A 72,089-nucleotide genomic window follows, 5' to 3' on the forward strand; every position below is an offset into this window, starting at 1 on the left:
TTCCTTATTCTGTACAGTTTTTTTTTGTTTTGTTTTGTTTTGCCAAGTTCTAGCTCTTCGACTCTTTTACTCATCCATTCAGTGGCCATTGAGGACAATATGCCAAGCAGTGTCTAGGCACTGACTATACAATGGCTAGCAAAAGTTCCTTTCCCTCACAAACTTACAGTCTTGGTGGTGAACCAGTAACAGATAATCATCTATTTCTATGACAATTTTATTGTTCTCCAATTGGTTTAAAAACATTGATTGTGGAGCCAACAAGATGGCTCAGAAGGTTAGAGATACCTGTGTGGGAGCCTGACAATGATAATTCCATCCCTTCGTCCTACTATGTGGCATGAGAGAATCTGCTCCTGAGAATTATGCTCTGACCTCTATCTACACATATGATGTAACATGCATGTATCTGTATAAACATACACACGCACCCACACACAATAAACAAAATCAATAAATATTTTTAAAAATATTAATTGTGAATAACATCTCATTGCTCTTTTCCTTGGTACTGTATTTACACTGTCTGTGTGTGGTTGAGACACCATGGAAAAGAGAGAGCTTCACTTCAGCATGGCAGACTTAGCATGCGTATCCATGTGAAAGAGCATGGCAGCACTTCCTGTCTAGAGTTCCAGCTGCAACACATGACCAGGCAAGTGGCCTGGACTCTTTGACATACAACCCCTGCTCCTTTCCAAGCTCCCCACCCCCTGCCAGGACAGCAGGGCAATCATTTGCATTTTAGTAACTTTAGTTTTAACATCGTGATGGTTGCATTAGTAGGAAGTGCAAAACTGCTCAGAATAAATTACAGGGGAGGAATGGGACAGTTTCTGTAAGCCACCTAAACAAGAGATTGAGAGATAAGATCACAATTACGTGAGAAGATTCCCACTCTAGTTATGACCTGTCTGTCGTGAATGTATCATTGCAGAAGGGTTTCCATCTGCAAGTTAATCTCTCAGTCATGTTATCCTGACCACATCTATGCCATGATGTCTCTGTTTAGGGAAGGTGGATAGAAAAGCATGCATCCTTTATCTGGTCATCATGGGGTTATTTTTAAAGGCATTTGAGGCTTGGGACATGTCTTAGGACACAGGTCAAAGGGTTTTGTATACAATCACTAAAATTCTTTCAATGCCTCTGTAGCTCAAACCACATGTTGTCCTTGCTATCTTACAAGACTCACATGCCCCTGAAAGATGTGACCTTGGAAAAATTCTTTTAATGAGGTGCTGACAGGAGCAGCGCCTACTTCCTCTTCCACAACACAGTCCTCTTTCTTCATAGCTCATAGATTTGGAACTAAACCGCTGATAAAGTCTAATATATGCATACTTTCTTGATGTCTAGAACTCTGTATACTTTTCTCATTTCATTTGATTTCTGTTCCATTTTTAACCAATGTCCCCAGGATCAACAAGGATAGTTGAAGAATATGCAGAGGAGTTCCACTTCCAGGTTTATACCCTCCAAGAGTGAAAAGGAGAGGACTCACACATGTCCCTGCCAAGGCTGAAGGGGACAGAAATAGCCAAATGCCCATTAATGGAACTGCAAACAAGCAGAAAGTGTTCTGGAGAGACAGTGGAATATTTCTCAGTCTTAAGGAAAGATGCTCTAGTCTATGCACAACATAGATGAAGCCTGAAGACATGAAGGCAAATGAACAAATCCATAAGCATAAGGACAAATAGTATATTATCCCAATAATGCAAAAGTCAGCCATCAAATTCACAGAATTTGATGTGAACAGAGGTTTCCAAAGACTGAAAGGGGGTAAATATCTCTAGGTCCATGCTTATACCTGAGCTACAGGTATAAATATTTTTAAAAAATATGAGACTGAGGAGATGTACCATCTTGCAAACATAAGGACCTGTGTTCAATCCCTAGAACCCATAAAAACAAGGCAGCCATGGTAGTAAATGCTTATAATTCTAGCATTGGGGAGGCTCACTGGCAGCCAGCCTAGCCTATGTAGACAGCTCTAGACCAATGAGAGACCTCTCAATGACAAGGTGCCCGACTCCTAAGGAACAACATCTGAGGTTGTTTCTTTGGCCTCCTCTTTCTCTCTCTCTTTTTCTCGCTCTCTTGCTCACACTTGCTCACTCTCGCTCACTCTTGCTCTCTGCCGCTACCCATGCTCTTGGTTGCTTGTCCCTTCTCTGTGTTCTTATAGATGCCCAGATGTTCACCCTTGGTTTCTTTCTCCACCTTTCCCATTGCCCACTGGTTAAGGCAGGAGCTCTGTGTTTGCTTGCGTGTTGCTGGAGTTCAGCACTTAGCCTGACATATCTAAGCAGTCAGCAAGCTCACCACTAGGAGAGCTTCCTCTCTCCCTGGGATGCATAATAAGAACAATCTTCCAGTCAGAAGAGGAAAGCAAAATAAGGACAGTATGGTTGATGCTTGCAAACTCAGCCACATTCTGCTATGGAAAAACAGGCCTGTTTCAGACTATCCATGGTCAAGCCAACCATGCTCCCACACAAGAAGAGTTAACCTGTAAGAGTCATCTTTTCCCTTCCCTGAGGACTGATTGAATTCAAGAATGCAAGCCCCAAAAAATAACACAACACAATTGGGAGCTAATGAAGTACTCATTGTTAGTTGCCCTGGCTGTGCCTCTACATGCAAGTAATTTTGTTTACAACTCTATGAGGAAAATCTGGAGTTCATTTTTGTAAACTCAGAGCAGAAATCAGCTGCCTGGAGACATCCTGACATTGTCACAGCATTTTAGGGAAATTCTGTGTAGGGCACAGTTTCTGATGAATAACTGCCCCCACACACACACACTCACACACTCAAAAATGTGTCTTTGCCCATAAAGGAGAATCTGAGACGTCACCTATGAAGACCAGTCCAGGGTTGACTTGTTCCTGGTCATGTGAGTTCTATTATAGGTTAAATCTGGTCACCACAAAAATGTGCAATAACAAAAGATGACTGTGCCCCAAGGGAATAACCTGCTTAAAGGAAATCCATTGATCACCAGGAAAGCACAGGCCTCGAAAGATTTAGCCCAAGTCTTCCCTGGCTGGAATTTGACCTGTGTAACCATATACCACCCTCTATTCACAGATCAGTTCTGTAGCAGGGCTTCCTCGGAGCCTTAATCCAAACCTCATTTGCTGCTTTTTCCTCATCTGGCCTGGCAGATGGTATTTCACGAACCTGGATTGAGTTAAGATAACTAGACAGTCTCAGTGGTTAGAAACGTGAATGGATGAATGAAGGCAGGGCGAACTCACGTGACCTCTCTTCCAGAAAGGGCAGGAATGGGACCCATATAAGGTCCTGGGGTAAAATCTCTCTCCTCTTGCCCAAAAAATATTAGAAGAATGTTATAGTATGAATAAATAGCAACTTGCTCTGTACACGAATAGTTCGCAATGTTCTTGTCACTAGCGTTTCTGTTTGCAATCCATCATCCTCCACATTCTCATTTGAAAGAACCAAAACAGCTTAGGTATCAAAATTTTATGAATGTGAAAACTTTCCTCTGCAGGAGACATGATACTAATCAAATGACAACAAAATTAACAGATTCTGTTGATCTTTTCATCGTTCTTTTTCTGTCATGCCTTCATCCCTATTTTCTCCGTTTTTTTTCTTTTTTTCTTTCTTTCTTTCTTTTTTTTTTTTTTTTTTGGTTTTTCAAGACAGGGTTTTCTCTGTATTGTGTTGGAGCCTGTCCTGGAACTCACTCTGTAGACCAGGCTGACCTCAAACTCACTCTGTAGACCAGGCTGACCTCAAACTCAAAAGATCTGCCTGTCTCTGCCTCCTGAGTACTGGGATTAAAGCATGTGCCCCCACTGCCTGGCTATTTGGGGGGGCAGTCTTTATATGCCCAATCTCTAAACCCTCACCATTCCAAACCAGTCCAAGTACACACAGATATTCCCACCACTACAGGTCAGCCCCAAGACCCAGGAGTTCTGAAGTATCGTCAGGCCTTAAGCCATTCTCTGTTATATTGGGGGTTTCTAAATGAACACCCTAACATAGGGGATACTCAGATATTCTCAAGTCACCCAAACACTCCAGATTCAGAAGCCTCTCATTGGGACCTAAGATGACTGTAAATCCTGTCCTCACTCCATATGGAGGAAAATTGCAAGAAATGAGTTTGAAGGTTCTCAAAATATAATGTCTTTCCATATTAACTAAAATAGTGTAGAAGTCACAGAAATGTAAAGACAGACTAGTGGAAAGCAGTGAAGACCACAAGAACACACACACACACATGCAAGCACACACACAGGCAAACACAGGCACACACAGATTTACTATATTGAGCAAATGTTTTAAATTGACATTTCATGAAGAAAATAAGGCTGCCTAATACCATTTAAACAATGGAATACTCATTTAGGACAATATGAAAATGGAGCCTTCTTTTATATCTTATAAGTAAATAAATTATGAAAAGATGCTTAGATATAAGAAAACAATGATAATCTCATAAATATTGAAAGACAATTGATAATTAAAACAATATTTTACCATGAAAGATGTATAAAGAGTCTCCCTCCCACCTCCTTCCTTCCTTTTCTCCTTCTTTTCTTTGTGTGTGTGTGTGTGTGTGTTGCATTTGTAGGGTTGTTTCATCAGGTTTTAGAGACAGTATCTCACTTTGTAGCCCAGCCTAGTTGTGAATCTATTATCCTCTATGTCCACCCTCTGGGTGCTGAGATGACAGATATGTACCATCATTCCTTCTGAGAGATCTGCTTAAGTATAAAAGCTGGGGCTGGAGAGACAGCTCAGCACTTAAAGGCAGCTACTACACTTGAAGATAAAGGAGGTTCAATTCCCAGAACCCAATTCAGGTACCTCACAAAAACGTGTAACTTCATCTCCAGGAGATCTGATCCCTTTTTCTGGCCTCCACGGGTTTGCACACATGTGCTTGTACCCATGAACATACATACACACACACACACACACACACACACACCCTAAGTATGTTACTCAGATTCTGTGAAGGAAAAGGTTGATAGACTCAGCATCATAAAAATTTCCAACCCCTATGGCAAAAAAGGACATAGACCATACCTAGTCAAGTTTGGAGGTCACTAACAAGGTGGAGAAAGTATTTATAATAGGTCTTTCTGAAGGCCAGTAGAGAAGGGCATCTTGTAAATAAGTAAAGAAAACAGAAACCCCCACCTGAAAATGGGCAAAAGACAAAGAGGCAATTCACAAATGGAAAAGGAGACATTGTAGAAACACTGTTAAATATCAAAGAAACTCAAATTAAACAACAATGATATATCATAGCCACCTATCTGATTGGCAACTTAAAAGTAGTAATATTGCCCAGGCATAGCAAGGTTCTTTGTCCACTGTGTGTCGGAATGGAAATTGATATCCCTCCTTCTAGAGAACAAGGTGGCAGTGAGCTTCTAAATTTAAAATGCATATACCATCTGAGCAGCAATTCCACTTCTGGAAATTTGTCCTAGGGAAATAGCCAGTATGAAGCAGAGAAAACAGGCAACATCATGGGCTCTGCACAAGATGGGATACAAGCAGAGATACCCAATGAACCCTGGAGACAAACAGAACAGGGGGTTCTGGTGAATTTCCAAAAGGAGAGGATGCTGTAAGAGTGTCTGTCTATACAGATGAAAGGAGGAACAGAAAAGAATACCCAAATGAATGTAAGGCCAATAGAAAATGCTATTCAGTTTCAAACAAGAGTTGGATCAAGGATCTCAAGAGAATAGGGCAGAAAGAGACCTAGAGAAGTAACAGTGGCAGGCACGTTAATGATGGCAACTACCAATGCCTACTTCTTGGGCAAGGAAACTGAAGTTTGATCACACGAGTCAACACAGTTGCTCACATGACTTGTAAAAACAATATTGCAAATGGAACCAGGCTATCAGGAGGCATATGGACTTTATCCCAATGCTCATTGACCACCACAGGAGGTTTCTATATTGTTAGGTTTGCATTCTGGGAAGTTTTCCTTGGCATAGTGTAAAGAGCATATCAGAAACTGCCCAGGCACAAAAGAAGAAAATAAGTCATGGGTGATTGCAGGACAGGATGAGAACGGCGATATGGGAAGCAATCAGTGGTGGAATTAAAACACACTTGAGAGTTGAGATGCATAGGCTTGAGTGACCTGACACACAAAGATTGGTAGAAATAGGTATTACAAAGTCTTTTAATTTCTAATTGGCAGCATGAGGTAAGAAGATGGTAATAGCCACTAAAATTGCCTAGGTCCTAGGGAACATTCTTTTAGTCCCCATCTTTGATTTTATTTTCCCTTCCCCATGAAACTTCAGAGCCAATTGTCTTTAGGATACAGTGCCATTCATTCTCCAAAGGTTGTCAAGTGCCAGAACTCCTGAAGTCTTCATCAGAAACTCTCACATGTTGTTGTTATCTGGAATTTGCCTTTATCTGTCTGATAGCTAATCAAATCACACAGATACTTCCTTTTTCTCCCATGCCAGTCTCCTAATAGCAAAGGCCACATGTACTTTCAGGTTCTATAATATCTAACAGTATTGCTTAGGTATGGTAGATGTCTAAATGGTAGCAATAAAGAAACTACATATCACTCCTCTCTCTCCCTCTTAGAGTTTTATCATTTTGGCTTTAAGAATATAAAAGTCATAAGTGTTTCTTTCCCTAGAAGAAACTAAGAGAATTGGAAGGAAGTTTTGGAATGCCCTCAGGAGGTTTTCTTGATCCTTAACTGGCCAATAACACCACGGGAAACTATCTTAAAGAAAACATGGTGATGAAACAGCAGGCTCTGATTACCACTTCCTTTTTTATACTGCACAGAACGCTGTGAGAGTAATTTCCAGTGGAATGTTTTCCAAGTATATATAAATAGTCAGGTCAGCGTGGTGAAAGTGTGTTTCCAAGATGGATTGATAAACTAAGCAAGATAAAGGGGTCAAATGGACAAGATGAATTGCCTGGCACTTTTATAGATATAGCTTGCAGGTATTATTGGAAGCAATTGCATGAGAGCTCAGGAATTCTGTGAGGCTATTTCATTTTACAGGCTGTAATGGATAACTTTAATCTCAAGGAAAAATTAGAAAGAAGGCCAGCAAGATAGCTTGGTGGAAAAGATACTATAAGCCTGATGACCTGAACTCAATCCCCTAGACCCATGGTAAGTGTGGAAGGAGAAAATCAATTCCACAAGGAAATCCTCTGAACTTCACATGCTGCACACTGTGGTAAGTGCACAAACTCACTAATAATAATAATTTTAATTACTATTATTTAATGTATATGGGTATTTTGCCTACATGTGTACCATATGTGCATCTGATGCCTCAGTAGACTAGAATACGGCACTGGATCCCACTGGAACTGGAGTAACAGACAGTTCTGGGTCAACATGTAGGTGCGGGGAACTGAGCCCCAGTCCTCTAGAAGGGTCCCCAGTGTTTTTATCACTGAGCCATCTCCTCAGCCCCAATAATAATATTTTAATTAGACAAATATTTCAATTGGGGAACAAATGCTTATACAACTAAAATTTTCTTAATGCTACTGTAAGTCAGAGGTAAACATATCTTTATGCAAGCCATACGGCTGGTCCTTGATAAAAATCACTCAACCCAACATGTTCCACCACATAATGCTTCAGTCATTATGATGACACAATGATGCCCATGCTGAAGTTGTCCCTACTTACAACAACTAATCCTCAGTTTCTCAGTGCACCTATCCCCCAAATCTTCTTGTCAAAAAAAAGGCTTCCATCATCAAATATATTTAGGAAAAGCTTACTACTGTGATTCCTTGAAAAGTCATTATGCACATTGGTATGATGTGGTTCCAAAAGTCCTATTGCGTGTAAACTTCCATTATTTTTAAATGTGCTACTCTAACAACTTCTCTGAACATGGGTCTTGCTAGACCTAGTGATACCAAATGAAGATAGTGTTCCCCACAAGACACTTGGGAAACCTCAAGAGCTTAGCCTCAGTTTCTATTCCTTCTCCTTTTGTCACCTCTTCACTTCGAAATCCAACAGTCTGAGAATACATATCCTCAAAGCCCATTGAAGAAATCATTGAATTTGTTTAAAATCCCTAATAAGTAATCATTTTTGCTTTACCCCTCACTGGGAGATCTTAGACATACACTGAGGCCTTTGAAGTACAATGATTTAGTTTGAAACAACAGTGCAAATGTCATGAACCTCATGCCCACACATAGCATAAGCCAACTCAACTTCTGTCCATGCCTTTGATTGCCACAAAAAATTTAAAGGAAAAATCTCTAAATATCTGTGTCTATGTGTGTGTGTGTGTCTGTCTGTCTGTCTTTCTCTCTGCGCCTGCCCCCCCACCACCATATGAGTGTCCTCAGCAACAACCAACGCTCCCGCTGTCTCAGATGCTCTATAAAGTTTGTGTGTTGGGGTATGGGGTGCCCTCCCCAAGCTGACTCCCTTCTTCTCATTAGAAATCAAAACAAATGTTGCTTCTTCCTCCCTGAGCCCCAGGCTAGAATAAAACTTGAGCTATCCACTTTCACAAAGCACAGTGATTCTCTCCCCTGCCTCTGCAGCATTTATGACTCTGTGCAAATGTCATTTTCTTCTTCATCTCAACCACATAATAAAGTTTGCTGAGTTAAAAATGCTGTCTGTCTTAACTCCTTCTGCATGCCCAAACTTAACTCAGAATGAGCATGCAATGAGAAGTAATCAGCCTGGAAAAGAGAAAATGCATGGTTTTGTAGTGTGTGTGTGTGTGTGTGTGTGTGTGTGTGTGTGTGTCTGTCTGTCTGTCTGTCTGTCTGCTGTCTGTCTGCGTCTGTATTTCTGCATGTGTCTGTGTGTCTGTATGCATGTGTGTATCTGTGTTAACCTATGGAGATGTTAACCTCATTTTCAAGGAAAAGAGGGATGACATGAAACAGTTTAGTTAGTACAAGCCCAGGATTCTATTTAGTCATTCACATTAACTGAGCATCACTATATATGGTATTCTATAAGAAACTGTAGGAAAACAATACATGTAAGATTCAATTCCTGTCTTTTTATTTTTGAATTTAAATTAGAAACAAGGTTGCTTCACACGTCAATCCCTGGTCCCTCTTCCTTTCCCTCCCCTCCTCCCACGCCCTCCCACCAACCCTCCCATACCCCCTCGTTTCCCCAGGGAGGGTGAGGCCCTCCATGGAGGTATCCATAGTCTGTCATTTCATCCAGGGCAGACTCTCCCCCCAAGAGTCCAGGCTGAGAGTGCATCTCTCATTGTGGGATGGGCACCCAAAGTCCATTTGTATGCCAGGGATAAATACTGATCTACTACCCAATGCCCCATAGATTGCCTAGCCTCCTCACTGACACCCACATTCAAGGGGTCTTGATCAGTTCCTGTCTTTAACCACCCTTCTACTGACCTCAAATATAAATGACCAGTTTGGATATCCGAGTATATCCTAAGCACTGAGATGGCTGGCCAATTTCTTCTCAACCCTACAATTGGATGGCCCGATGTTTACTTGATTAAAAGTTTTGCCTTGGCGCTCAGTGCCAATGACTTACAAGAGGCTAATTTTCTGTCGCAAGGAAGGTTGCCTGGAGGATACTGAGTAAGTGTGCTTCCCTGCCTCCTCCCTGGGCCGGCACTAACACCAGGCTCAAGGTCAAGAGCTCAGGCATGAGGGGGGCTGAGGAAGTTGGGGGTGGGAGCTGTACAGCCGCTGCTGGTGTGTGTGACATCAGCTGAATGGAGAACATCTGGGACCTGTCAGTGCTTCCCGGAGATCTTCTCTGTCCAACTGCAGTGCGAGCAAATTAAGATTGATAAATTGTCTAGCTGTTTCTGGCTTTAAAGATCCCAGATGCACTGTTAAATTAATGGTTGCTGTAGCTTCCCTCAACCTGACACCAAAACAGAGCCTTAAAAACATCCCAGACCCTAACTCCCCCAATCATGTGAGTATACCAGGGCAGCATGGCTTCCTTCAGACAGATTCCAGTACACAGACTTATCTCTTCAGTATTTCTATGTGCATGTACTCAGGTGTGCATGTGTATATCATAAGCATAATCACAGACATACATGTTCAGACTAGCAGTCATCTTAGCCATGGGAAGTGTGTACCCTCAGTCTGGACCAACATTCTGCTATACATCTGGAAACACAAGTTGTTGAACTTACCCAATGTTCTTAAACACCAACTGTCCACGACAGAATAATTCCAAGAATAATGAGATCATTTGTGTCATTTGGAAAGTATGGCTTTACAAAAATATAACACATTACCAATAATACCTAAGATTGTTCTGTTCCTACTCTTGGCATTCAGTTCAATAGCTTGCTCTCTCCATTGTGGACAGCCTGTTATGTTTATATCAGTAGGAAACAATCAACCATGGCTAGAGGGAAAGAATCCAAGGCCCTTTGCTAACATTCTGTTTCTAGAAATCACACACAATGGAAAATAGCTTTCTGGTGCTCATTCTGATGCCTTGAAGTCTCTGAGTCTAAGAGGAGTATCTCTCACAATGGTGTTTACTTTGGATGTAACTAACAAGAAGGAAATATTCTAACTGAAGGATGAGTCTTCTAAGAAGACAAGACTAAAAAAAAGAAACATCCACAGCAGAATATGATAACATATGCCTGTAGTTCCAGCACTTGGAAAGATGAGGCAGTAGGATTATGAGTTTAAGGCTAGACTGAACTATACGGAGTCTGCCTTTAACAATCCCCACTGGAGATTTCAACACTGATAAAACTAGAGAATCGAGCCAAGTATGGTGGCATATGCCTATAATCCCAACTACTCGGGAGGCTGAGGCAGGAGGATCACTGAATGAGTTGCTAAAGGAATAGTTCAACTATCTCCATCCTATGTGACATCAAAACAAGAGTTCAAAACCAGCCTGGGAAATATATCAAAATCCCCACCAAAAAGAAAATAAAATTGGAGAATGGTTAATACAGATATGCCCCCTTCTACCCTCAGAGAGAAGATCTTAAGGGAAGAGATGGGCAATGAATCTATTAAAAAGTGTGCAATATGTCAAGCAATGATGGATGCTTTTTTGGAAGAAGAAGAAAAAAACTAAATCCAGGAAACAGGGAGAGAATAATGGGGTGTTACTTCAGATAAGGCCACCAGGAAAGGAAAACCCTCAGTTAGAAGATGACACTGGGGCAGAGTGATGAACAAAGTTGTGCACGGTGGGGGTTGAGGTGGACACAGCTATCTGGCGCAGCATCATGGCCCTGCATTCTGTTTCCTTCCAGAGTCTCTAGATAACTATCAGACCACACTGGAGAGAAATCTACCAGCCATTCCAGAATGCTAATTGGAATTTCAACCCTGAAAAAAATGTGAAAATCTGCCTTCTCCAAACTACTGCTTAAGTTCAGGAATCAGAAGAGGCCAAAATACCCAAGAGCCTGAAATATTCCAGCTATCATTGAAACAGACAGAATAAAGAGTGTTCTGACGATGAAAATTGTGACAGCACAGAGCACACTGCCAGCAGGATGGAAATGTGCTCTCTTAAAGCAAAGATTGTTCTCAGATGCTCGCACCCACATGTGATTTGGTGGGAGGCAAGCCTGTCCGAGCTAATCCTTTAGGGTCAGACTTGTCCCCAAGATTGGAAACATATGCTTTGTCACTCTTTTCGAGCTTTTGTGAAAGTTCTGGAGCATACAGCCTGGAACAATGATCACATATGGGTCCATCATCAGGGACCCCAAAGTGTTGATATTTTCTTAGGTTTCTCTTCTAACCTAGATAATATGTACTTAAATTTTAAGTGACCAGGACACATACCTAATGCTATATCTTCCCACGTTTTGTGCTAAAAACTTAATTTTAATTTAATTTGTTTGACCTCAGTTTAAGTTAGGAAGAAAGTTCAGTTACTTAAGTGCCTGCCCTCCAAGCACAAGGACCTGAGTTTAGATTCCCAGCACCCATGTAAAAGCTGGCCATGGCAATATGTGCCCATAACCCCAGAGTCGGGGAGCAGAGCCTGGAGGATTCCTAGAGTTCATTGGCTGCTATCCAGCCTTGCCAAACCAAATGACCTACTGGTTCAACAAAATACCTTGCCTCAAGAAGAAGAAGGAGGAGGAGGAGGAGGGGAAGGAGGAGAAGGAGAGGAGGAGGAGGAGAAGAAGAAGGAGGAGAAGGAGAAGAAGGAGAAGGAGAAGAAGGAGAAGGAGGAGAAGAAGAAGAAGAAGAAGAAGAAGAAGAAGAAGAAGAAGAAGAAGAAGAAGAAGAAGAAGAAGAAGAAGAAGAAGAAGGAGAAGGAGAAGGAGAAGGAGAAGGAGAAGGAGAAGGAGAAGGAGAAGGAGAAGGAGAAGGAGAAGAAGAAGAAGGAGAAGGAGAAGGAGAAGGAGAAGAAGGAGGAGAAGAAGAAGAAGAAGAAGAAGAAGAAGAAGAAGAAGAAGAAGAAGAAGAAGAAGAAGAAGAAGAAGAAGAAGAAGAAGGAGGAGGAGGAGGAGGAGGAGGAGGAGGAGGAGGAGAAGAAGAAGAAGAAGAAGAAGAAGAAGAAGAAGAAGAAGAAGAAGAAGAAGAAGAAGAAGAAGAAGAAGAAGAAGAAGAAGAAGAAGAAGAAGAAGAAGAAGAAGAAGAAGAAGAAGAAGAAGAAGAAGAATCAAGCAGAACAGCTGAACACTCAGTAACCATCATCTCTGGCCTCTACACACAAGCACATGCTCTCTCTCTCTCTCTCTCTCTCTCTCTCTCTCTCTCTCTCTTTCTTTCTCTCTCTCTCTCGCTCTCTCTCTCTCTCTCTCACACACACACACACACACACACAACACACACACACACACACATACCAAAATATAAAAAACAGAGAGAAGAAAATGATGATTTAAATAGCTAAGAATATCTTGGTTTTCTCAGATCTAATCTTTCTTTCTGAAACTGACTTTATTCTAACTTTAATCTTAAGAAATACATGAAGCAATGTGAGGTGAAACTATTTGGCCCAACTTGGGTAGAAAACAGTATATGCCATTGTAATTGCTGTGACCTCTACACTCACTCATTGATCCTAGCCCTCTTAAGGAAACGGTGAGTGCCTCTTTGTGGAGTCCCTATAGCTGGACAAGAAACCAACAAGGGATGGATAATTTAAGTAGCTCATCCATCACATGAACAGCCAGCCTAATTGGAATTTAGCCAAGAAGTTTTCTCAATAGCAAGTACAATTTAAAGACACGATTCCCTACTGAAAGGTCTAGGCAACATCTCTAACTGTTCTTCAACAAAGAATAGCCCTAATCTTTAATTCTGATGGCTTTTCAGTATTCTCCAAGAAATACACCAGACATTTAAGATAAAGGGTTAATGATAATCAATATTTTGGAATTCCTGATAATCTATGACATAAGTTTTGAAAAAAAACTCTAATAACCATGTGAACAGCTCCCTTCTTGTATCTCTCAGTGGTTAAAAATATTCTCCAAAGTCTATCATTTACTTCTATTTTAGATTCTATTTGCAATTATTCAAGTTATTCCTATGGAGAGGTTTTGGCACTTCCATGTAGCCATGGAATATACCAACAATGGCCACAGTTATATATCTGGTGCTTTTCAAGTCAACCAAAAGACTCCAGCTGAGCCCTGGCCCCTGGCTACATTCAGCAGAACTACCTCCTTCTGTGTCACTTAATTAACTCCCTCCAGCAAATGACAAGGTGCACAAGAAGACCTTGTCTCTCTGTGTCCTCAAATTAGCTGTGGTGTGACAAAAGTGATCTCTTGGCCTCCATATCCCTGGGCAGGCCATCACAAGTGACATTTCTATTTACCTTTGAGAAGAACACAGGAAAGCCAGAAAGGTTGATGAGAATCTAGACTTTCAGTAGCTAGACAAGGTTTACTCAGATCTGTTCTCTTTCCATATTCAACTCCTGATCTGCCAGTATAAGCCACTAGCTTTCCTGTCTCTATCTCCAAGGTTCCAAAGGTCAGCTACTTTTCAGTGTCACAGAGTAAAGACAGGGATAAGATTTAGAAAAGGACACTATTTAAAATCTACACAGTAGAGTCTCACTTTCCATCCTTTTATCAGTCCCCTCATGCTCACCTCTAACTTCTATAGCTATGACCAGCATGCCACACGTAAACCCACAAGGCATTTTAACCACTTCTCCTCACTCCTTTGGAATGACTCCAAGATGGCCTCTCTCATTCTTGAGTCAGACTAAAGAACCTTATTCAGGGAAAGAAGAGCCAGCTCATTTTCCCTTTCTTTGATGGGCATTGCATTGCTACAGCCATCTATTAACGCAACAGGAAGCAGCTGGCCTGCATTTCCTTGACATGCAAAGATGGGCATGGCACCTGCACAGCAGAACAAGAAGATAAGGTAAAGAAAGCATCCTCAAGGCTTTTCATACCCTGCAATGAAGAATGAAGTCTCTCTTCTCTCACCTCTTCGTTCTTCACCTCTCACACCTCCCTTTTCCTCTGGTTTCTCCATTTATTTTTATTTGTTCATAATCAAACATCTTCACTTGAGTTCTGCTTATCTCTGAGCTTCACTTCCTATGCATAGATAACCAGCTCAATCTTTGTTCCACAGTACATTATAAAGAGATTATTTTATAGTGTCTCTTCTCCTCCCCCCCGTGTGTGTGTGTGTGTGTGTGTGTGTGTGTGTGTGTGTGTGTGTACCAGAAGTGTTTGGATTCCTCTGGAGTTGGACTAAAGGTGAATGTGAGTCACCCAATGTGGATGCTGAGAATTGAACTCAGGTCCTATGAAATAGCCCTATATGCTCTTAACTACTGAGCTATCTATCTCTCCACCATACCCTACCCACCTCAAGCTAAAAGTTTAAACAGGTTTACTAATAGTTCAGTTTCAGGCAGTTATCCAACCATGGCTCGTTATACACATCCAAAGGGCAACATCCTATAGTCCTTAGAATTTAGGGTACAGAAAATTATCTATGACAACATAGAATGGGAAGAAGCACAAAGGATTAAAATAAATACTTTAATCACCCATGACATTGTGTGTCCTGAAACCCATCATTGACTGTATCAACATCAAACCCATCCTGTGTGAGCTGATCTTGAGGCAAGATGAAAAACATAGCAAATTATGACCTGCAGGAAGAAAACAAAGTTCCTCACACTCTGCTTGGTAAAGCCTGTCTCCATCTTTGTCATCACTGTCAGCCCCAGCCAATATCAAGGCATACAGGGCACATTCAGGAGACCTGATGCCTCTCAGAGATATGGGACCCAGGTCCTCCCCAACGACCTTGCTGAAGTTTCTTTGTGTGGTCCTCACTTGGCCAGTTTGTGGTAGCATGATGACTCTTAGCCTGTCCTGGCCATCCCCTCCCACTGCAGTGTCCTTCTGCACAAACATTCCCCCATCAATCTCATCATCAAATACCAGTCTCTTCTCAGCATCTACTTTTTCAAGGATTCAGACTATCCTAGTCTGGTGGCAGTTCTGTGAAACACAGCGATGGCTCCCTGGTCACTGCTCCTCAGCTGGCCTGGACACCTGGCATGCGCTTTCTTTCTTATTACTGTTCTTTTACAGTCCAAACTGGGTAGTACTCTGACACTTTTAGACACACACATTCAGAGATCAGGTAGGGGGATTCCTTGCCTAAACCTGTGTTCTCTTTGCTCCGTGGCCTTGTGTGCATCTTCTGCACCCCAAGCACCCATTTCAATACAGATCATCAGCTTCATTCTCCATTCCTGTCCTCTGTGAAAGAGAACGTTTCCTGTGAGACTTAAAGTATAATTAATCCCTTTCATCTCAATGTGACCCTCCTTTCCAATGGCTAGGGGACCTTCTCTGTTTTTAACTCTCACCCAGGCTTCTGTCCCTCTTCAATGAGATTTGTCAGCCTTTGTCCAACTCAGCAACTCCTTTGAAAGTATCCCTAGATCAGTCTTTTGCTGACTCTCTGCCTGCCTCTTCCTTGTTAAGGATGTTTGAAATCCAAATGCCCCCCTGCTGGGCTGTGGAGGATCTCTCTTGCAAGCTAAATGAAGGCGACCCCACAAATGCAAATTCAGAATCTCTAAGTCAAATTTTCAAAAAAGATACCCTTATGCTTTCATAATTAGGAAGAAAAATAAACAACTCCCCCTAGAAAGAGATTCCTTTCTTTGATGACCTTTGTTAACTCAGGAATTCCTTAGGGGACATTTCCACCTCTGGACAAAGTCGTGGGAGGGTCACTACCCCAGATGTGGCAGGCACCTCCCTTTGTCCCCAGAGCTATACACACAGTGAACTCAGGTCTGGTACCGGGAATTATTATCTTCCTGGTGACGTAAGCTTTGGCTCTGATTCATGGGTTCTTGTGGAGGTTTTTGTGACTGAGCCAAACCCCTTACAGAGAGATGCTCAGAGTGATTAGGACAGTCCCTGAATGTTTGCAGACAGGGTCTGCCATTTTTTTGTGCCGTTTGATTTTTCGCTCTTCCTCCCATATCCATACCTAAGGCAGCAAAGCCTTTTCCAAACTCTAAACCAGGAACTCTCGGGTTGTAGCCAAAGGAAGAACCAGAAGCCTAATATCACATCCCACAAGGCATTGACCTAGTCCTGATGAGATGAGAGTGGACCTCACCCCTCCTCCCATGTAACTTCCAAGCAGATCCGACCAGTGTCTATTAGGGCACTGTGTCAACTCACAGTTCAGGGCCTCCCTTATTCCCTGGTTTAGCTAAAATGAGTGAAGTAGAAGGCTTTCCTAGGCAAACAAATAACAGCTTTTTTTCTGCTGCTTGTTCCTGTTTCTATTTTACTGTCCTTGGGGAATGTAGAAAAAGCAAATATTATCTATAGCGATTTCCTCTTATTAGTGACTACATGCAGGAGGCTTTATGTCCCCAAAGAATTTGTGGCCTTTCCCAAGAAGGCTTTCTCTAATATCCTCTCTCCAGTTATTTATTGTGACATTTCCAAAATAAACAACCATACAACCAGACACAGACTTGGATGGAGATGCCTAGAGTGTAGAGCGATTGGTTTCTAGCAGCCTGCATAGAGAGGGAATGATCCCCTAGCCTGCTGAACTCTGCTCAGCTTCTCCAGTCACCCTTGAAGGCTACAACAACACATATTCCCCAGCTTCCTGCTCCAACTAAGAGGTGGCAACATTGAGAGACAGATATCCCCATCCCTAACTGTAAATCTCTGTGACTATCCACATGGTGCATGCAGCATTAAGGCAAGGTCTGGGTTTTAATTAGTATGTTGAAACTAAGACTTCAACACTTGCTTACCACGTTTAATCTTGACTTCAAAATAGCCCTGTCATCCTTGATATAGAGACAAGTCCTTCCATCCAAACGCATGTTTTCTAAATCTAAACTCCACTGCAAAAGTCCTAAAATGGAAGACATCAAGAGGTGAGTGGAGATGATGTAACAGATCTAGATAGACTTGGTGACCAAAATGATAATGGAGCAGATCAGGCTTTGAAGACTGCAATAATCACTGGAAGACAGAAGAGAAACAAGATGTACTCCACTGCATTTGAGGGTTTGAACAGATCTCTTATTCTATACTGTGGATATGTCTCCTGAAACAACACCCTCAATCCTTTGAACTTATTCATTTATGTCTCCAGAGAAAACGTCAGAAAGGAATGGCTACTTTGCTGGTGATCCTTTTACAAAGCTACCTGCATCCCTGGGAAATCATTCAAGCTAAATTCTCTAACCTGAATACAATAAACACAAGAGGCCCAGTGTCATACAAGTTAGGGTGGAGTTTATTGTCCCAATACCTTAGTTACTTATATTTCACATAAAACTAAAGTGATGAGGAGGTGTCATAACAGGCATTTAGAAGCTACTTTTGCGTAATACATCACTCCTCACTTGAGCTCATGAAGTAACTGTGAGCAAGATGAGGGCTGGCATCTCTGCTTTCAGTTTGTGTCTGTCTCCTTATGTTGGGTCCTGCCTACCTCTGCACAGGCATGGTAGTCACTCAAGGAATGTCTGCTTACACAACCTCTTTCATTTCCTCTCAAGGCTGAAGGCATGAAGGTAAGTCATTGTCCTAAACCAATAGCTATCTTGTATTTTAGAAATAGCAAGGCCTTGTGGAATAATCATGCATGCTTGTGAGACTGTACTCCAAAGCAGAAGTGACTGTCTCCTGGCAAAAGTTTGTCCTCATAAACAATCAGGACTTGGACTACCTTCAAGGCTAGAGCTGAGAAAACAATCAAGAATAGCATACCTTGACCATGAGCATAGCTATCCATATACCTTCTTGTCTCAAGTTCTTATCTATTTAAACCCATAGTTCATGTCAATGCCCCAGAGAGGAGCTCCTCCTCTCAAGATGTCACATTCAGCAACCTAATCTTTATCATCTTGAGGTAAAGTGCCCCAGCCTGGTCTCTGGAACAATCATTTAAAAGAATGTTGTGTTATTTTCTTGAGAACACAGGCTGGTGATGAACTAATGGCAAGCTCCTTTGAAGATGCTGTCTAGCTTGTCATCTTTGATAATGGACAAAGAGTGTTATTGGAAGACCTACAGAACTTAAAAAGATACTGGTCACAGAGTGACTATACCTTGAGAATTTTCAGAATGTGTAGCATATCCTGCCTCATTCCACACCTGTAATGCCAGAAACCACAGTCCCCTAAAGATACTGAAATTTCTCACAATGGGAACAAGGAGATGGCTCAGTCAATAAAGTACCTGTGCATAGCACAGGACTTGAGTTTGATCCCTAGCACCTGTGTTTTAAATGTGCGTGTCTGTAGTCCCAGAACTAGTGTAGCAAAGACAGAATGACTAATGGGTCTTGTTGGTGACTAGTCTCACCAAATCAGAGAGCTGGGATTTCATGGGAGAGCGTGACTCTAGATAGATAGATGGATAGGTGCATAGGTGGGTGGATACATGCATACATACACGATAGATTGATCAATTGAGAGCAATTAAGGAGGACAAAGGATGTAAAATGTAAAACTCTGACAAACACACACACACACTAATACTTTTAATGATGATAACTCTAGCACATCTTTGATGCATTTAAAGTGTTTTCAACAATCCTAACCCACAGTAATTCTTAATAATTACATGCTTGATCTGCATTTTTTACCACTGAAGGTGATTAGAGTCAGTTCCTCAAAGTATATCAATTATTCTAAGATAATTCAGAAAAAGTGTGTGTGTGTGTGTGTGTGTGTGTGTGTGTGTGTGTGTGTGTGTGTTTCATTGGGCATTCTCAGAAGTTGGTTCTCTTCTGCCACCTTGTGGAATCCCAGGATTGAATTCAAGCTGCCAAGCCTGCTGAGACATCTCATTAGCCCTAAAACTTTGAAAACAATTAGTAACAACAGTAGTTTGGGCAAAACTCGAGAGTTGCTGATAGAGCAGGAAGCTCTAGAGAAATTTATAGAAGAATGAAAGCAGAAGCACTGGCCCTGGAAGACTGAGTCCTGAAAGAGGAGGCAGATGGGATGAGGCAGGGGTATTGTTTTGCTCATAAAAAAGTAAATTAGACAGCAAACAAGGCTTTTGGATCCAGGTTTGGTAATTAGTGAGGAGGACTCTTACCCCATCAGAACAGAGGATCTGAGGCATGGAGGAAGGTCTAATCATTCTTGGATGAGTCATTTGGGATCAGATGAGAGGAGGCTTTAATGTTAGGCAGGGATGTGTCCATCCCATAATAAGAAAATAGGGAGCTACTTCAAGTTTGTAAGCAAGAAGTCAGACTGACCAGCTACAAAGTGCTGAAAGCCAGGCTTTGGAAACCAGAAAAGAGATTAAAAAGTGGCAGCCAAAACAACATGGAGCAGGAAAAAGAACAGAAACATTCCAAAGACAAGATGAGAGAGACGTTTCAAAGGCACAGTCCATAGGACATGGTGACTAACTATCTAACCCAAATCTCCCTGGAGACCTGCCATCAGAGCCCGCCGGCGTCATCTGAGCAGAATGCCATGTGTGATTCATTTTCCCGAAATACTCTTTGCAGGGGACAGATGTAGGGAAGAATCTTTGCCCTGGTGATTCAAAAGGCAATGCTTGAGTATTTGGTTGGAAGAACACATTATTGCTTTCAAAGACAGAATAACTGTGGGTTGAACCTTAAGAACACATACTGAAAAGAAGAGGAGGTGAGGTGAAATATAGTTTGCTCTGTAAAAACGAAGTCACTCAGCTCCCACACTGAGGTCTGTCTTGCTGTCAGCAACATCACTGACTCTTGAAACAAATGGGATACTGCAGTCCCTTCCTTCCTAAAGGACAGTATGAGTTTACTAGAAGAAAGATGCATGGCAGGCACCATCATATGGCTACTCTTCTCCAAATCAGTCCCCATACCCAGAAAGCAACAGCATGGGGACTTTGGCAGTCCTGAGTAGTCTCTATCCATTCCACTCCTAATCCTTCTTATTAAGAAGACCTTTGAGGACTCCAAACTTTCTATTTTTACACATAAGCTTGAGTCCCATACTCCAAGGATGAAGCAGCTAAATGCGTATCTCTTCTACCTTTAACCAATCACAACACGCCAAGAGGGACAGCTAATCAGATACCTCACTGATGTTATTTTTAAAACAAACCACATTGCATAGCATTCGTGCAGCAATAAAGAAATCATCTCTGCAAGTGTATACTTAATAGGAATTTCACACAAAAATGTCCATGCAGTCACCACTTAAATACTGTCATGAATTGTACTCAGAATATGCCCCACAGATATTTGGACCCTAAAGTGACTCATCCCATATAGCTTTTCTAGAACTTCATTCCTTATGCTTGGTGGCTACACATTCAATGCTAATGTGATGACCCAATTGAAGCCAAATTTAAAAAACATTGGTGAAGCCGCTATGAAGTGGATGGCCTGCTCCTTCTACCATCGGCACATTCTGCTTGTGATGTCCCTCCTCACGCTCCATACAGAGCCAGTAAATACCTGTTGAGTCTCCAGATGTCATGCTTTCTTTATTTGGAGACCTCTCTCTTACTCCCAGCTCTAACCCTTTCCACCAAGAACACACCAGTCCTCTGTCCTGTGGACCAGACGAGAACTCTCTGTTCGCTCTTATGCTACAGCTTTTCCTAGGTGCCCATTCTGTCTTTGCATCCTCTGTTCAGAAAAGAGGTGAGTCCCTGACCTTCATCTCAGGGCTAGTCATCTTTACTGTGGTATTTAAACTTCTCTTTTCTCTCTATGAATGCTCTAGTAATCTTCCTGTCAACATGTCCATATCATCTAATTTGTCTAATGGTAAACAGTCATTGCAACTCAGACTGGTAAAATGCATCCTTGTTTACATTTAAGAGTTGGAGAATGGTGAAAGGAAAGTAGAAGGAATCAGTAAGCCCAGAAAGGACCACTTCTGTGATAAATATTTTATGTAGAGATGCTCAGTGGATTAAAGTTTCCCCAAGACATATTACAAACCATCAATCCAGTGTGAGTTCTCTGCCTTGCAGCACTGCAAGACATCCACTCTTGCTTCCTGCTTGAGGCCAAGGCTCACATTGCTTAGAAGGGCATTTGTATTTCCCAGAAATACTTTAAGTATTGTGGGTGGACACTAAACAAATATCTTTATAACAAGAAAAGGACAGATGAGTTTAAGGCATGCATAGGAAAGAAGCAAAGTTCAATTTCATTTTCAACTCAGTCTCTCAGCAGATGCTTGCCAAGATGTGATACACGCTGAATTAATCTGAGGACTTGATAGAACACATGGCAAAACCCTTGCCCTTTGAAGTTTGAAGTAAAGCATAATTAAACATAATTTATAAAGTAATATTGATTTCTATGAGGAAAATAAAGCAAAATGAAAAGACAGTCTGAGTAGAGATGTTTGAATGATATGAAAGCAAAAATAATAGGCAAAATAATAGAAGGCAAAAAAATGGAACATATAGAAATAGCATTTCCCAGAAACTAAAATATGAATATTGTGGAATGGCTCAGCAGTTAGGGATGCTTGTTGCTTCTCCCAAGGGCCCATGTTTTGTCCCTAGCACCCATGTGATGACTCAAACCAATTAACTCCATTTCTCAGGGATCAGAATCCTCTTCTAAGCTCCACAGGCACCAGGCACACATGTGGGGCATATGCATACATGCAGGCAAAGAGAGAGAGAGCTTCCTTCTTCCATGTCCTTTATATAGTCTACCAGCAGAAGGTGTGGCCCAGATTAAAGGCAGATCTTCCAATCTGAAGAGACGTGGATTAAGACTTTATCTATTCAGCCTCAAAGATCAGATTAGAAGAGGGACTTCCAACTTCAAATGATTTAATTAAGAAAAAAAGTCCTGTATGGGTATGCCAGTCATTTGGGTTTTAGTTCATTCCAGATGTAGTCAAGTTGACAATCAAGAACAACCATCCCATCCCCCAGTAATAAGGAGGAGATTGTTGTAGATCAGAGAAGTTTTATTATGGGTATTGATTTGTTAAGAATATGGAAGCTAAGAACTCTCAGTGTCTCAAGTGAAAGCTAGAGAACCAGGAGAATCAGAAAATGCAATATATAAACAAAAGACCTATAGGGTTTTTATTTGCTGGTTTGTTTATTTATTTTATGTCTAGACAAAGCATGAGGCAAAACATCCCCAAAAACCTTCCTCCAAAAATACCACTGAATTTGTTTTGTGTTGGCTTTACTTCTGGGCATGGGGCCTACTATTAAGCAGTTTGTTTTCCCCTAAGTCCATGGCCTTTGTAGTCCCGGGTTCTTGGCCTACTGAGTAGTGTCACTCATGGGTTCCATCTCATGGAGTGGGTCTTAAATCCAATCACATAGTGGTGGTCACTCCCACAACATTTCTGCCACTGTTGGGCCAGCGTATCTTGCAGGCGGGTCACCACTGTTGATCACAGGATTTGTAGCTGGATTGGTGTTTCTTTCTTCTTTGGTAGTATGCAGCATAACTTCCAACACTATAAGCAGAATAAAGGTACTAAATATTAGTTTTAAAGAGACTGTGATAGGTTAAGAATAATATTGTAACCCTTGGAGCAATTACTAAAATTAATGGCCTATTTTTTTGTAGTGAGAAAGTCAATATTGATATAAAAAATATGCTAAAAATGCTTCTTATATATTTATATAAATAATAAAAAGAGCAAAACATATACATAAGAAACGCAAATAGCTTTTGGAAATTCATTCACATCAATTATATTAAATATAAATGGGCTAAATGTCCCAGTCAATTCACAGAGATTAGTCTGTTAGATAAAAAAAGTAAGATCTGTGTATATACTAACTATGTAAGAAGTAAATGCATTCAAAGTAAAAGCATAGGAAAACTATATCCTGTATAAAAACATGAATATGAGTAGCAGATAAATAGATTTTAAGAAGCATATTTGCAGAGATAAAGGAAGATTTTCATGGTGATTAAAGGTCAATTTATCTGGCTAGAACAGTTATTTATGTCTGTGCTCATGATAGCAGATCCCCAAAATACATGAACCATAAACTTACATAACAGTAATATCTAGGGATTTCAATACTCCAGGTCAATAACTGGCAGACCCAAGACAGCAGCAACGACAAAAGCAAATCAGTAAATACATAGCACTGAACAATGTTGTCCAACAAAATAACATTCCTGGATCACTGTAGCCAGAGATCATAAATAAGATCATAAACTTTATCAAGTACAGAAGGATCATTCTCCAGAGACTTACACTGAGCCACAAAACAAGTTTTAACATACTTAAACACAATAAAATTATACAATGTTTTCTGACCACAACAGAAAGAGTGAACCAAGAGAAGAATAAATTTGGGGAATACTTGGACATGAAATAACACACTTCTAAAAAAACCACAGATCAAAATAGAAAAACACAGGAAAAAATGTAAAGGTTTTGAGCTGAAAGAAAATGAAAACACAACATCAAAATGTATTGGATGCATAGGAGACAGCATAAGAAGAAAAATGCATTGCTTTGGTGCCTGTGTCAGAAGCCTAACTCAGTAGCCTAAAATTCCACTTAACACAGCTGAAGGAGATGAACAAACAATAAAACAATGATTGGAACAGAGCTGAACAAAATCATAAACTGCAAGACAATAAAATCAACACAACCAAAAGTTGGGCTTTTAAAAAGATTAACCAGTTTACAAAATTTGCATTGCACTAACTAATAAGAAAGAGACACACATTGCCAAAGTCAGGAGGAAAAAAGGAAAAGCACTACCAACCTCACAAAACTAAGAAGTGTATAAGAGAATATTGTACTGTTATGTAGATGAATTAGACTACATACATGAAACTTTCAATTCCTACAAACATAGCTGGCAAGATGGCTCAATAGATATAGCTCTCACCATGTAAGTATGAGGACCTGGATTTGAACCCATATAGCCCATGCAAAGTCAGGATGGATGTGTAATCCCCAACATCCCTACAACAAGAATGTGAGGATAGGAGAGAGCCAGTGAGCCTGGCATACAGTGATGAACAGTGGCAGACCCTGTCTCAAGATGGAAAACAAAGACCAACACTCAAGGTTGTCTTCTCATCTCCACACTCAATCTCTCCCTCCCTCCCTCCCTCCCTCCCTCCCTCCCTCCCTCCCTCCCTCCCTCCCTGTCTCTCTCTCTCTCTCTCTCTCTCTCTCTCTCTCACACACACACACACACACACACAAACACACACACACAACACACACAGAGAGAGAGAGAGAGAGAGATTAAAAATAGACACACCTAGAAAGAAATAACTCATTTAATAAAAAAATAGGTCAGTTTCATAGGTAAAGTATTTATGCTAGCAATTTCGAATCTTCCAAAGAAAAACAAAATCTCAGAACCAAGTGAACACAGAATTATTTACTTTGTTAGTAAAATATCTCGTGTACTCATAAAAAGAATGCCAATATTGTAAAAACCTTTCAGAAAGTAAAAAAGAAAAGACTATCTAAGTCAGTGTTACCCTGTTAGCAAGGCCACACAACAAGAAAGAAAGAAAGAAAGAAAGGAAGGAAGGAAGGAAGGAAGGAAGGAAGGAAGGAAGGAAGGAAGGAAGGAAGGAAGAAAAGTTGTTATATCAGTGTGCCCAATAAATCACTGACACAAAACCTTTCACAAAAAATTAGATAGATAGATAGATAGATAGATAGATAGATAGATAGATAGATAGAATTATCAAGGTGAATGCAAGGTTGGTTTAACATCCAGAAAATTTAAACAGTAGAGGATTAAAATCCGCATAATTATTTTCAAAACTACAGAAAAAATAAGTCACTGCAATGGCCATAATAAGAAAGAAAACATCAACTGTTAGCATGATGTAAAGAGACCAGAGCTTATATATTGTTAACATGAATATAATAAGGTGCAGACACTTTAGAAATCTGTTTGGACGTTTCCTAAAAATGATGTCATCAGCTTCCCATATGACTACTTGGAATGTACTAAAGAAATGAAAACATATGTCCACAGAAAAGCTTGGATCTTAATACTCACAGCAACAATATACCAAATAAAAGGTTAAAAGCCAGAAATAGTCCTTATATCTATCAACTAGTGAACAGATTAAAAAGTATCTGATGTATCTCCACCATGAGATATTTTTCATCAAATAAAAGGAATGAAATTCTAATAAATGTAAAACATGAACTGATGCTTAATAAGAGAAGTTAAATACTAGAGAGTAAATATTTATATTAGTGCATTTATAAGGAATATGGAAAGGAAACATTTACAAAACTACAAAGACTATTGCTTGCTTAGTACTTGGAAGCCAAATAGATACTGATTGAAAGTAGTATCACAATAATTTTTGAGACTATACAAATGTTTTCATTAAAGGTTTATTTATGCATGAGCATGCATGTGTCCGTGTGTGTCTCTGTATAAGGGTATGCAGATATGTGTGGTGGGGCCTGAGGAGGCTGGTAGAGGCATAGGATCACTTGGAGCTGTAGGTTATAGGCATTTGGGAACTTCCCATAGTGAATGTTGGAATCTGAATTCTAGCCCTCATGACTGAGGCACATTCACTCTCAATCACTGAGCCATCTTTCTATCCCCAAAATCATGAAACTGTTCTAAACATGGATTTTGGTGACAGCTTACGAAGACAATAAATTTATCAAATTTCAGAAGATGAGGAAGAAGCAGGGGCCTTGAAAAGCATGGCAAAGGAGTTGGGTTTGAGTGCATGGAGAGTCACGCTAAGGTTTCAAGAAAGTGTATTGCATAGTCTAATTTCCCACTATGAGACTTTCCCCTTTGTTTTAAAATCTTGCATGCTGTTGAACTTTGGAGGAACAAGAATGGAAATGGGAGACTGCTAGGAGGCCCTTACATGAAAAAGGCAAGAAACAATGAAAGCTCAGATGAGAGACTGGATTTAGCCTCAAGAAAATGGAATTGTTGCCATTTAGCTCAATAAATGAAACAGGAGACCAAAGGATAAACAGTGCCAAATTTTCCCATCTCTGGATATAGTCATACAGCAAAAGAAAAAAGAAAAAGAAAAATCAAATAGATACCTCCCAGAGAGAGGGCTAAGTGAGTGGATGACTTCCGAGTCTCCAGGTTCCGTGGTTTCCAAGAGATGAACTTGGGGTAAACAAGAAAATGGAATGATTTTTAATCATGTAGCAGTCAGAGTTGTATTCAACATGTTATTTACATTTTAAGAACCTTTTTTTCCCCTTCAAGCATTTTATGTTTGTTTGTCCTAAAGAAGCCATCATCAAAAAATGCGGGTATCTGTGTATAGTTAGCAGTTGCGTACTTGAGTGGTGCATGCACGTCTGTTGCTCACACAGATGTACGGGGCCATTGATGGAGGCAATAAAAGGGGGGAAACAGAACAGGGGCATGGCTGATGAGAGACACCAGCTCTCTCTGCCGGCACCGGCACTGAGCAGTCTTGATATTTCTGCATGTATTTGAGTCTACTGCTTGTTTTAATTATCTTCATCCAATTCCAAGTGACGCATGATATCAAGCATGACCAAGAATGGAAATATTTCTTGGTGGCATTTTTTAAATCTTGATTGCTGCGAGGAAAAAAACAAACCTTTAAAAAATAGTATCTTTCCAAGAACAGAAGAGAGTCTTGTGGCTAGACCATTCCCAAAACGGAAGGATTAAAGATGCGGTCTGTTTGACCCATCCCTGTTAGTCATGGTAGTGCACCCCAGAAGGACTCAGAGGGAACGCACCACCAGAGCACCGGAAATGAAACTAGTACTGCAGCCAGGGGGACACTAGAAAGCTTTTTTATGTCTTGGTTTGAGAGGAAAGAGCTGTTTATTCAAAATGCTGCTTCGGGGGACAGGAAAACAAAGAGGAGAACAGCGACCCAGTGACCTCCTGGAATTGTTGGCTGTAGCTCAGCCTCCCTGCCTAGTCTGCAGGAAGCCAGCCATGCAGACTCCAAATGTCCAGCCCTAATCAGAAGAGGTGATGGGGCAGACCTCATGAGCTACAAAAGCCATGTGAATGCTATTAACCACGTTCAAAGTTCAGGGCGCTGCTTCCTCCCCAAGCATCAGGAGGATACCCGACAGAAGCTCTGAGGCTAGGGGTCAGCGCTGCTGCTTCTAGGGTTGGAAGCAGAGGACTTGTTCTTTCTCCCAAGAGAGTGGATGACCGTGGGTGGTCAGCTTTAGCTCGGAGTCCTTGGCTTAGCAGGAAACCCTCGTTTCTTCTGGGTCACCAAGTCACTGTGTCTTGGATTTGCAAGTTAGATGGGAACCTTATATAGTCTGTGAATCCATCCTGCTGACTTAGCTTTAAGGTGGCTTGACTGGTCCGTGATGTTAACATTACAACCTCTGTCAACAGTGCTGTCCCACGCCATGCTGACTAGTCCCATGAACAACCCAGGGAAATACTCATGAGCTGCTGTCCTGCCATTAGCGTGACAAGAGGACTCGGGTGTCTTTGGAATGTTTCTGTGGTTGGAACTATTCTGCTCTTACTCATGGGCACTCACTTTTAACACCCACAATGACATCCCAGCAGAACATGGTGGGGTATGTGAGACAAATGCATCTGGGAAGTGGAGACATTTTTCATATGTCCTACCTTAAACTATGGGGGGAAACTCTCAAAGGTCATCAAATTCCCATATGAAATAATTGCATCTTCTGCCTGAAGAGACTTCACTCTTTTGGTATGTGTCTTATATGTGCATGTTTGTACATGTGTGCTCATGTGTATATGTGCATGTATGTGTGTATAGTGACAAGGTATCAGCACAAACTTCCACCACCCTGAACTTCACCATGTCTCCCCTGCCATTATGAGCTGTCCCCTCCTAAACAATGAGGCAAAATAAATCATGCCCATAAGCTGCTTCTGCCAACTATTTGACAATGAGAGATATAGAGGAATGTTTTTGGTCCTGCCTGTCACTTCCCACTTGTTAAATAATCATTCTGAGGCTTAATACTAATTATAATTGTTTGGCCAATGACTCGGGCATATCACTGGCTTGCTCTCTCAATCAAATTAATACATTTAATTCATATTTTATCATGATGCTTGGGGCTTGTTACCTCACATCTTGATTCCCCAAGCCGCTACATGGTATCTCCCTGATTCCACCTTCTTTCTCTATCTCTGCTGGAATTTCCCACCTAGCTATATTCTGCCCTGTCATAGGCCAAAACAAGCTTTATTCATCAACCAATAAAAGCAGCAACACATATTCACAGCATACAGAAAGACACCCTACATCAGAGAAAAATAACTAGAACTCCTGGGCTGATATAAACTATCTTGGCTATAGTCTTATAATATTTGGGGATGGTGACTAATTCCTCATGTGCAGCTGAAAGCCACCACTCCATTGGAAGTCTTGTTTTCCCATTACTGTCTTTGGTATACATTCTCTGTGAGCAACCTGGGAATACACACAAGGATCTTGTGTACCACCCCTCAACCCAGCTAGGGCCCAAAGAAAGTACCTCTCTGTGACCCCAGCTCATCTCAGGGAAAAGATCAGGCAGTACCTAGGACCTGTAAATAAAGGCTCACATACACCTAGGACCTGTAAATAACGGCTCACATACAGTGACAGGGGTGTTTATAATTTCATTTTTAAGATTAATTTTAGTTATAAAATGTATGTGTACATGTATGCAGGTAGCCACAGAAGCCAGAAGAGAGTGTTCCCCCACTGGAGTCAGAGTATAGGCATTTGTGAGCCACTAGATGTATGTCTTGGGAACCAAAGGAAGAGAGTGAATGGAGTCTACATGGGAAATGGCACTGTTTTGGGGTCAGGTGCTGTGTGGTTGGGGTGAAAAGACTCAGACCATGCCAGGTGCTAAGTGCTCTGTGTCCAATAACACAACTGACAACTGGCATTTAATCTGGGAAATGAAGAGAGACAGTGAGAACTTTGAGTCTTGGGGCAGTGTAACCTGGGTTATGCTTTGCTTTGCTCTGGTGCTGGGAATGGCACCCAGGACCTTGCACATGCTAAACACATGTTTTGCCATCAGTTGTGTTTTATAAAAAAAAAATAAGTCTTGTGACTAGAGAGATGGCTCAGCAGTTAAGAGCACTGGCTTCTCTTCCAAAGGACCTGGGTTCAATTCCCAGCACCCATATGGAGGCTAACAACAGTCTGTAACTCCAGTTCCAGGGGATCTGGCATCCTCTTACAAATTCACATGCAGGCAAGACCCCAATGTACATAAACACATAAATCTTCTTAGAAAATTAGTCTGGTAACCTCTACTAGAAAACAATAGAGATGAGACACTATAGACTGATTGGAAGGAGGAGCACTTGGGCAGCCATAATGAAGTGTCGCCTGGTGTAGCAGCACCATAGAGCACACATCAGCCTAGCTCCAAAAGTAGGGTTCCAGTAGACAAGGGGAGAGCTGCATGTCCTCTTAGATGGAGTCCCCGAGCTTCGAAGTATGCCCTCCACTGCCCCAACCATGTTCTGTTTATCACAGGCAATCACTATGTCTTATCCGAATTAGAGGACAGAGGACATAGCATTCCATCTCATGAATGTCAAAGCATTCGAATATGTTTAAAACTTTAACCCCTTGCTACTTAGTTTTTTTCTTCTTGACATCTTCTCTTTCATTGTTCTGTTCATTTTTTCTCTATTGCTTTGCTCCAGGACACAGGAGTCCCCTGAAGTCTGAGGCCAGATGATAAGCTACTCAGTAACTCTACACGCATTCCATGAGCTTCTGTCCTGGGACAGGCATTATACAGGACTGTTCCTTCACAGGGCTTAGATGGTAGCTTGCAGCCCTGTGAGGCCCCGCCTCAATTAGCATGCAGTTCAGATGGTACAATTTGGGCCTGGAGCTAGACTGTGAGTCGCCTTCAGACGTCAACTGTTTCACAAACTTTACTTGGAAAAGAAGACAACAGCAGTGAGATCACATGACTCCAGACTGTCTTCTAAGAATCTCAAGCTTAAAGGCTGCATTGAGGTTTCTTTAGGAAAATTATAATAATAATAATAATAAAGACACAGAAAAGTCATTGGGTCTCCAAATAGCTATTGTTTGAAGAAGGAGATTAAAATGAAAGAGTATTCCTCCATAGAACACAAAAGAATCAACTTCCTTAACATTATGGCCTGATGGACCCCAGATATAAACAACATATCGCCTGGGCTCAACAGCTAATTCCCCTGATATTAGACTCCCTCACAAAATTAAGGGATGTAAAGTGCTAAAAGAAAAGAAGAAGAAAGAAAAATACATGCTAACAAATGGTATGGAATGATTCGTTTAGCTATATGAATGCAAGGAAATGATTATTATCAGGTCAGTGTGAAACATATAATACAATTTAGCATGAGGGGAAAGTAATAGAAAAAGACTCACAGTTGATCTCAAGGAATCCTACATGACTCTCCAGAAGCTCAGTGAATGGTAAGCCTCAGAATGTAATCCAACAAGATTCACTACTACCTTGAAGCACTAATTACATTCACTGTTAAATGTAATTCTTCCTGACCGTCTACATATATAAATATGTATATTGTGGCATTTTCACATGTGTGCAGTGGGGATGACTGTGCTGTGCAGACGCCAGAGGAGAGCGTCAGATGTCCTGTTTCATCACTCTCTGCCCAAGACAGTATCACTCGCTGAACCTGGAGCTAGACTGGCAGCCAACCAGCCCCATTGACCCTCATCAGCATCCCCATAGCATTGAGGCTCCAGGCAGATGCACGGGTAGACTCAGCTTTTTACATTAATGCTGGAAGTTTGAACACCGGCCTCATGCCTGCACAGTAAGCAGTAAGCACTCTTTAACAGTAAACCATCTCCCCAGGACCACTGCCATCCAATTCTCTCTCATTTCCATAGTAGAAAGAGTAAAACAGCACATAACTTCTTGGGTTACAGGCATTGGTCCCTCAATTCTCAAGTGAACAAAGTTTACCTACTAAACAACTGTAAGTACTATAGATTCTGTCTTGTATGTGTGTGTTTTTGAGTTCATACGTGTGCACATGCATATGTGAGTGCACACACACACACTTGTGTGTATGTATGTATATAGAAGGTGGGTGTCAGTGAGGAGGCCTAGGTAATCTATTGAGCCTTGGATAGTAGATCAGTATTTATCCCGGGTATACAAATGGACTTTGGACTCCCATCCAACAATGAGAGATGTACCCTCACCCTGGACTCTTGGGGGAGGGTCTAGGCCCTACCCTGGATGAATGACAGACTATGGACACCCCCATGGAGAGCCTCACCCTCCCTGGGGAAATGAGGGGATACTGGGGGGGCAGGGGGAAGGGCACGGGAGGAGGGGAGGGAAAGGGAGAGGGACCTGGAATTGATATGTGAAGCAACCTTGTTTCTAATTTTCTAATTTAAATTTAAAAATAAAATATAAAAAAGTAAAAAAAAAGAAACCAGAGGTAAAGGTTGGGTATCTTCCTCAATTGTTCCTCATCTATTTATTTGTTGATTTGAGACAGGATTTCAGATCAGAGAGCTCCAAGCATCCAACCATCTCTACCCACTGCATCCCCCAGTGCCAGGATTACAGTGCATGATGTCACACCAGCTTTTTACATAGACTGTGAGGAGCTGAACCTGGACCCTCATGCCTGTACAGCAGGCACTTCACCAACTGAGCAATCGCCCAGTCCAGGATTCTGTCCCTTTTACTTCTCTCTGAGACATCCCTCACAACTACAAGGGATGTTCAGAAAATTTAGAACTTAGCATTTCATCTCAGACCCTTTCTTTTCACTCTGGAAACTTGTGTTCTGACCTGGGAGGGAAGGGACAAGGGAAAGTTATGTAATTCTATTTTCATTAAAATGTGTACAATTTTTTAAATTTAAGAAAGAGGAAACACATTCTATCTTCAGTGGTGCTACTATGAGTGGCATGCTATATGCCAGTCTCTCTACAAATCAATACATCTAATTTCAGGTGTGGTTTTAACAAGCCATCTAGCCACAGATGTAAGCCATGCTCTCTCAGCAACAAAGAAGCACTGTTTCATAACACTCATATGATTCCTCAGTCTACACTCCAATTGCTTCTAAAATCTGAGAAAAGGTCTGGTATTTAGAACATGGAAGTTAAAGTACAACAATAAAAAGATTTGAATGAGTATTTCTTCAAAGAAGATATAGAAATGGGAGAAGGAGGGTTGAGCAGGAAGCTCACATCACCCGTGAGGGAAATGCATGGTGAGGCCCCTTCTTCACAGACTAAAGGTGACAAGATAGCCCATGCTGACAAAGAAGTGGAGGAACTGGAACATTTAAATATCACCGTGGGGTCACTAGAAGGTACAGCCACTGTAGAAAACAGGTTGGCAGCTCTACATGAATGTAAACAGAACAGCCACTTGATCCAGCAATTCCACTCCTAAATATATACCTGAGATAACTGGAAACATAAGTCCATGCAAAGCCTTAACCATGGGTGTTCGCTCCAGCATCATTTAAAACAGCCAAAAAGTGAAACAAACCAAATGTCAATTAACGTATGAATGGGTAGATAACAAAAATATATGTCCCTGTAATGGAAATAGTTTAGTCATTAAAAAAAATTCTGGCTATAACATGGCACTAGATGAAATAAATTAGACACACACATTTTCTTTCATTGCATTTACCAGCCTACAATCCATGCCTTCAGAGAAGCTAGGAAACAAGGAGGTCCATAAGAGAGACATGCATGGTTCCCCAGTGAAGTGGAAAGGGACAAGAGCCCCTGAACAAATTGGGAGAATGGGGGGATGGGCAAGGGAGGTAGGAGAAAGAGGAGGGGAGAAGAGGAGGGAGAAGGAGAACATGAGGGATCAGGAAGATTGAGTAGGGAGAGGAATAGAAGAGAGCAAGAAAAGAGACACATCAATAGAGGGAGTCACTATAGGTTTAAAGAGAAATCTGGCACTAGGGAATTATACAGAGATCCAAAAGGATGACCCTAACTGGGAACCTAAGCAATAGTTGAGAGGCTACCTTAAATGCCCTTCCCCTATAATGAGATTGATGACAACCTTAAATGTCATCCTAGAGTCTTCATCCAATAGCTGATGGAAGCAGAAGCAGAGATTCACAGCTAAGCACAGAGCCAAACTCTTAGAATTCAGTTTCATAGAGGAAGGGGTGACAAAAAAGGGGTCAAGACCATACTAGGAAAATTCAGAAACAGCTGACCTGAGCAAGTGTGGGAGCTCATGGACCCCAGTCTCACAGCTGGGGAACCAACATAGGACCAAACCAGGCCCCCTCAGAGCACTGGGCAGTCTATGGGACCTCTGGCAGTGGAACTAGGATGTATCCCTAGTGCACAAACAGACTGGGGGGGGGGGGGGGCATTTCCCATGGAGGAATACTTTCTTAGCCTAGATACATGGGGGAGGGCCTAGGCCCTGCCCCAAATGACTTGACAGATTTTGATGATCACTCATGGAAGGCCTCACCCTCCCTGGGGTGTGGATGGGGGATGGGATGGGGAGGTCAGTGGGAGCCATGGGAGGATGGGAAGGAGAGGGAACTGGGATTGATATGTAAAATAACATTGTTTCTAATTTAAATAAAATTTATAAGAAAAAAAGAAATCTCCAAAATAGGTCAACTGAGCTAGAGTTGGAGGGGGGGAGTGGTAGCCAGGGATAGGAGAGGGTAGAACAGGGTTCGTTAATGTGTCGGCCTTCATTTGTAGACAGTGAAGGGATTTGGATAGATAATGATGAATGTTATACAACTTCTTGACTACATTTAAAATGACTAGGTTGCTGGGCTTCAAAGAATAAGTCTCAAATAAACAGATTGTGCTTTAACTTGAAAATTCACTAATTTTAATGCAACGAAAGAACAAGAGGTAGGAAAGCATGGATTAAATGGGGCAGCTGAAAACCAGTTCTGGACACCTATAGGCCAGAAGCACAGGAAAAGCAGAAATAAAACCAGACATTTTAGTGATTACTAGAAGGCTCAGCAGAAGTAAAGCGTTCAAATCTAAGGCTTCATCTTGGTCCTAACTGTTTTGCTATTTAAAATACCCTTTGCAAATGAATTCCTCCTGAAATACACATCAATATATCTCACTAAGTTTACGTAAACAATTGCCACATAGGCATTTTAAATATATTTATCATAAAACATAATTTACAGAATTTAAAACAGCATATCACACAAGACAATGTCCACCTTTCATATATGCTATGTTTTCTCATGGCCACTGACTCCATCTCATTGTGGGTGACAACAGCTGACATGTTAACCTTGAATGGGGTTACACTTTATACCCATCACCTCACTGAATTCACAACACATACTAGGAGACATGCATAACTGGTCAATATAACATTTTGTATGTGAGAAAAATACTGCATCTTAGGTTGGAGAGACGGTTCCGTGGTTAAGAACATCTGTTCCTCCACCGTGAGGAGCAGAGTTCAAATCTCAGCACCCACATAAGAAGCTGAGTAGTCCTACAGGTGCCTATAACCCTAGTACTGAGAGGAGTTTATTATGTGATGTTTTCTACTCCTTTGGCTTTTTAGTCTTTTTGGGAGGACTGACACCCACCTAGTTCCCAAATAAATACGGCCAAATAAATGTGGCTGGCTGGGTGGGTGGCTGACTCCTGATATCGTCCTCCCTTTTTCTCTCATTGTGCTGCTCCCTTCTCTTCGTCCTCCCTGATCCTTTTATTTATTCTCTCCTCCTGCCAGCCACGCCTATCCTTGCTCCTGCCTCACTATTGGCCGTTCAGCTCTTTATTAGACCACCAGGTGTTTGAGACAGACAAAGAATCACAGCTTCACAGAGCTAAACAAATGCAGCATGAACAAAAGTCACACGTCTTAAAATAATATCCTACCACAGGAGTTAGAGGCAGGGAAAGTGTTGTGGCTCACTGACTACTCACATAGCTGAGAAGGTACAGGCCCAAGATAAATGAAGATATCCTGTCTCAAGGGGAGGGGAAAGACCAATAGAAAGACATCCAATCCCTTCTTCTGAGCTATGCAGGTACCCTCACACAATCATAAACATATTCTCTCTCTCTCTCCCCCCCTCTTCATCTATTTTTCTATCTCCTCATGCCCCTTCTCTTACACACACACACACACACACACACACACACACACACACACACACACACACAATTTTTAATACTGCATCTTGGGTGGAAGATGTTTTGCCCTGGATCACACAGCTAAAGAACAGACTTGAGTGTTAAGAGTTCTAACTCCTAAACAGATACATTTGGTAGGCTCAATCTTAAGGATGGGTTATGCTCCTGTAACTATCCTGTAACTATCTCCAAGACTCTTGTGGCCCTGAGTTGTCTCTGATCAGCTAAGAGACCTCCATGGCAGAGATTAGACATCCTTGATTGATTAGATGTTTGATAGCCGAATCACTGCTTCAATCCACTGAGGTCAAATTGTTGTAGGCTATCCCACATACAACCTCACCTTAACTGGGAAAATTCTCATGGCTCCTGCCAAGGAGAGTAGCTCAGTGAGGGAAAAGAACAAACAAACAAATATATCAACAACTAGAGAGGTGTGGGATATCCAGTAATTTTAAATCATTAGTGTGCTCAGATGAACTACCACAAATATCATGAGAATTCTTGGAAGCCCATTTTTAATCTTCCAAAATATACCAGGATGAATTCTTACTTTGTATCCATATCACTAAATTGGTGTACAGTGAATCAATATAAAAATGGAAATTTCTTAAATCAACCCTATACTACATATGTATGAATGATTATATATTATAAACATGTTTTAATATGTATAAATGTGTGTACTAATTTCCAAGTATCCACATACACCATGGCTACACATATATTTAGAGGCACACACAAATGTATAAAATGTATATGTGTGCATTTATTTTTTAACTAGGTAAAGGATAATACAATAATAGAAAAGCAGATTGGCCAAGCCAAATGTTTCCTTTTCTCCTTTGTCGTTAGAAGGAAAGAGGCAAGGATGATATTTTCCAGCTGGACCACACTTTGGGAGGGTGACAGGCTGATAACATAATGAGCTATGAAATACACTGTACTTCAACTGAGCCTAGGGGCTACATACCATGGTGCCTGTGGGTATGGGGAAAGGTACACAATGGTTGATATTCTACTGGAGATGACAAATGGACAGCCACTGCAACCAGCTCCAGAGTGCTACTCCCTAAATAACCATGAACCAGAAGAGAGGAAGAGACAGAAGACAATATAAGAGAAAGCATGATGCATGTCTATGGGCAAACAAGGCAAGGACAGCTGCAACCACAGTTGACTTTAAATAACATACCATATGCCAGTGTAAAAAAACCTACTAGCTCACCTACTAAAATACTACAGGTATTCTGTTAGGCTTGATGCAGTATTTAAACTAAAATTTAGTAAGAATTGGAAAGTACTATGAGTTCTTATGAAAGGTAGCATGCTTGTGGTTCTATATATGTAATTTAGGATCTTTGTCTTAAAAGTTGGGGAGTGATGTATTTATTCTTTTCTTTATATTGTTTGGCTGTTTATGGTTAGTAGTAAATATATACTATTATAAAAGAAAATATAATTAACATTATTAAGAAAATGGTATTGTAGATTTTTGCAGCTTAATTTGATCCCTCAAGTGAGAAACTTGACATTTAGTAAGCAATACATTTATGTGAAGTGCATGAAATATCCTAGGGTTTTACATATTTATTGTATCTAGGAATTGCTATTTAAAGCAGAGAACTGATGTCCTGTGAAGGCCACAAGTGCAAGGCTAATGACACCCTTTCTTTACAGTTTCCAAAAGCTGGAGGATGTGCTCATAAATGAAGAGCTCACTCAGATACCATCTATTCCTCAGCTGTACATTAAATATGCTTGTCTGTGTGTGCATATATTATTCACAATACACTACCAGAGGAATATAAATAATAGGGGACATTTTAATTATTTAACAAAATGGCATTTTGTTATTTTCTTTCCTATATTTCTACAGTCTCCTGAAGGAGTTTTACTTGTAGGAATTACTCACTAACTGAATGGCCCCATCAATCCCAGCTCAAACCTGGCTTATTCTAAGGCCCATTCCAGAGAACATTGGCATAGGATTATTCATCTATATTATATATGCAAGAAGTTGAACTGTCATAAACAGTGAACCATCCAACACAATCAGAGATGGGAGTGGTATGCACATTAAGATCTTAAAAACATATCAGTACTGAGTCCAAGGTCTGTGATAAGATGCATCAAGCATACATATCAGGACCAAATCTGAGGTCCACAATGAGATGCTTCAAGACTACACAGTATCTCCTCATGGTAGCAAGCATCTTCCAAAGAGATGTCTCAGAACCTGGCATTCGTAGTTTGTGGCTGTGTCATAGAGAAAACAAACTTAGTATCCTGACCTGATTCATCCACTAGTGAACAGATGGCTCACCAAGGGTCAGAGCAGGGACTTTGGGTACATGTGTAGATGACTTCAGTTCCACTTTCTGAAAAGAGGTTTACAGAGTCGCCCTTCACTCCAGGAGACAGGCAGACATTTTCCTGTTGGTCTGCATAAGGTTATGCTCTCAAAACAAGACACGAGGCAGCTGTTTGGGACGAAGCCCTATCTACAGCATATCCCTGCTGCACGCTGTTGGTGTTGGCAACAAGAGGTATGACAGGAGAATCCAGTTATCATAACACTAGGGAGACAGGGGACTAGGAAATGGCACCAAAAGGAACGCCAGATTCTTTGATCTCTGGCCACAGACTCTCCTAGCAAGCTGTGCATGCTGCCTGATAGCATTGCGAGCCCCAGGGATTTTCAAAGCTTTCAAGCATATTTTGTTGTGTTCCACTGTGTACACTTCTGACCCCCTCTGCTCCACGACTTACTTGCTCCTCTGCTGAAGATTCTCCTTCAACTTCTGCTAAAATAAATATGACCTCCCCTCACTCTGTCCTGCTTCTTCCTTCCAGGATGTGGCTGGCTGCCATCAAGTCAAGGGTTGAGATGAAAGGGAAGTCACTGCTAAGCAAGGGAAACAGACACTGTCAGTTGAGGTCTCCTGTTCTTCCAGACAGTCTGACGCAGAAGATGAGGTGACTCGGAACAAGGGGACAGTGAAGATTTAGGGACACTTCCCACCTCCTAATGGTGATTGAACGAGGCTGGCTGCTAAAAAGGAAGGAAACCATGGTCACTGAGATTTATGGCCAAAGTCTAGTGTTGCCTGCTGGAAAATTACTAAACATTGGACATAAATCTCCAACTCAGAGAATCCTGTTCCCTCTTGATAAACTAAATCTCATCAACAATACAGGATTCCCTTATCACACCTAGGCACTGAAACAAATGCACAAAATGTCACCCAAAGTGACCTTCCCAGAGCTACTGAGATTCCTAATCTCATGCTTAGTTGACTAAAGGATTCTCACACTCTGTCAAGGGACCTCATACCAAGAACATCTAAGTTGCAAGAACCTTAACTTGGACAAGTAGGGAGACTAAGCTTACCACAGGGACATGAGCTTCAGAAGAGCCTTCTTTCCTCTTTATCTGAGGCAAGACAAATATATGTCACTTCCCTTCAGGATTCACTCTGTGTGTGTGTGTGTGTGTGTGTGTGTGTGTGTGTGTGTGTGTGTGTGTGTGTGACTGTACATAGCATAGGATGTGCAATATATGGGTATGAGAATTTTTGGAAAACCAATTTCTTAACTATTCTTAAATCACTGAGTTAAAAAAGTCAAAATACACAAAAAGCAATAAAAATTACCTATGTCCACTCAAAATTTCACATTTAAGGAGTCACAAAAAGTGTTTTGGCATGTAGTAGTAATCCCAGTGCTTGGAAGAGAGATAAGTAGATCCTTGGGGCTCTTTGAGCAACCATTCTAGCCTAGTTAATACTATTTCATACTGATTGGTAGCCCATAGGACAGGTAACAAGGCAAATGCTCAACCCCAGTGTTGTTCTGCTTTGTTTTATGTGGTCCAGGCTAACCTCAAAATCTCAATCCTCATGCTTCAGCCATCCACGTACTAGGATTATAAATATGCATTGCCATGCCTTGTTCTAACAAATGGTATTACTGTTGACTTTTAAATTTTTATTTCAATAAAAATAAAAGTAATTAACTGACATTTTCAGTTGTAACCATTTTAATATATGAGATATCAACAACTTTAAAATTAGGATATAAAAACCTTCAAAAACATAATGGCTTCGACTTCTCACTGCTATGTAGTTGCTGGAAACAGTCAGTACAATGCTGCTGTGGGCTATTTCATCGTGCTGTGAAACTCTGAGACTGTGTTAATAAAATTAACCTGGGATCAGGGAGGCAAAGCCAGCAACTAGTTTACAGGAATTAGCCATAAAGACAACAGAGGAGCCTGGAATATGGGTAGAGAGATGTATAGGAAGGAATAGGGAGGGACTTAGTGACTCGTAGCCCGTTTTGGTTTGGGACAAGTAGAGGCACAATTCTCTTGCTGGGTCTCCAGCCAAAATGGAAGGTCAGCTGGTTTCTTCCCAGATTCTCTGGTTTAGGAGGTTTTCACCCAACATCTGACTACTGAGTCTTTATTGATAATTAGAACAATAGAGACAGTTAAAACCTAGATTTGGTGGCCACAGTCAAGCCAGTGCTGGTGGGAACCAGAAATCCCGCCAGGCCATGGTCTGAGTGGTGCTGACTATGGTCTGTGAGGCACAGACGATAACTAAGATATCAGTAGATTGAGGTACAGTTGCTCAGCCAATTGAAAAACAGCACAGTGTTTCTGTGCAAGCATGGAGATGGTGTTCCATCCCCACATCTCATGTAAAGCAGCTTTGTGACACATGATTGTAATCCTCATGCTGAGAGGATAAAGATCCTTAGGACAAGCTAGCCCTAGCCAGTCTAGTCTACACTCTGGGCTGACTTCTGGCCTATACACACACACATACACACACACACACACACACACACACACACACACACTCACACACTTAAAAATTAATTTTGGTAAATAAACATTGAAAATTCCCACTTAGCCATTTTAAGCATCTAGTTCAATATTTCATTCATTCACAACATTATACAACCATAACCTCAATCCTGTTCCAGAATTTTTTCTTCATCCTAAAAGGAAACCCTCTGCCCATTACACTCCCATTTCCACACTTTATCAACTAAGCCATCTCCCCAACCGTTGTGTTGACTTTATTTTTGATTTTGAGACAGGGTCTGTCTATGTAGATCAGGCTGGTCTCAAACTCACAGAGATCCTCCTGCCTCTCCCTCCCAAGAGCTGGGATTAAAGGCGTTCATCACCACACCCAGCCCTGGTGTTGATTTTTAAACAATTGTTTTTCAAACCAAGGCATTTATCAAAAGATTTGTTTGTTGAAGGAGTTTCTGTCCCACCTGATCCTGCAGCCCTTTAGTCCCAAATAAACAATTGAGGCTTATATTAATTATAAACTGTTTGGCCAATGGCTCAGGCTTCTTATTGGCTAGCTCTCTTGATTATTAACCCATTTCCATTAATCTGTGTATCTCCACATAGTCTTGGCTCACCAGAGAATGCCCCACCATCCTACCTTCCTGGTAGCTACACAGCATCTCCCCTGAGACCCACTCCTTACATTCCCCTTCCCAGAAGCCTCCTAGTCAGGTAGCCCTGCCTATACTTCCTGCCTGGATACATCCTGCCTATCCACTGGCTGAAACAGCTTTATTTATCAACCAATAAGAGAAACTTATATTCACAGCATGCAGAAGGACATCCCTAATCATTTGTTCTGTCTGAACTTTGAGACCTCAAATTTCTCAGTCTGCTAGCTGGTTCATAGAAAATAGTAGATGACCATATAAGAAAACCATCCGTAGCTGAAGTAAGACTAAATCGCCAGGACATGGGTGTATATGATGAAGGTATCATGTCAATAAGATATTTTTAAATGTCCCCACTTCCCTGTCCATAGCACTGAAGTAGTGTCTTCCTGGAGTTATTTCTCCCACAGGTCAGGGGCTACTCTGACCATTCCTGTTCACAAAACCAGTAATTTCCCCCCACAGAATCACCTAGTTTTCTGCAGGGATTAGCCCAAAACCATCCATTGCTGTCATGTAGACAGAGTCTTAATTGAGCCAATAAATCCAGAAGCCCATTTATTATGGTGACAGCCAAGGAGGGGGAGGGCACACAACTCAAAAGAACAAACAAAGCACAGCCCAGAATGGGAATTGTCCCCTTCCTCAATCCTTAGGGAAGAGGGAAGCCTTGTGAAATTGGAGGCATCCTTTAGCCAAGAGAATAATGAGGCTTAAATCCTGCTGATAGTGAGCAGCCTGCTCAGGAAGTGACACTATCGACCAATGGACCCTCCCGTAGGGGGGACAGTGATGAATGTGCAGACCGTGACACTGCTATGTGGCTTGGAAAGGGATTGCATGGTTGATTTTCAGTCTTAGGGCAGCGATTTTTCAGACACTGAAAGGACTTTGGTGACCATCACCATTGCTTTTGTGCAGCAGTGGGCCAGGAATAAAGAAGAGAGTGTTCGGAGCCATTTCCAAACACTACTTGAAAGCTTGCTATCCACATTTGGTGTGAGCTGCCTTCCCTGCTATGATGGGAGGATAGTTGCTCATACAGCAAGTTTTTCAGTGCTTAGCAGCAAATTGCAGCTTTGGATGGCTACAGGCAAAGAGCCACTTTCTTATCAGAGACTATTCTCCTCAGCTGTCCTTCTGTTTGCTAGGGCGGTGTTGAGAGACGAGGTGCTAGAGATGGAGTCCAGCACCCGGTGCGTACGATGCACGGGCTTTCTGACTGAGCTTCACCCCAGTCTCCTGTTGTTCTTGATTAGAACATGGGCATTGCGCCTCTTTCCACACTTAAAATGAGAATTATTATGATCTCTCAGAAAATGACCTTTGAAAACTGAACTCCTGACACCTCTCTTGAGAGATGCCATGTCTCTCACTTGATTTTAAGCCTTACTCCAATGAGAATAGAACCATTTATGAGAAAAAAATGCTGCCGAGGATGGGGAGGTGGATCAGGTAAGGAGGGGCTTTTCTATACCCTTTCTGTACTGTGGAAATCAGCATGGGGGTTCCTCAAAAATCTGCAAATAGAATCATTCTATAAGCCAGATATATACTCTTGATATATACCCAAAGGGTTCTGAGACAGCATGTCTCGGAGACACTCACATATCTATGTTTATTGCAGCCTCAGTGCCCATCAACAGATGAATGGATAAAAAAATATGAAACATAAATGCACAGTGGAGCTTTATTTAGTCATAAGACAAAATCATGTCGTTTGCAGAAGATGAATGGAATTGGCAATCATCATGTTAAACATAAGCTAGCTTTACAATGACAAATACCGTGTGTTTCCTGTCATATGTGGAATTTAGGGGGGAGGAAAAGACAAAAGTAAAGAAGCTTAGGAATGCAAAAGGGGAAAAGAGGGAAAGGGAATATGAAAGAATTAGGGGATCAATCTGATCAAAATACATTGTATGTGTGTCTGTAAACATAATGAAACCCATTAACTATAAACATGTACAAGTAATATGACCAATTAAAAAGTTGATGAAATCTATTATATCTGTTAAAATTACCTCAGTGCTACAAATGAGTATTGATGACAAGAGAAAAATAAAAAATGGAAAGTAGAGGGGTTGAAAAATGCCTCAGAGGTTAAGAGTACTAGGAGTTCTTCCAGAGGACATGGGTTCAATCTCAGCACCTACATGGGAGCACACAACTTCTATATTTCCAGTTCCAGGAGATCTAACAACAGTCCCCATGGGTACCAGACATGCACATGCTACACAGACATACATTTGACAAAACACCTATGTATGTAGTTTTATAAAGAACAGATTTTCATGATCAAAAGGAATAATATAGCACTTTCCAACTATATTGAGCCTAAGATGTAGGAGTGATTTTTGTCTACATCAGAGTTTTCTGCAAGAGAAATCCAAACCAATGGTGGCTTCAAAAGCCAGTGGATGATTTCTCTGTCACATAAAATGTAGAAAAGTGGACTAAGGAGATGGTTTGTTCATAAAAAATAAGTGCCTGGTCAGCAAGGATGTGGACCTGAACTTGCATCCTCAGCATTCATGTAAAATCTAGATGCATCAGTAACCACACCATTGAGAAGGACTCTGGAGGGAGGGGATCTCTGGGCTTCACTGTCCAGCCAACCTACATGAGCTACAGGTTCAGGGAAAGATACTGTTTCAAAAAATACAGTGGAGAATGATTTATGAAGACAGCTGATGTTGATCCCTGGTCTACACATACACATACATGTGCATGCACACCTGCATGAATACTTGTATACACATGAACACACACATGTACCAGAGAGAGAGAGAGAGACAGAGAGAGAGAGAGAGAGAGAGAGAGAGAGAGAGAGAGAGAGAGAGAGAGATGGATGGATGGATGGAGGGAGGGAGGGAGGGAGGGAGGGAAGGAGGGACGGAGACACAGAGGGAGGGAGGGACGGATGGAGAAAGATATTATGAGATTGTTTTTTAAGTCTGGAGAGGTATCTCAGATCTGGTCTAGGGATACATAATCACTGAGGATCCAGATTGCTTTTTCTTATGTTTTGCCATCAAAACAGTTTCCAATGGAACTGAAGGGATGGCTCAGTGGTTTCCCAGTACCCACTTGGCAGCGTCTATAACTCCAGTTCCAGGGGATCTGGTATCTTCTTCTGGTATCTTTGGGTAGGACATGCATTGGTACACAGACATACAAACAGGTACACACACACAAATAATTAAATAATAAAAATTAAAATCCAGTTTCCATTGCATAATTTAAGGTGGCTGCTCTACTGTGTGTACATTCTAACTTGAAGAAAAGAAAACAGGGTGAGATGGTCACTTAAGAGACCTATCAGGAGAATGGACCAGAAAATCACACATTTCACTGACATTTAAAGCCAGCAGCCTATACTGTCACTAGCTACACCTAGCTATAAAGATGAAACCTTGTGTCAGTCAACAATCTCATTATTATGTAAAAGGAGACAAAATGTCTCAAGGGACAAGTAGCAGTGTCAGCCATAGTCGGGTTTATTTGAGTTGGTTGGAGATCACCCAATCCTTAATGATACCCCAGTCACTGGTTCAAAATATGTGCTGTTTAGACCTCCATAGAAACAATCTAACAGGAACAAACCATGCAAACTCAGAGGAATTTTAGCAACTCGTTCTAACTAAAAGAAAAAGTAGGATGCATCCTGGCCTTTTGTGGGGACCCCTTTATCTCTTCTAACCTTGACACCATTACTCTAAACTATTCAGCATGCAGCTTCAGGTACCTCGAAAAATCCTCATGGGAGTCTACACTCCTGTTTACTCCTTCTGCTAGTCAATATGCCATGGTTATGCCATGTACTGTTTTCTATTTAGTTTAATGTCCCATCCACATTTCATCTCCAGAGCTTGCAAATCCTTGGCCCTGGTTTTGGAAAGAAGGGAGAGAGAGTAGTTCTGCACATTGAGCCTTGAGCCCACTGCTACCCTGGTATCTGGGAGGGGCCCACTGGCTCCCATGTGTGCAGCAGATTTTGAAGGGTGTAAAGCAGGGAGTCTGCAGTCCCAAGTAGCTGAAAGGAGACAGAAAGGCTGAGACATAGTGATCTATTCTTCCCATGGTGGGGATGGGGTGGGGGGTGGGGGGTTGAAAGTGTTTCAATCATCTTTCTCCATGCCAGCCTTCTTTCAGAGGAATACAAATCTAAGTAGCAGGCGTAAGAGTCATAGCTTTGTAAGTAGACTTACGGGGGACAGGAGCTTGCTAAAGTGGAAAGACAGCCTTGGAGAGGTGTGCAGTCCAATACACAGGAACAACCTATTTCCTTACAGTTCTTTAGGTAAGGTCAATTTCAGACACAAAAACGAATTTCCGGGGAGGATTAACCCCAGGCTGACCCTCAATTTGCCTGTACCTTGATCACCCAAGGAAATTAGAAGTCTCATAACTTGCATCAGACCAATGACAGCAGCAGGACTAGTAACATGCCTAATATCATATCAACAGAGATGAGGAGAGAGTGTGGAGGAAAAAAATTACACAAGTCCAGATGCTTATGCTCAAACAGAGAACAGAAAAATGTACCGGGGGTTCCTTTAGTTCAAGTTGGAATTACGTTTTAACCAACTGCATAGTGCACAGGGGAAGTGGGAGAGGTGGCTAACGTTTCTTTGCTGCGATCCAAAAGCTTTCCCTCCCTAAGCTTTACACTGGTATGTGGGAGTGTACCCACACTCACATAAATGCACATGCCACATGCAGGCCTGGTCACCAACTATAAGAGGAGGATCTTCTGCCTGGGGACTGTGTCTCTTCCCTTCCTCCCAGGGGCCCTGTCTAACCCCAAACCTGGGGATCCTACAGCCCAGAAAGAGATCTTCTTTGGAATGAGGGTCAGTCCTGCACAAGGAAAGTGGGAAGAGGAGACTTCCCTTGGGTAGCAGCAGGTGCCCGGACACAAGCCTTTCTGTCGGGTCCCAGCAGAGTCTTCCTGTGGCAGTTCCCTCATGCTGTTATAATTCTGAGGTATCTGGGGGGCCAAGAGATGGTGTAATCAGTGAAGTGACTACCTTGCAAGTGTGAAGACCTGAGTTCAGAACACCTGAACCCATATACAAGGCAGGTGTGTGCTTGTAATCCCAGTGATGGCAAGATGATAGACAGAAACAGACAGCCCCCTGGATGTGCTGTGGGAAAGCTTGACTAGCCCCAACTACTTGACCAGGCTCCAGACCAATGAGAGACCCTGTCTGGAAGAAAGAGTGGAAGGCACCCAAGGACCAACATTTGAGGCTGTCATTGAGAGGCACAGGTGCACACACACACACACACACACACACACACACACACACACACACACACTGTTAGATCATCACTATTACTACTGTTCGCGTTACTGTTAATCCCACTGTTTCTAGCAGACCCCCTTTCAGGGTACTTTACATTCTGGCCCTGCCCCCATACAAGCACTGTCTTCTTTATTTGTCACAGATCCTATAAATCACTTCTGTTCTTAATTCCTGTTAGCTACATGAGCATCTTGCTATTGGGAAATCTTAACTAACTTGCACAGTCACACAACTGACAAAGGACAGAGCTACAGAGACGTGTGTCATTGTTTGGTCATGGTTACTTTTAACTATGGCCATTTTCCCTTCCTGGTCTCTCCGTTGCCTCTTCATTGTTCTCCAAAGGCATCGATCGGACCCCTTTCATCTGACTGACAAGGGCCAGCATCATACTGCTCTGCCCCCTTCTCCATCCCACCTCTCCACGCTCCTGCCCCTGCCCCCTCCACTCTGCCTAAATCTGGTCAAAGTCTTTATAGAAGTCAGTCAGGAGCTTCCTGGGCTCTTTGCTCTTCTGTTTTTACACTTTCAGTAGAATTTTCAGCCCTTTCATCAAATAGACATGAACTAAGAGGAAAGAACATGCCTTTCCCCTATGACCTCACCAGTAAGACATCAGTTACAACTGAGGGTACAGCAAGATGAGGCACTCCCCATGAAGTGCCCACAACTGCCTGAGCAACACCGTGGCCCCCTCTGCCATGAAGGGTGCAGCACTGACAGTTGCTATGGCACAGACTAAGAGAAGCATTGCAGCTGTGGGAGGTCCAGGCACCTTGACCCAATCAGACTGGGAGAGCAAAGAGATGATGGGCGAATGTGAGCATACTCCAAGCTGAGGAAACAGCAAAACCGATGCTGACAGGAGCATGAGAGGTAACAGTACTAGCAGAGACTGAGGGAGGCGGAGCTGGATGAGTCGCTGGGGTGTGGAGAGATGGGGATAGGGCAGCAAAGTTCTCCGGCCAGACTTTATATTTCATTCAGTAGATACGGGACTGCTTGTGATATCAAAATACTATTATGTGCAGTCAGTAATAGTGCCACATGCCTGCAAGCCCAGAATTTGCAAAGTTGAGGCAGGAGGAGCGTGTGTTCCGAGGCTAGCCTAGGCTACATAGCTAGTTCTAATCCAACATGGGCTACATGGGGAGACAGTGTCTCAAAGAATAGACATATAAGTGCATTATACATCTTGAGCAAATTGGCATTTTTTAAGCAGTCGCAACAGTCTCCATTTCCATTTCCTTTGCGATATAGCATTGTATACTGGTCTCCAAGCACGGATTTAAAGACACAAGTGCTTAAGCCATCTAAATCTGCCAAGGAAGACTGCACTTCTATTTTGCCTCCTCAGTCAATAGAAAGCGGCTAGAAAGTTGTTTCCATCCAGTAGAAGAAATGCATGGGAAGTGTCAAATCTTGGCGCTTGCCCTAAGGATGCAGTATTGCACTGGAGATGGAAAAACAAGCAACCCATTGTGTTTAAGTTCATTAAGGAAAGATGCAGGGCCCAGAGCAGGCCCTAAAGAAGAAGTTATAAAAGATGCTTAAGCCATCTTCCTAGGAGTAAGCATAGGGATTTGGACAGTGCGGACACAGCTCAGGGTCACCACAGCAAGTAATATCTCAATGATATCCAAAGCAAATAGACTTTATGTACCAGGCACTGCCTGAGGGCCTGATAGATGTATCAGAACCCTGCAGCAAAGCTTCCTTCATTAACAGTGCCTTCCAGGTAAAGAATCCCCTGTTGCCTTAAGCTGATGACAAAGAGTCCTGGGATTCAAATGCTGTCCTCTCAAAGCCACCTGTGCTCTGTGCTGGAGACTAGGCAGCAGCTCCACAGGGACCAGAAGGCTTGATACACTCTTCATTGCTACAATTGGGTATCAGACCCCACCCTCCCTGCCACTGGCCTCCACTCTGATCCTTACCCAGCACTTGGTACCAGCGGAAGCTGCTGCTCCAGTCCTCTCGGATGTAGGAAGCAGAACTGTGGTCTGACTCTCAGGGGAGAAGGTTCAAAATAGCACATCCTCCTTGGGAGGAACAAGAACACACACACACAAACACACACACACACACACACACACACATGTGCAGGCACATATGAGCGCAAATGTTACATCATCCCCAATTCCATTCTCACAGCTCTTATCACCAGCTAAAGTTACATTTTCTTTACGTATTTAGTTATTGTCTGATTCCCCTCCCATGATGTAAAATATATTAAATATATTTAAAATGTTTTATTCTGCTAATTTATCGTGTGCGCGTGAGAACACACACATCTGCCATGATGGAAGTCAGAGGGCAGCTGTGGGAATTCCACCATGTGGGCTTCAGGGATCAAATTCAGGTCATTGGGTGTCTAAGTCAGGTTTCTGTTGTCGTGATGAAACACCATGACCAAAAAACAGCTTGGGGAGGAAAGGGTTATTTCAGCTTACAGTTCCGCCTCACAGTCTATTATCAAAGGAAGTCAGGGAGGGAAGTCAGGAGGAAGGAATGAAGCAGAGGCCACAGAGGAGTCCGCTTGCTGGCTTGCCCCCCCTAGCCTACTGTCACAGCCTGCTTTCTTACACCACCCAGGATCACCAGCCCAGGGGTGGCACCACCCACAACTGGGCCTTCCTACATCAATCACCAAGAAAATGCTTACCCATGGACCAGAATGATATGGGAACATTTTCTCAAGTGAGTTTCACTCTTCCAAAATGGCCTAGCTTGTTTTAAGCGAATGCCTTACCTGCTGGGCCAAAACATGTTTTTTGTCTTATTTTTTCCAGTGTTGGGAATTGATGCCGGACTTTAAGCATACTAGACAAGAATTCTACCACTGAGTCATATCCTCAACATAAGTTTTTAATTTTTAATATATCTTGAGAGTCTTACTGTGTAGCTCAGATCATCAAGGAAGTCACAGTCCCCGTGAGTGAACCTGTGGAGTGCTGAGATTACAGACATGAGCCACACACCTAGGTAAAATAAATCCCATAGTATCAACTTTTAGTCTTTTGCTGCTGCACAGTTGGTTTCTGGAACATTATCTCCAAATATAAGAGGGGTCTTCCCAAAATAGCTTTTCATTTTGTCTTTTTTTTTCTCTTACCTGTTATACATGGCTTAAAAAGTCCGTACTCAACTTGGGAGTGATTAAGACAAATAGAAAACAGTCATAGATGCAACTGACCAAAATAATCCAACAATACCCTAGCAAAGCATGCTTTTAGTGTTAATTGAAAAAAAAGAATCATTTGACCATTATATATTACTGCAATTTTATCAGAATGGAGCAATAAAACGAGGTCTTTTCACAGATGTAAACAGAAAAGAAAAAGTCCATAAAACAGTAATTGTTTGGAGGGAATGGGGTTAGGATTCCCCTCTCCCTCCAGCTTGTTTTCATTTTTATTTACATTGATTTAATACACATGTCTCATTTGCTCATGTGTGCACATATGAACACAGAGGCACATAGGCAAAGGTGGGTGTACACGTGTGCGGATGTGCGGGGAGGTCAGGACAACCTCAGCTGTTATTCACAGGCGCTTTCCACCTTTGGTTTTTACAAGACAGGGTTTTAAAGACCTATTTTTTTTTTTTTTGGTTTTTTGAGACAGGGTTTCTCTGTATTGTTTTAGAGGCTGTCCAGGAACTCACTCTGTAGACCAGGCTGGCCTCGAACTCACAGAGATCCGCCTGCCTCTGCCTCCCGAGTGCTAGGAGACCTATTGTTCTTAGCTGTGCGTATGTGGGCGGGGTCTGTGCAGGTGTCCACAGAGGCCAGAGACATCAGACGCCCTGGAGCTGGAGTTAGTAGGGTAATGAGCTGCTTGCTATGGGTGCTGAGAACCGAACTTGGGTCCTCCGTAGAAGCACACTCTTAGATGCTGAGCCAACTTTCTGGTCCCCATTGTGCTGCTTGATACAGGGTTTCCTGCTGGCCTGGAATTCCTCAAGTAGGCAAGGCTGACTGGCCAGTGAGTCCCCAAGTCCATGTCTTTACCAACCAATCCTAGGGTCACATGCGCATGACAGCATACCCCACTGATTTTTACACGGGCTCTGAGAGATCAGCTTCTTATGATTGGAAGGCAGACATTTTACTGACTGAACCATCACACTGGGCCTGCACATTTATATAAGAACACTATACACTAATTACCTTTTCAGCTAGCTAAAGGACAAATGAAAGTGACTGTTGACCACCTTCCCAGTCCTCCCTCAGGACTGCTTTCACTGGGGAAGCTGGCTGGCCTCCAGTTCCCACCTGCTTCCCTCCAACCCTTCTAGAAGGTCTAGCAAGCAAAAAGTGAACGGCAGCCCGTGCTAGGACTCCTTCCAAACTCTGTTTCCCGATCCTCCTGGCTTAGAGGGTGTGCTTCTCCACCTCAGGGGAGGAGAGCTCTGCCTGCCCCTTTGTGGACTCAGTGATATCATGTATGTCACATGCAACTGACTGAACAATCACTGTCCCTCCCCTCACAACAGCTACCTCCTTGATTTGCAGCACAGCCTATGTTGCAAATCCTTTCGCTTGTAGTTCTGCCCAGCAGATTGTTGGGAGTTTGTCTAAAGATAAGCAGGGAGATCCGGAGAGGACACAGATGATCATCAGCCCCAAGGGAAAGGAATTCTGCCATCTCTGAGAACTAAAGCAAACCCGTGTGGGATTATCCTGGGAACAAGGAGGGGATGCCATTTTCCTGCTTCTTACCTCAGACTCTGCTTTCCCTCAACTGCATCCAGGTTCCTTCAGGCAAACGAGATCACAGAAGGCAGGACAGAGTGAGAGAGGCGGTCCAGCTGGACTTTGGCCCTGAGAGGAGAAAATGTTGCAAAGAGGGGTCCTGGAAGAAGGAGGAGTGCTCTTCAAAGTGGCCTTGTTTTTCCCATTTGAGACTTCTTCCAACAAATCTTGCTCATCTGAAATGGAAACACGGAAAGGTGTTTTCTTCATGTAAATACTGTAACAAAAGAAATGCTTCCTAGGAGGAAAGAACAGGAGATGTTTCCAGAGCATTCAGTTCAGAGTGTGGTACAGCATGTGTCTAATTCCAGCACGTTTAAGCACGATGGTTCTGAATTAGACACTAGTTGTGAGTTCCAAGCCAGCCTGAGCTACAAAGAAAGAACCTGTCAAAAAAAAAAAAAAAAAAAGAAAGAAAAGAAAACACACAAACAAAAAACCAGGTACCCAGGATGCTAATTCAGTCAGGCACCTGTCAAACCTGGGCACAGAAGCACACACTCACTAGCACTCACCGTGCTGGAGTGGCCGCAACAGACAGATCCCCAGGCTTGCTGGTTGGGCAGCATAGCCTATCTGGTGAGCTCCAGAGAAGTGAGAAAGAACTCTTTCAAAAGTGGTATGTGTGTCAGGGGAGATGGCTCAATGGGTACAGGTACAAACTCCGACTCATTATCCTTTATTCTCCACACACATACGTGCTGTAGCAAGTATACACAGAATAAATAAAAGTGAAATTTTTAATGTAAAAAATAATAGATGAAACCCAAGAAAGAACACCCACATTTATCCTCCAGCCTCCATGTGCACATGCACACTCATGCATCTTCATGCACACGCCACTGGGCATGTGAACATTCATACAGCATAGGACACAGGCTGGGGGTGTGGCCTAATGATGAAGTACTTGTCTAGCACGCATGAGGTTACAGGTCCCTGGCATTGCAAAAATAAATAGTCACCACCTAGTTTGTGGCCAATGTTTTTACCAGGTTTGTGTAACTCACTGGCAATTTTATGCAAATAAAATTTTAATTAAGATACTTTTTTATTTTTTGAGACAGCGTTTCTCTGTGGCTTTGGAGGTTGTCCTGGAACTAGCTCTTGTAGACAAGGCTAGTCTTGAAATCACATGGATCCGCCTGCCTCTGCCTCCCGAGTGCTGGGATAAAAGGCATGGGCCACCACCACCCAACTTTACTTCTTTTTTTTTGAATGTTGTAAACAAGAATTAAAATAGTCACTTACATCAGCAACCCTGAATTCTTGTAGTACACCTAGAGATATTTCATTGCATGCATTTCAAAACCTGTCCTGAAATCACTTCAGAGGTCTAGTCATCTTGCCTTACAGTTTTGTTTTTCTTTGTCCACAAAACTCACAATTTTCACCATAACAAAGTCTTCATTCCCAACAACAATATTGACCAAGCAGCATGCTGAACAAGCGGCATACTGGACAACACTTTCATCCTGGACCAGGGCTGTTCGGGTCAGCAGGAATGAAAGCCTCGGATTATCATAAAATCCCCTCAGACCTCAGGTTCTTTTGCTTTGTGTTTCCCAGTGTTTTCTTTCATTTTGTTTTATCACGGGCTTTCGAAACACTGGATTCTCCCCAAAGCTACAGTCTGTTTCTAGGCTTACACTGCTTTTCCCGTTTCAACAGCTTTTCAAACAGTGCAAGGGAGACCACATTAAGAAATATTTAAATTGTCAACACACTTGCAAAATTTATGTCTTCAAGATGGAGTAAATAGGAAATGATGACGTTTACTTGGATCCAAAACATAAAGGTCTCCCCACTATACATCTTCAAAACAGCAACAGTCTCTGAGATCGTTTTCAACTAAGACTCGGAGACTTGGGAATAACTTTTACCACCTTCTGTCTTCTTACCTCACAGAAGACTGGATGTGATTTGCAGGTCCAGACAAAATGGCAGTCACCCTTCCTTAGGCCTAGGCCTCTCAACCCCAGTTCGATTGCCAACACTGTGAAAACTGAGAAGTGTGTGAGCCCAACCTCACCAGCCTGAGGGGCTCAATCTGTCCTTGATTTTGCAACCATTTTATGCAAATAGATGTTAACAGAGTCACCTGTCTACCAATCACTGGCCCAATGCTTCATTGAATGTATTAATGAGCCTTGTCTACTCAGGCTTGAGATTGTGTGTGTTGGCGCATAACCCACATTTTAGATGTGAATTCTTTGGGGCCACAGAGAAGAGACCCTGTCTCAATAATAATAATCACATCATCTGATGAGGAAAGTTTTTAAATGTGATGGTTATAAAGCACTCTTCTGATATGGTATTATCTTAAGATTGATTTTAAATGAGAGCAAAGAAAAGCTGAGCCAAATGAAATGAACAATACAAGGTATTTTGCATGCCATTAACAGAACCCATGGTGTGGCCCCCTTTTTTTTCTTTGCTGCTTGCTTCCTTTTGACCATGTGCACATGTTGCTTCCCCAGGTAAATGAGCTAAGATGGTCTTAATCAGGCAATCATCTTGTCTTGCTGAAGACAGAGAACCTGAGTCCAAAAGGATGGGGGAGAGGCAGGAGGAGAGGCAGCATGACCCTGCATGCAAAGATTGGCAGTTCATCAGAAGCCTTCCTCAGAACGCCTCTCCCCAGTTCTCCCTAGCACCCCAATACTCACCTTCCCAGACTTTCAACCCCCTCCCCTTCTCATTCTCAGCTGCCAGCCCTCTGGTCATGACATTCAGTCAATAAAACATTTAGTCCTATATTTAAGACAACAATTAACTCTAGAGTCTCCAATCAATACCTAGCATGACATATGCCCTGTCCAGACCTGTGAATCACCCAACACTGAATCAGAAACAGAGCAAGGGGAGAAGGGGACTCAGTTTGTCAAAATGCAGCAGGGTTGCACTTGGGAGGGGCAAGAACTGTGAGTTTGTGAACAGTCTGAGCTACACAGAGAGATCCTCCCCCCAAAAAAGTAAACATAAATAAAAAGCAACAGAGTCGGCATCAGACTCCCTTAACTATGGCTGACTACTCAGTGAACAGCATGCCATGCCGGACTTTTGCTAGCAGAAACTACCAAAAGAAAAATTAATTCAGACAAGGTTCTCCTAGAGCAGTGGTTCTCAACCTTCCTACTGCTGTGACCCTCCAATACAGTTCCTCAGGTGACCCCCCAACCATGAATTTTTTTCGTTGCTACTTTTTAACTGTAAATTTGCTAGTGCCATGAATTGTGATATAAATACCTGTGTTTTCCAATGGTCATAGGAAACCCATATGAAAGGGTCATTTGACTCCCAAAGGGTCTTGACCCACAGGATGAGAACCACTATCCTAAAGGACCTACTAGTAGTACAGAAGGTGGGAACATTATTACATCATGGCAGTATCATGTAATATCATATCATGTGATAGTTAACAGAGAAGCGGCAAAACACTGTTGTACTAGTCGGGGTTCTCTAGAGTAATAGAACGGATAGAATGAACGTATATATAAAGGAATTTGTTAGAGTAGCTTACAGGTTGTGGTCCAGCTAGTCCAACCATGGCTATCTGCTAGTCCAACCATGGCTATCTGTTAGTCCAACCATGGCTATCCATCTCCCAACAGAAAGTCCAGGAATCCAGTAGTTGTTCAGTCCACAAGGCTAGATAACTCAGCTGGTCTTCAGTGTATCAGAATCCTGAAGAAGTAGGCTCGAATGCCAGTGAAGGAATAGACTTACCAGGAAGGGAGAAGGCAAGCTGGCAAAGAGCAAAAGGTCTTTTTGCCTGTCCTTCATAGTGGCTTCCACAAGAAGGAGTGGCCGAGATTAAAGATGGCACTTCCAAAGTCAGGTGATACATATTTAAGGGCGGGGGAGGTTCTGCCTAGTTCAAATGGTCCAATTAGCTGAAAATCCCTCATAAGTGGGTTTTTAGTTAATTCTAGATGCAGTCAAGTTGACAAGCAAGAATAACCATCACAACTGTTGAAATCCCAGAACCAAGGAGCCTTGAAGTGCCTCACACAAGAAAGACATAGATACCCTTTGGGCAGTACCACAGAGTTCAGGAGAGTGAGAGGATGCTCTGAAAAAAGCATGGACCAGCGAGCATTAAGGTGAGTGGTAAGGCCAGGCCAGAGAGTCAAGGGGAATGAGACCCAGCCTCCCTAATCAGTCAGGAGGAGATGCTTTTCATCTGGTGGGAAGGCTGGTGGAAGGCAGGGCAGTTCACAGCACCCTCTGGTGGCTGACACACAAAATGAGCACTCTAGTTATGTGTGTGTGTGTGTGTGTGTGTGTGTGTGTGTGTGTGTGTGTGTGTGTGTGGGTGGGTGGGTGGGTGTACGTTCTGCTTACCTTCACTCTAAAAGATACTGCTGCTATCCAAGCCAAGTGTGTGACTGAAAAAGATGGCCCTATATCTCTCCACCCTGCAAAATGCTTTTGTGAGGCTACAATTAGTTTCATAGGCTTAAGTTGTTATGTCTTGCAAGTTATTTCAATGTGTTATCCAGTTCAGATTCTAGTTTAAAAGCTGCTGAACTTAATTTAAATAAGAACAATAAAAACAGCTGAGATGACAATTATTTTGAACTGTAACAAGAAATGACCCAACTAGTTCTCCCTATTCACCCAGCGTGTTTACATATGGAAAAATTCACTCGACTGTGGCACAATGGCAGGAGAGATGCTGTAACTGGCACCCACCTCTACTCAACCACACCCAGCTTTGTTCACTAAAAACCAACCCCGCCCAGAGCTTAGACACATGACAGACACATCTCCAGTGATGTTCCCAGGGCTGTTTTAATGTCACTTCTGCACTTAGACCAAGCATGAGGTTGCAGCTAACACTCTGACCTCAGACCTTTGTGGTAAACCGAGCTGGAAGATCCCCTCTTCTTTGTTGGCTCTGGTTGACAGCCCTGCTTTCAATTCTCCAGTCTGAATTTTAAATGAGGACAAATACGAAATTAAATTTAAGAAAATTATGGGCCTTACGTTTTTTGTTTGTTTGTTTGCCTGCTCGTTTGTTTATGTTTTGCTTTGCTTTGTTTTATAACAGATTGCTCACCAAGACTGAGTTTTTACAAGCCCAGCATGGTGTTAGAAGATCACTTGTCATTTGCTTTTCTCTGGATTTTTTGAGAGCAATTAGCATTTGTTCTGCCTTCTCCTAATTTAGCCAAATAGCCCAGAAACATGGAATAATACCTTGTTTACTTTGTATTAATTAGAGATAGTAATAAAATGGATTTTAAGGCTCCTGGACTCCAGTGTTCTGGGTGGAATGAAAAGTAAAATTAGATTACCAATCAGGGAAAGTGCAGATCTGACACACATAGGGAGGGGCTTTGGGCTTAGAATGATGGTTTCCATGCAGCAAACAAGCTGAAGATTCTCTTTTAAGATTATCATCAAATGTGCATGAAGAGAGACATGAAAAGTCACGTAGAACACATACATGCAGGCTATAGAATGTTTCAATCCTAGTGATTGAAACATGAACTTTTCATGCAGAGGAGCCCAGGAACTTGGCTAAAACAGATCCAGGAATGATGTCCCAGAGTTTGTCCTTTGATGTGTGTGTGTGTGTGTGTGTGTGTGTGTGTGTATGTGTGTGAGTGAGTGAGTGTAAATATAAACAAGATCTGATCCTGGTTTTCAGAACATATATCACTACAGGAGTATGTTAACACAAAGCATAATCAGCAAAATTCATTCTGAGTTCTAAAAGAAAAGCAGTCCAATTCTGTCTCAATAGCAAAACACTAAGAAAAAACAAAAGTGATGGGGAACTAAGTATTAAACATTAAGAAAACTGGCTGTCTTCCAAAGGACCCAGATATGGTTCCCAATGCCCATAATCATGGCTCACAACCATCTGTAACTCCAGTTTCAGAGGCTCCAACTCCCTCTTCTGAGCTTTGAGGACACCAGGCATGTGCTGGTGTGCCTATGGCTCATGCAGGCAAAACACTCATACACATAAAATAACTTTTAAAATAATTAAGAGGTACTTGGGCAATTTCAATGTGTAGATTTTATTTTGGATTGGGTGTCAAATGAATCACAAATATTAGCACACAGTTGTAGATATCTGAGTTCTAACAAGTTACTTTATGCCATATGGAATCACTAAAGGTGATTTTCCAGAGTAAACGTGATGTAGTTATGTTTAAAGACGGAATTCAAGAGTAATGTCCTGGAATGATGAGATTTGCTTCAAATAATCAGAAGAGGGGTGTGCAAGAAGGTAAGTGTATGAGATTCAAGGCTGGTCATGAATTAACTGTTAGAACTCCTCCAACAATAGAACCTGTGAGTATCATTAGAATCAACTTAAGAGAGGTAGAGGGAGGTAGGGAGGAAGGGAGGTAAGTTATAAAGTTATGAAGAAGGAGTTCTCCTGTATATTTGTCTGACTGCAAAAGTGACCACAGAAGACAGGCCAGAACCACAACCTCACCCAAAGGTCAATATAACCTTACACAAAACCAATTGCCGTCCACACACTGCCAGCAACTGTCTTTACCTCTAGACTGATAGCATCCTTGTTCTTAGTTCTTGTGTCACAATGCTGTGGGAAATCCTTTCCATTTCCAATTGGCAAACTCCCCTTTGCTTCACTTGATCTCAGTAAATCTGAACTTCAAACTCCTTAAAGCCCTCCCAGAAACCCCAGACTGCGCCTTCTCCCTTGGGCTCCACACTATGGCCCACAGCCTTGTGCCTATACTGGAGGCCAGAGAGGTCCTGGGAACCCCAGGGAAGGCACTGCCTCTCACTAAACCCCTTTAAGCCTATCCAACAACCCCAAACTGCACCTCCATTGCTGGGCCCCATCGCCTGGCCTAGTACTTTGGAAGAAGTCTACTGCTTTACCAGAAACCAGGCAGCATCTAGGAACCCCAGGAAAGCTACCACCCACTGCCAACTAACGCTCTTTAAACCTAATAACCCAGACCTCACCCCTTCCCCTGGGCTCCATACTATGAACCACAGCCCTGGCAGCCTTACAAGAGGCCAGGCTAGTACTAGAAACTCCAGATAAGATACTGTCCAGCACTCATAAAGTTACTTTAAGCCTGCCCAATAATCCCAGGCTGCACACACAGTCCTACCCTACCACCAGCCCACCCCCAGATCCATATCCTGGATCTACAACTTCAGAAGACTTCTGCTTTACCAGAAACCAGGCCAGATCTAGGGACCCCCAGGTTTACAACTTCAGAAGAAGACTACAGCTTTATTGGAGCGCAGGCTGTATCTAGGGACCCCAGCACCCACAGCTGTGCTGGAGGCCAGGCTAGTTCTAGGGATCCCAGAGGCTAGATCAGATCTAGGGACCCCAGCCTGTACCCAGTCTCCTGGGCTCCATATCCTGTCTACAACTTCAGAAGACTTCAGATTTACCAGAGACCAGGTGAGATCTAGTGACCCTCTAGCCCCCAAAACACAGAGGCACACCCTATAGGACCTGAAGACACGCTAGTCATCAGAACCTTTGGTCATTTAGGCCAGAAGACCAGAGAGGAAAGAGAAACAAGGGAACACCCATCAACAAAGACAAACACAGAAATCAACATCTAGACCCAAAATCATCCCAAATCTAGATGCCTAAACAACAGTGGATGGATACAAGATTAACTCAAAACATCAGTAGCCCTCCTATATACAAATAATAATATAAAATATCTTGGTGTAACTCTAACCCAGCAAGTGAAAAATAAGTATGTATGACAAGAACATCAAGTCTTTGAAGAAAGAAATTGAAGAAGGTATCAGAAGATGGAAAGATCTCCCATGCTCATGGATCGGTAGAAATAACATAGTAAAAATGACCATCCTCCCAAAAGCAATCTACAGATCCAATGCAATCCCCACTGAAATCCCAACACAATTCTTTACAGACCTTAAAAGAACAATACTCAACTTCATATGGAAAAACAAAAAATTCAGAATAGCTAAAACAATCCGGTACAATAAAAGAGCTTGTGGAATTATCACCATCCCTGATTTCAAGCTCTACTATAGAGCTATAGTAATAAAAAATCAGGTGGTATTGGAATAAAAAGATCAATGGAATTTAATCAAAGACCCTGACGTAAATCCACACACCTACAAATACCTGATTTTTGACAAAGAAGTCAAAATTATACAATGGAAGAAAAGAAAGCATCTTCAACAAATGGTGTTGATCTAACTGGATGTCTTATCTATCACTCTGCACAAAACACAAGTCAAAGTAGATCAACATAAATCTACATATACTGAACCTGATACAAGAGAAGTGGGAAATTATATCATATACATTGGCACAGAAGACAACTTCCTGAACAGAACGCGAATAACACAAGCACTAAGACCGACAATTAATAAATGGGACTTCATGAAATTGAAAAGTTTCTGAAGGCAAAGGATGGTGTCAATAGGAAAAAATGGTAGCTTTTTATTTTTATTTTTATTTTTTTGTATTTAAAGGAAATCTTTTGGAAGTATCAACTAGGTTTTTCAGAGTCGCATAACCACTCTAGAATGTGTTAAACTTGTGGCAGGATGTATGTCCTCCTCCAAATGGTAAGACCTGGAAGGAATACGCTAACAGAGCCTTCACAGTCCCAAAGAGCGAGCGATACTGAAGATAAATTAATTCCTCATGGACATGCATTATCTCTGGTCTTAAAAATATGTGTTTTGCTCAGGTACAGAATTTTAAAGTATGAGAAAAAATTTAAAAGCATGATTTCTAACTGCAACCTGCTTAGAACTAAAAGCAGGGTTTTCCTCCCTATTCTAGAGTCAAGGCTGAAATACGACCTAAAAGATGGTATACTAGCGTCACCTACTGGACACTATTTAGTAATACACAGCCACTCACAAAGGTCCTAAAATATAGTAGGATGAAATAAAAGAATAAAAGTAATGCCTCGTAAGTTCTATGATTGAATTGTTAATTTCATTTCTTTTCAGTGCTAGAGATGGAAGCCAGGGCAGCCTTCACACAGGAGCCAAATACCCTTCCTAAACTATATCCTTACCTTAATTATTTATTTTATTCTTCAACATTGTTAAAGTGGAGCATGTGACACAGATTATAAAAGTACAGTGTATGATGTCTTCTAGATGTGGCATGGCTATCACACTAAGGAATGTACATCAGCTGAAGCCACCTGCAAAAGGTCTGCATAAGATCAAGCCAGCCAAAGCTCTGGCATAGGTGAGGAATGGTCCCCAGACCCCATCCCTTATACCAAGGAGCCATGGGTAGCTGCAGGAGGAGATGGGAAAATCACTCTATTCTGAAGATGTGCCCACTGGGAGATTCCCATGCCCTTCCATCCAACAGACACTCACACACTTGGAGAACTAACTGGACTTGGTGGTAATTAAAGAATAAATAAAAAGACACGAGATTGGGAGGGTACGCATCGAGAGGGGTGTGGGAGAAGTTAAAGGAGGGAAGTGGGGGTTAAGTGGTGAAATTGTCATGGGGGTGTCCACCAGAGGAGACTACTCAGATACGGGTTTAAGCCAATAGAAAGACTTTATTAGCCAGCCTACAATATACTAGTTATCCTAGTATAGACCCGAACCTTCTGGGGGGGGGGTTTAAGAAGAAAACAAAATCATATTCTGGGTTGTCAAGCTTCAGTTAGCAAGAATAGTTAACCAAAAGTGGAACTACAGAAACAGAAAACCAGGGTTGGAACATTTAGAGACTTCCCCAGAACTATGAACCCTGATGGGTTAGGTCTTTGCGGGGGTTGATGTTGTGTTGTTTTATCGTTTGTTGTTTTTGGTTTTTGTTTTGGGGTTTTTTTGGCAGATGGCGCTTTCTACATGCTGATTTTTAGGTACTTCCATCTTAGAGTAGGGCCAATTACAAAATGTGACCATGTTTCATTATATACATCTATGAAATTCTCAAGAATAAAGAAAAAATTAAATATGAATATTAGGCCTAAGCACATAAGGTGGGGGAGGGAATCAAAAATCATGAACTTATAAACTACCATCCTCTGCTAACACAGTATTACAGAAAAAAATTCTCAGCATGTTTAAATATTTTTAAAATATTCCCCTACTCACTCCTTGTCATGAAGAGAGAATCAGGGCAGGAGGCAGGAGTACAACAAAATTTAATTGGTTTTCCCAGAGAAGCCACCACATCTTATAGCCTTCCCCTTTCTATAGTGCAAACACCCCCACTGTGGCCAATGTAAACATGGCGCTGGAGTCCACAGGACCAGCTCTGGGATGCGGTCTCCAAAGAGCTCACTCTAACAGTGGTTCTTCCTGTGAGCAGGAAGGAAGGTGCATATCACTTCACCTTGACACACATTAAATCTTCCATCTCTGAAAGATAGCAAATCACTACTGAGACATTCACCGGCTCAACTTATATAATTCCAGAGAAAGGAGAGCATGCTTGGTGAGTGAAGATGGTGTGCGTTAAAGTTAGAATCCAGGCTGGAGTAGGGCAAGGGTCATTTCCCAGCAGCCTCTGCTGTGCTGAGGCAAGTTTGGAAAATATCCTCCAGGTTCCAGTGGAATCAGGTGGTACGGGTTATATCCTCCAGGTTCCAGTGGAATCAGGTGGTACGGGTTTTGTTACTTGTAACTGTGAAGGAAGGAATCCAATTCAAAGATGAAAACTAATTCAAGTTTTGTGGTGGCTCCTATTTGGCTACTGTAGCTGTGATGAAACACCGTGACCAAAGCAACTTGGATACAGTTTGTTGGCCTTAGGCTTCCACGTCAGTGTTCCTCGCGGAAGGAAGTCAGGACAGGTACACAAACGGCAGGAACCTGGAGGCAGGAGCTGATGGAGGCTGGGAAGGGACGCTGCTTACTGGCTTGCTCCTCATGGTTGCTCAGCCTGTTTTCTTTCTTTCTTTTTTTGTTTTGTTTTTCTTTCTTTTAATTTTTTTAATTTAAGTTAGAAACAAACTTGTTTCACAAGTCAATTCCAGCTCCCTCTCCTTCCCCTCCTCCCCTGCCCTCCCCACCAGGTCCCCCAGTCCCCCACCAAATCACCACTCTGATCCCCAGGGAGGGTGAGACCCTCCACAGTGGATCTCCTGTGACTGTCATTTCATCCAGGGCAGGACCTAGGCCCTTCCCCAAGAGTCCTGGCTGAGAGAGAATCCCATATTGTGGCATGGGCACTCAAAGTCTATTTGTACACCAGGGATAAATACTACCCTAGGCCCCATAGATTACCTAGGCCTCCTCACTTACACCCACATTCAGGGGGTCTGGGTCACTCCCATGCTTTCCACACAGCCATCAATCTGGGGTCCAAGAGCTCCCCCTTGTTCAGGTCAGCTATTTCTGTGGGTTAAACCAGCCCAGTCTTAACTCCTTTGCCCATCAGTTTTCCCTTTCTGACACTAAATTCCAGGAGTTCAGTTCAGTGTTTGTCTGTGGGTATCTGCCTCTGCTTTCATCAAATGCTGAATGAAGGTTCTGTTTCCCAGACTCTCTGGCAGTGGGATCGTATGCTGGCACTCCCCTGATTCATGTCTAAAATCCATAAATGAGTGAGTACATACCATGTTTCTCTTTTTGTGACTGGGTTACCTCACTCAGGATGGTTTCTTCTAGTGCCATCCATTTGCCTACAAATGTCAAGATTCCACTGTTTTTTTCAGCTGAATAGTACTCCATTGTGTAAATGTACCACATTTTCTCTATCCACTCTTCAGTTGAGGGGCATCTAGGTTGCTTCCAGGTTCTGGCTATTACAAATAATGCTGCTATGAGCATAGTGGAACGGACGTCCTTGTATGAATGTGAATCTTTTGGATATATGCCTAAGAGTGGAATTGCTGGGTCTTGTGGTAAACTGATTCCCATTTTCCTGAGGAACCTCCGTACTGATTTCCAAAGTGACTGTATGAGTCAGGACCCCCACCAGCAGTGGAGGAGTGTTCCCCTTTCTCCACATCCTCTCCAGCATAAACTGTCATTGGAGTTTTTGATTTTAGCCATTCTGACAAGAGTGAGATAATATCTCAGAGTTGTTTTGATTTGCATTTCCCAGATGGTTAGGGATGTTGAGCACTTTCTTAAGTGTCTCTCAGCCATTTTAGACTCCTCTATTGAGAATTCTCTATTTCGTTCTGTACCCCACTTTTTGATTGGATCCTTTGGTGTTTTGGACACTTGCTTCTTGAGTTCTTTGTAAATTTTGGAGATCAGCCCTCTGTCAGATGTGAGGTTTGTGAATATCTTTTCCTAATCTGTTGGTTGCCTTTTTATCTTGCTGACTATGTCCTTTGCCTTACAAAAGCTTCTCAGATTCAGGAGGTTCCATTTATTAATTGTTGATCTTAGTGTCTGTGCTACTGGAGTTATGTTCAGGAAGCGGTCTCCTGTACCAATTTGTTCAAGGGTAGCTCCCACTTTCTCTTCTAAGAGGTTCAGTGTGGCTGGATTGATGTTGAGGTCTTTGATCTATTTGGACTTAAGTTTTGTGCATGGTGATATATATGGATCTATCTGTTGTCTTTTACATGCCAGCATCCAGTTACTCCAGCACCATTTGTTGAAGATGCTTTCTCTTTTCCATTTTACAGTTTTAGCTTCTTTGTCGAAGGGCAGGTGTTCAAAGGTGTGTGGGTTGATATCAAGGTCTTTGATTCAGTTCCATTGGTCTACCTGTCTGTCTTTGTGCCAATACCAAGTTTTTTTCAGGACTATAGCTCTACTATAGAGCTTGAAGTCAGGGATGGCGATGCCTTCTGAAGTTCCTTTATTGTACAGGGTTGTTATGGCTATCCTGGGTCTTTGGTTTTTCCATATAAAGTTGAGGGTTGTTCTTTCGAAGTCTGTGAAAAATTATGCTGATATTTTGATAGGGATTGTATTGAATCTGTAGATTGCTTTTGGTAAGATTGCCATTTTTACTATGTTGATTCTACCTATCCAAGAACATGGGAGATGTTTCCATTTTCTGATATCTTTTTTAATTTCTTTCTCTAAAGACTCAAAGTTCTTGCTATACAGATCTTTCACCTGTTTGGTTAGGGTTACCCCAAGATATTTTATGTTGTTTGTGGCTATTGTAAAAGGTGATGCTTCTCTGATTTCTTTCCCATCCTCTTTATTGTCTCTATATAGTAAGACTACTGATTTTTTAGTTAATTTTGTATCCTGCCACTTTATTGAAGGTGTTTATCAGCTGTAGGAGTTCCCTGGTAGAATTCTTTTGGTTGGTTACGTAGACTATCATATCATCTGTAAATAGTGAAAGTTTGACTTCTTCCTTTCCAATTTGTATCCCCTTGATCTCCTTTTGTTTTCTTATTGCTCTAGCTAGAACTTCAAGTACAATATTGAGGACATATAGAGAGAGTGGACAGCCTTGTCTTGTTCCTGATTTTAGAGGAATTGCCTTGAGTTTCTCTCCACTTAGTTTGATGTTGGCTGTTGGTTTGCTGTATATAGCTTTTATTATGTTTAGGTATGTTCCTGTTACCCCTGATCTCTCCAAGACCTTTAACATAAAGGGGTGTTGAATTTTGTCAAAGGCTTTTTCCACATCTAGTGAGTTGATCATGTAGTTTCTCTTTTGCAGTTTGTTTATATGGTAGATTACATTGATAGATTTTCATATGTTGAACCATCCCTGCATCCCTGGGATCAAGCCTACTTGATCATGATGGATCTGATGTGTTCTTGGATTCCATTTGCCAGTATTTTATTGAGTATTTTTGCATTAATAATCATGAGAGATATTAGTCTGTAGTTCTCTTTCTTAGTTGTGTCTTTGTGTGGCTTGGGTACCAAGGTAATTGTAGCATCGTAAAAAGAGTTTGGCAATAAACCTTCTGCTTCTATTGTGTGGAACACTTTGAGGAGTGTTGGTATTAGCTCTTCTTTTAATTTCTGGTAGAATTCTGCACTGAACTCATCTGGGCTTGGGCTTTTTTGGTTGGGAGACTTTTGAATACTGCTTCTATTTCATTAGGGGTTATAGGTCTGTTTAAGTTGATTGTCTGTTCTTGATTTTATTTTGGCAAGTGATAACTATTCAGAAAATTGTCCATTTCCTTTAAGTTTTCAAATTTTGTGGAATACAGGTTTTCAAAGTATGACCTGAAGATTCTCTGGATTTCCTCAGTATCCATTGTTATGTCCCCCTTTTCATTCCTGATTTTGTTATTTGAATGTTCCCTCTCTGATTTCTGGTTAGCTGGAATAAAGGTTTGTCTATATTGTTGATTTTCTCGAAGAACCAACTGTTTGCTACACTGATTCTTTGCATTGTTTTCTTTGTTTCCACTTTATTGATTTCAGCTGTCAGTTTGTTTCCTGGGGTCTACTCCTCCAGGGTGAGTTGGCTTCTTTGTTCTAGAGCATTCAGTTGTGCTGTTAATTCTCTAGTGTGACTATTCTCCAGTTTCTTCATGTGAGCACTTAGTACTATGAACTTTCCTCTTAGTACTGCTTTCAAAGTGTTGTATAAGTTTGGGTATGTTGTGTCTTCATTTTCATTGAATTCTAGGAAGTCTTTAATTTCTTTTTTTAATTTTTACTTAACTCAGGAATGGTGCAATTGTGTGTTGTTCAATTTCCATGAGTTTGTAGGATTTCTTCAATTTGTGTTGTTGTTGAATTCTAACTTTAAAACATGGTGGTCTGATAAGATACAGGGTGTTATTCTAATTTTTTTGTACTTGTTGAGGTTGCTGTGTTGCCAAGTATGTGGTTGATTTTAGAGAAGGTCCCATGCGACACTGAGAATGTATATTATTTTGTGTTTGGATGGAATATTCTATAGATGTGTGTTAGGCCCAATTGGGTCATAACTTCTGTTAGTTCCTTTGTTTCTGTGTTAAGTTTCTGTCTGGTGGTCCTGTCTAGTGGCCAGGGTGGGGTGTTGAAGTCTCCCACTATAACTGTGTGAGGTCTTATGTGTGATTTGTGTTTTAGTAATGTTTCTTTTGCGAACATGGGTGCCTTTTAATTTGGGGCATAGATGTTCAGAATTCAGACTTCTTCCTGATGGATTTTTTCCTGTAATAAATATGAAATGACCTTATTCATCTCTTTTGATTGATTTTAGTTTGAAGTCTAATTTGTTAGCTACTAGAATAGCCACACCAGCTTGTTTCTTGGGTCCATTTAATTGGAAAATCTTATCTCAACCCTTTGCTCTGAGGTACTGTCTGTCTTTGAATTTAAGGTGTGTTTCTTGTATGAAGCAGAAGGATGGATGGATTCTGTCTTTGCATCCATTCTGTTAGCCTGTGTCCTTTTTTTTTTTTGGTTTTTGGTTTTTGGTTTTTGGAGAGAGGGTTTCTCTGTGGCTTTGGAGACTGTCCTGGAACTAGCTCTTGTAGACCAGGTTGGTCTCAAACTCAGAGATCTGCCTGCTTCTGCCTCCCAAGTGCTGGGATTAAAGGCTTGTACCACTACTGCCCAGCTTGCTTGTGTCTTTTTATAGGCAAATTAAGATCATTAATATTGAGGGAAACTAGAATGTTAATTCTTCTTTGTTTTTTATTTGTTGGTAGTAGTGTCATTGTTTGTGGATTTACCCTGCTTTTTCTTTTGGCTTTTGGTAAAGTGAGATTATCTATTGCCTATGTTTTTTTGTGAGTATAGTTAATTTCCTTAGGTTGGAGTTTTCCTTCTGGTACTTTCTGTAGGGCTGGATTAGTGGATACATATTGTTTAAATCTGTTTTTGTTGTGGAATATCTTGTTTTCTCCATTTGTAATGATTGGAAGCCTTGCTGAGTGTAAAAGTCTGGGCTGGTATCTGTGGTCTCTTAATGTTTGTAGAATATCTATCCAGGACCTTCTGGCTTTCAGAGTTCCCAGGCCGAAGTCAGATGTGATTTTGATAGGTTTGCCTTTATATGTTACTTGACCTTATTCCTTTGCTGCTCTTAATATTCTTTCTTTATTCTGTATTTTTTGGTGTTTTAATTATTACGTGCCAAGAGGACTTTTTTGTGGTCCACTCTATTTGGTTTCTGTAGGCTTCTTGTACTTCCATTGATATGTCTTTCTTTAGGCTGGGAAAGTTTTCTTCTATGATTTTGTTGAATATGTTTTCTCCACCTTTGAGTTGGGTTTCTTTACCTTTTTCTATACCTATTATTCTTAGATTTTGCCTTTTCATGGTGTCCCATATTTCCCAGATACTTAGCGTTAGGGATTTGTTGAACATAAGATTTCCTTTTGTCGGTGAATCTGTTTCTCCTAATGTATCTTCAACGCCTGAGATTCTCTCTTCCAACTCTTGTACTCTGTTGGTTATGCTTGCAAGTGTAGTTTCGGATCATTTTTCCATCTTTTCTAATTCCAGCATTCCTTCAGACTGTTTTTTTTCTTTTTTATTGTCTCTATTTCAGCTTTCAAACCTTGCACTGTTTGAATTGTTTCTTGCAATTTTTGGCTGTCTTTTCTTCCATTTCTTTAAAGGATTTTCTCATTTCCTCTTTTAGGGTCTCTATCATCTCTATGAAATTGTTTTTATGGAGTTCTCTTCTGCTTCATCTGTGTTGTGATGTTCAGGTCTTGCTGGTGTAGAGTCCCTAGACTCTGGTGTCATCATATTTGTTTTTCTGTTGTTGAATGTGTTCTTATATTCTCATCTTCCCATTTCTTCTTCCAATTTGTACAAGTGAGGTCTCTTCCTTTCTTTGAGGATACAGGTCCAAGGTTCTCTTCCAGTGGGTCCACGTAGGTCCAACACTCTGATGAGCCTCACAGTGGGTGCAGGCGGGTATGAGGCACTCCCTCTTCTGGTAGGTGGGAGCTAGATTAGCAAGGTGCCATCAGCAGACTCTTGGTTGCTTGGTGAGCTGGAGGGGCTAGCAGGCTCGAGGTTGCTTGGTTTGCTGGGGGGGGGCACGTCAACCTTCCTGCAGTCCCCAGGCCAAGAGATCCAAGAGTGGGCAAGCAGAAGTTGGGCCCAAGGCAGGTGAAGGAATTTTCTCCATTGAGGCTCCCTCCTCTCTGATGATTCTAGCTTGTGTCAGTTTGACATAAAACTAGCTGTTACAGTGAGAAAAAATGAAAAAGAAGCTCTTCTTTGCAAGACTTCCCAGACTGTTTGCTGAGCTAAATAACAAGAACACCAGGATGAAAATAAGCACTGTGTCAGCACTCAAAGAATAAAGGGGAAGCTATTGTGGCATTGCCCTCATGACAGAACTGCATCATTTTCCACTATATCCCCAGCTGGCCTTGAGACTCATGCCTTCACTTAGTAAATGCTGAGATTACAGGTGTGCCCCAGTGTCAAGTTCAAGTGGTACTGGAGATGAAACCCAGTACCTCATGCATACTAGAAAAGCACTCTAGGAGTCAAACTACAGTTCTAGCACCCAGAACTACATCTTGAACAGGACAATCAAAAAGGACCAGTGTGTGAAGAAAAGGGAATTCATTGAGGTGATTGCCCAGAGAGCTTTACAGTACCCATCTAAACCTGGTCCCGCTTGTCATGCTCTCAACCTGAAGCACAGTCAGGAAGCTAGGCTTTGGCTTCCAGCTTCACCCTCCAAAGGATGATGACTCAGGCCTGTCATGGTGACACAGTCTTTTAATCCAGGCAATTGAGAGGCAGAAACAAGAGGATCTCAGTGAGTTAGAGACCATCCTGGTCTATATAGCAAGCTCCAGGATAGACTGGACTACAAAGAGAGACTGTGTCTCAAAAAGAAAAAAAAAGGGGAAGAAGGAAGGAAGGAAGGAAGGAAGGAAGGAAGGAAGGAAGGAAGGAAGGAAGGTAGAGTTAGCAGTGGTCTGAGAGCTTTGTTGCTCTGCCCTGCAACCACAGGGGACACTATAATTTTCTTATTTATTCCATTTTTGTTGACTATTTCTTGTTTCCTACTTAAAGTTACTGTGAGCATAAGTCTATGTTGTTCTTATGTACCTATTTTGTGTGGGTCATGAAAAAAATGACTGTATATTCTATCCATCCTAATTGGAACACTTTTCAGAGTAAAGGTTAATATTAAAAACAATTCATGTTTATTCATTATTAACTGTTAAACTTAACAGATTAGCATAATATAAAAAGATTTTTATTCCAAACTGATTTTCAAAATTAAAATCTCCCTATACACATTGAAGTGAAAATGTAATTTTAAAAGAAAAACATGTACTTACATACATAAATTAGACATTTTAGGCACATCTAGCTTTTTGAAATTTTTATATTTTAATGTGGTCTTACTTAAAGTTGCTAGCAGAATTTTCTCTAAGTTCCACCTCATGCTATTAGTTTTGTTGTTGATATCTTCAATGCCTCTGTCTTCTTAGAATGCATTATTAGCTCAAAAAATGCTCTCTATACAAATTTGAGGACCTTGAAACTTCAGAACAAAGCTTATTCAATTATTGACAGTCTCAATTTAAGTTTTTGTGGTATGAAAGTGTATAAATATTTATGTCCAACATTGTCCACAAACACCATTTTTGTCTCCATTGAGAAATACCTTTCTTCATTAAAAACTTTTATGAGCAAAACTTGTAAGTTGTCTCTATAATGGTTTTGAATGTTTTGATATGTATAATTGCAGTAAAATTATAGGCTGCCTCAGTTCATTACTGATATAGAATATAAATGTGGTCAATTTAATATGAGCGCTCTGGGGGCAGAGACAGCTCAGCTTGTAAAGTGTCTGTCATGCAGGCCTGAAAGCCTGCATTCCAGTGACCAACATCCATGTAAAAACCAGTGTTAGAGTACACATGTGTAAACCTAGTACGGGGTGTGGAGTCTGTTAGAGACAGGTGGATCCCTGGGGCACACTGGCCAGGTCCAGGCTAGCTCAATCAATGAGTTCTGGGTTCCATTCGAGACACTGTCTCCAGATACAAGTTGAGGAGTGGTAGAGTATGATGACTTTGGACACTGCACACTGATACATCATACCTGCATATATGCATTCACACTACACAATAAAACATTTAAAACGTCGATATAGTTCAAAATACAATCTCAAGCTCTCAAAATTAAGCCTGGTACAGAAATTTAGTAATAATTTGCTGAGTCACACCACATACCCTTGCCTCTATAAGAATAAAATTCAATGCCTCTCTGATTACAGTTTGCCAGATTCCTAAAGCTGATCAAGTCTTGAACATTTTGATCAAGAATTTCCAGTTGAGCCGGATGTTGGTGTCATATGCCTTTAATCTCAGCACCCAGGAGGCAGAGGCAGTCGCATCTCTGTGAGTTTGAGGCTAGACTACAGAGCGATACAGAGAAACCCTGTCTCGGAAAAAAAAATTCCAGTTGGTTCCGAACAAAATTCCATCTAAATTTAGATCTGAGTTCTATTTCCCTTCCTTAAAAGCACCCTAAACCCCACCCTGTGGCCCTTTACTACTCTTCTGATCTCTATGGGTATTCCAAATAAAGCACTAGCATCTTCAAGTGAGAGAAAACATGCTTGTGTTTTGGGGTCTGGATACAAGGTAGTCATCTGGGAGAAGAGAACTTCACTTTAGAAGATGCTCCCTTAAGAATAGGCTTTAGGCAAGTCTGTAGAGCATTTCCTTAATTAATGAATGGTAGGGGAGAGCCCAGCCCATGGTGGGTGGAGCCATCCCTGGGCTTGTGGTCCTGGGTTCTATAGGAAAGCAGGCTGAGCAAGCCATGAGGAGCAAGCCAGTAAGCAGTTCCCCTCCATGGCCTCTGCATCAGCTTCTGCCTCGGGGTTCCTATCCTGGTTGAGTTCTTGTCCTGACTTCCTTCAGTGATAATCAGTGATATGGAATCATCATAAGTTCAATAAACCCTTTCCTGTCCGAGTTGCTTTTGGTCATGGTGTTTTATTGCAACAATAACCCTAAGACACTTCACTTAAGTGATTGTTTCCAGATCCTTCCACTTACCTATGACTCATAATTTCATTTAACTGTTGAGTAGCACTCCATCATAAAAAACGGACCACATTTTTATCATCTAATCATCACTTTCTGGATATCTAGGTTATTATAATGGAGCAGCAATGAACATAGATAAGCAAATATCTCTATTGTAGAATGTAAAGTCCTTGGGGTATATGCCTAGGAGTGGTGTAGCTGGATCACACAGCAGATTTATGTTTAGTTTATTGAAGGAACTCTGCACTGATTTCCACAACGACTGTATCAGCTTACATGTTCCCTGTAGTTAAATGTCCTCCTTTCCCCACATCTATGCCAGCATTTTTTTGTTGGTTTGCTTATTTGTTTTTGTTTTGTCTTAGTTATTCTGACTGGGGTAAGAGGAACTCTCAAAATAGTTTTAATTTGCATTTCCCTGTTAACTAAGAATGGTGAACATGTTTCTCTCAGCCATTTGTATTTCATCTTTTAAGAAAACTCTGGTTAGTTCTATGCTCCTAAATGTCTTAACGTCATTCCAGAACAATTGCTCAGGAAATAGGAACACATTGTGTGTGTGTGTGTGTGTGTGTGTGTGTGTGTGTGTGTGTGTGTGTGTGTGTGTGAAATTTTTGGAAAGTATATCTTCCATTTAGTATTGATTTAGCAGCACATTTTTCATTAGTAAATGCATATAGTATAAAATTTGCCTCTTTTACCATACAATTCAGTGGTTGAAGGGGCACTAACATGTTACATAGCCATCACCAGTGTCTGTCTCCTAGCCATCACCAGTGTCTGTCTCCTGTCCATCACCAGTATCTGTCTCCTATCCATCACCAGTATCTGTCTCCTAGGCATCACCAGATTCTGTCTCCTAGGCATCACCAGAGTCTGTCTCCTAGGCATCACCAGTATCAGTCTATCTCCAAAACTTATGATGGTCCCAAATAGAAACCCTGCAATCATTTGAAAAACCATTCTCCATTTCCCCCTACCCTGGGTGCCAGGGAACCACTATTTTCTGCCTCTACAAACTTTCCCACTGTAGGTGTGTCCTAGTTAGGGCTCCTATTGCTGTGAAAAGACATCATGACCATGACAACTCTT

General features: G+C 41.7%; 1 long non-coding RNA gene across 3 annotated transcripts; it reads right to left on the reverse strand.

The window, feature by feature from the left end:
* Positions 1–22,553: 22,553 nt before the first annotated feature.
* On the reverse strand, positions 22,554–55,257 carry LOC121143752. 3 transcript variants are annotated; one of them, XR_005881078.1, is made up of 3 exons: positions 54,871–55,257; positions 51,112–51,320; positions 22,554–22,942 (listed from the first exon to the last, which is right to left on the reverse strand). It is a non-coding gene; the product is annotated as an uncharacterized LOC121143752 (long non-coding RNA). The 3 variants fall into 3 exon arrangements; XR_005881077.1 differs by lacking the exon at positions 54,871–55,257 and adding an exon at positions 54,665–54,863; XR_005881079.1 differs by lacking the exon at positions 54,871–55,257 and adding an exon at positions 53,043–53,163.
* Between the last annotated feature and the right edge of the window lie 16,832 nt (positions 55,258–72,089).

Source organism: Mesocricetus auratus, unplaced genomic scaffold (assembly GCF_017639785.1).
Source record: "Mesocricetus auratus isolate SY011 unplaced genomic scaffold, BCM_Maur_2.0 Super-Scaffold_100013, whole genome shotgun sequence".
NCBI classification, from domain to species: domain Eukaryota; kingdom Metazoa; phylum Chordata; class Mammalia; order Rodentia; family Cricetidae; genus Mesocricetus; species Mesocricetus auratus.